This window comes from Canis lupus, chromosome 26, assembly GCF_011100685.1.
Source record: "Canis lupus familiaris isolate Mischka breed German Shepherd chromosome 26, alternate assembly UU_Cfam_GSD_1.0, whole genome shotgun sequence".
NCBI lineage: Eukaryota > Metazoa > Chordata > Mammalia > Carnivora > Canidae > Canis > Canis lupus.
Window position 1 is genome coordinate 19281487 of NC_049247.1, and position 71030 is coordinate 19352516.

Sequence of the window (71030 nt, forward strand, 5' to 3'; positions counted from 1 at the left end):
AGCAAAGGCAAATGGAAAAAGAGCCAACAGGACGTACCCCATAAGCCTATAATGCTGGTTCCTGAGCTATGCTACCTGACAGGTACTTCAGATTTATGCAGTCCTCTTAGAAGACCACCCCTTTCAAGCCCCAGATGTTATGATGTAGAAGTACAGGCTTCTCACAGTACTCCATAATGACCCAGAGCTGTGTTCTCTCCGTTGGCTCTTCCTCTTCCAGATAAAACCATCAAGGCTTCTTCACATACATATTTATTCTTGCTTGTTTAGCTATATCTTCTTAACTTTTTAAGGGTCTATCAGTTAAAATGCTAAAAGATTACAGGGTGATGAGAGACTTGGCTCTTCATATGAGGTTGGATCCAGAAAAAAGGCAGCACGAATTACGGAAACTGATGAATACTATACAAATGTTAAGTCCTATTCTTCTCTGTATGTGTTTGTGTGTATGTCCTGAAGTTGAGACCCGTGCAGAACTCTTGATATCTCAGATTCTCCAACTAAAAAACAACAGGTTGGAAGAAAATGACCTCTTGTGGGAACAACTCTATTTGTTCCATCGATGCAAAGTTAGAGGAGGTCTGGAGGGGAAGAACAAAATAGAAAGACCCTAAGCACAAATGTGAGAGTAAGGACATGACTTCAAAGTACTAGAGACCCTCTCTCTGCAACATGTCAATACAGAAGACAAACAACAAGGCATCTTAGATTAAAGGAGAATTTTGCAAATGGATCATCACTTTTGCTTATTTCCTTTGGTTTGATTCTGTGGGAATATTTTTACTTTCAGAAATAGGGAGGTACGACGGGAACTTTGACTCTGGGGTTTGAAGTTTGATACCAACTTCTTGTCCGTCTCGAGAAGGATCTTGAAAGGAGTAAGAATTTTTCAAGGAAGAACAGTGGTAAGGCAGCTTCAAAATGGTCATGTTCTAGTTACTCATGTAGTCATTTGGGGCCAAATGAATAATAATGCAGAGGACCTAAGTCAGGTCAGTAACTCACTGCTCTCTCTTCTTGGGCTGTTTGTCCTTTCTCTAGGGGAGAGCAAGCAGGTGTTCGATTAGAATGCATGTAACACCCTTGGCATATAGTAAACTCTATAGTTTACCTTGGTTAAAGGTAAACTTTAGTTTACCTTTGGTTAGTGTTGGTGGACATCTCTTATGGCAAAACAATCTGCCAAGTATATCCTTAAGAGTCAAATAGCTAGAATCCAAACAATCCAGAGTAACCCGTGATAGAATCCCAGTATTACTTACCACTATCTTAAGGAAAGAATATTTAATTCAGTTATGACCAAAGTTTAAAATTGTAACGTTTCAGTAGGAAGTAGCAAAAATTTGCAATAGAAAGGCTCTTTGTTGGTATTTCTTTAAAAACTGAAGTCTTATACTGTGTCTTCCAGTTTGACTCCCATCCACAGTTTGCAGATTGGTCGAGAGAGACCAGAAGTGGACCCTTACTCAATGTGAAGTCACTAGATCATTGGCTAATACTCTATCCTACGAGAAATTATGGAGCGGCTTCATCCTTAGTACAGAGTCTACGGAAAGTCACACCCACCATGGGCATAGCTATGAGAGAGGCAAAAATGTAAGTAGAGCTGAAATTAAGATCTATAACAACCGATCTTCAAATCAGAGGTAAAGTAGAGTCAGACGATATTAAATTATAGGAATTGGTCACTGTATTAAAACCATGGAGGTTTGTAAACAAAGTCTAATCTATTCCAATTAACTGTAAAATAGGCTTTGGGGATATATAGTTTGTGGCTATTGGGATACATGCTGAGGAAGCCAGAAATTGAACTTATTTTTGTTTTAAGAACAAACTTTCGGGGCACCTGGGTGGCTCAGTCAGTTAAGCATCTGACTCTTGGTTTTGGCTCAGATCGTGCTGGGTGCTCAGTGGAGAGTATGCTTAAGATTCACTCTGTCTGCCCCTCCCCTTATGTGTGTACGTGCACAAGCTCTCCCTCAAATAAGTAAATCTTTCACGACCATTAGTTAAAAGTAATTTTTTTTTAACATTATACCTTGTTTTTATGTGGTGCTCCATTGGCTGCATAAAACGTTTGTTACATATTTGCCTTTTGAATACAGATGATATATACTTATTTTCTAGGCTTGAAGTAAGTGATACAGTCCAGTCCTATACAACTGTCTTAGAAAATCATGTTTCCTCCAAAACACAGATGGTAAGTGTCTATTTGATAGCACTTCCTTTAAAAACAACAACAAAAAAAGATTTTATTTATTCATGAAAGTGACGGGAAGACAGGAGAGACAGGAGAGACAGAAGCAGGCTCCATGCAGGGAGCCTAATGTGGGACTCCAGGATCACACCCTGGGCCAAAGGCTGGCACTAAACCACTGAGCCACCCCGGCATCCCATTGACAGCAGCTTGCTGTCTTACTTTGTAGTGTTATAAATCTCATCTGTTTAATTTTGAGTGGTAGACACTCAAAATCTATCTCAAGTGCCCTTTCTTTGGCAGGGACTTGTCTTCAATTTCTGTCCTTTCCTGTCTCTGAGGCTGTCAGCCTGTTCATGGTCTCTGACCTTTCAACCATGTTCACTGGAGAGTGGGCAGACACTTTGGGAGAAAGTGGCCTCAGTTGCTGAGATCACCTCTCTGGGTCCCTACTTCTTTCCTGTCTTAACCTAATAACTCTTTATGACCTTGTTAGACTGGCTGAGCCCCAAACAGGCACAGTCCCTGTGTTTTCATCAGTTTGAACAGCTCTTCTTAGGAGGAGACTGGCCTATGCTATTCCAGAAGCTGAAATTGTAGGATACGTTAGCTGATCACTCTCTGAATACTACTCAGAAATCGTCACAGAAAAATTAGAATCTAGATTTTGCAATTGTACTTAAAAGCTTGACTTATTGAGCTATTGAAATATACATATATGTGTATATGTATATACATAAATTTATATACATAAATATATATGTATATTTATATATGTGTATATATATAAATAAATGGAGGTGTGTGTGTGTGTGTGTAATCTGTACCCAAAAGATTAGGTGCTTTAAGAAAAGCATATCTGAACCTTAATGCACTAAGCGCAGTGAACCAAAACAAAGTAGAATGAATTAAACAAAAAGCAGAAACTAAACAGAATGACAGATCGAAAGCAAGAAGTGTTAAAACTTGGTGTTGTCAAGATTGAAGAAAACAGTCTGAGGGAGGCTTGGCAACATTAAGAACAAGGAGAGTTCATGATTAACAGATTTGCTAGAGGTTAAAGAAATATCAGGAGATGGGGCACCTGGATGGCTCGCTCAGTCAATTAAGTGTCTGCCTTCAGTTCAGGTCATGATCCTCAGGTCCTGGGATCGAGTTCCACTTCAGGCTCCCTGCTCAGTGGGGAACCTGCCTCTTTCTCTCCTCCTGTGATAGCTCTCATTCTCACTCTCTATCAGATAAGTAAATTAAAAATCTTAAAAGAAAAAGTAGAATACCATGGGCCTAGGGTGACAGTAAGCCTGAAATGCAATCTTCAGAAAAAGAAACAGTTAGTGTGGTGAATTATAGGAAAAATAATTGCAGATGAAATGTAAAAAAAAAAGTACAAAATGCATTTGATAGAATTCCACATTCATTCATGTGAAAAGAAAATTGTAAAATGAGAAAGGAATTTCCCTAGTCTGATTGAGGATTATCCCCAAAAAATCTTCCTAGAAGCATCATCATGTTAGAAATAATACATTGAGGATCTTCCATTATAGTTAGAAAGCAACCAAACAGTAATTGCTCTTTCTTATGATCCCATGTCCTGTTGGAGGTCTGAGCACGTGTTAGAAGTCTTGCCCTGCTGCCTGTACATCAGACAGTTTCCATAACTCCTGAGCTTATTTGCTTATCCCCACTAGTAAAATGGGGATACTAGTCTTGATCTCAGTAGGTTATTGAAGAATTAACTGAGTCAAGTACAATGGTTGGCAAGTGCTCTCACAGCACCCATCATGTAAGTGGTGACGTTCCTGATGATGGTACGTTTCAGTCTGTGCTTGTTAACCCTCTGTGTCAACTTCATGATGAACTCCTAGAAACAGAATAGCCAGGACGTAAAGACTTTGCAAGTGCAAGTGATTCATGCATATTGCCCGTGCCTGGCTCCTAGGCTCTTTCTTCTTCCATATGCTCACCTTCGCCATTATTGAATGGAATGGGATTCCAGACCCTTTACCCTCCTGGGCCAGCTGTGGATTGAATGAACAGACTCTGTTCCTCCACCTAGGTAGTTTGCTTGACGTGACATCCACTTCTCCCATTACTGTGGTTTCATGTCCTAGGTAGTCTTGTTGCTGCTTTATTTCAAGGTCCTTTGCGTGCTGTCCAGTGAAAAGAAAGACCTGTATGATGGCATAAAACAATACCTGTGTGTCAATTGTCTGACCCCAAGCCAGTGTGTCGTGGCACGGACCTTAGACAAACCCCAGACGCTGATGACCATTGTGACAAAGATTGCCCAGCAGATGAACTGCAAGATGGGAGGAGCCCTCCGGAAGGTGGAGACAGGAGTACGTTGGATTTCATTGCCTTCTCTTTATTTCACTTGTGTTCAGTGGAATTTAAGACTCAACCATCTTAAACGCAATTGCTTAATTGTGCTTCTATTGTGTTCTAACTCAATGTCTTACCTTTTTTTAAAAATTTCAGTTACAGAATGCGATGTTCATTAGTATTGACTGTTTCCATGATATTGTAAATCGGCGGAAGTCAGTTGCAGGCTTCGTGTCCAGCATCAATCAAGAATTGACGCAGTGAGTGGGCGTAGGCAGACATTGTGTAGATGGTAACTAGCTGTAGGCCAAAGAGGAGAGGTGGGCCTAACTAACGTTTGTTGACAAGGGCCATGGGCAGGGTATTCTCTCCCTCTTCTGGCAAAGTTATGCTCCAAATACATTTGATGTGGAAGGATCTATATCATTTTTCTGTTGCTGCTTAACAGATGATGACAAACATGGCAGCTTAAGAGGACACTCCTGTGTCTGCGTGTAGGTGTGTCAGGCAGCCATCAGGTTGGCCATGTTGGCCAAGCCACAACCTCCTCTGGAGGCTTGAGGTCCTATTGCAAGTGCACATATTGTGGCAGAATCTTTTTGTTTTGTTTTGTTTTGTTTTGTTTTTGTTTTTGGTAGATGAAGGACAGAGGTCCCCATTTCCTTGCTGGCTGCCAGCTACAGACCTGTCTCAGCTCCTGGGACTTCATCCATATTCCTTCTCGAATGCCCTGCTCCCCCAGAGCACACACTCCTTGTTCTGCTTCAAATCTCTCTTCCCCCTTCTGCTATCTTGCTTTTTCAGGGGGTTATGAAATTAGATAAGGTCCATCTGGAAAATCTCCCCTAAAGCCAACTGTGACATAGGACATAATCACAGGGGCGATACAATAGTCACAGATTCCAAGCGTTAGATTTCTGCTCACTGGGGGCTCTGATGATCAGTGAGTCTCCCCATTAACACATGGGGAAGGACTCAGGCCCCACATGGGGAAGACAGACCTAGGAATACAATCAGAATCCTATAGGTACAGGATCTGCTCTTCACAGATCTATATGTAATGGATCTGCCGAAGAAGATATGCTTCCATATCTCATGTTTCTCCCTTGCTTCAGGGATACTTTTGTTTTCTGTGCTTAGAGTAGAACCTACCTTCAAAAGAGTTTGCACATTCTTCAGTTTAGTTTCTTGAGCATTAGCACGTGTATGACCATCACCAGTCATTTTTATGCTTCCTGAGAATTGTGGCCCCCTAGGTATAATTACAGAGTATTCTTTAAGGGGGTCCATTTTTATTTTCATGAATGGCATCAATTATTCCAGTCTAGTTCCAGTTCTAGTTTAATATAATATTGGTTTGCTTTTTTGGTAGAAGGGCATGTGGAAAATAATGTTTCAATCATGGGAAGAAATTAAGCTCTCATTCAGTTCATTTTTTAATTTTTAATTCTTTTAAATTGGAGCTCAATTTGCCAACATATAACACCCAGTGCTCATCCTGCCAAGTGTCCTCCCAGTGCCCATCACCCAGTCACCCCAACCCCCACCCACCTCCCTTTCCACTACCCCCCATTTCCCAGAGTTAGGTGTCTCTCATGTTTTGTCACCCTCACTGAGATTTTCACTCATTTTCTCTCCTTTCCCTTTATTCCCTTTCATTAATTTTTATATTCCCCAAATGATTTCATTCAGTTCATGAATAATGTTGAAATCTTGCTTTTTGGCACAACATTTCCACTGCTCTGTTCTCAGCATTTGAACATACCATGATTTCATCTTGTAGACTGTAAATTCTGGAAAAGAAGCAGACAAATGTATTATATCATGTCAGGTCATTGTAATACTTTGAAGCAATTAAAAAAAAAACAGGGTATAGAAACTTGAGACCAGTATTGCTTGATCTGTTGGGTAGTGGTCAAGTAAAAATTACTGCTCCAAAGCAACTGGTTCCCTCAAACCATGATTATGGATGAACCATTGTTTAAGACCTCAGCCTGAAAGCGGCAATCTCCAGTAACACTGGTTATTTATTTTGGGTGTCCACCATGAGACAGCAGTAGTCCTGCACATTGAAGTGCGTGTAATTTGTACCAATGTTAGTGAATGCTTCCATATTCCTATTTGTGTGCATTCACAATTTTAATGAATGCCTAGGGTACTGGAAGAGACCAATGCTTCGATATCGGCAGAGGCATCAAAGAATGGATTCCTGACTGTATCTTCAGCTACCCATAGTGACTCTCCCCTCCCCCCCCCCCACCACCAGAGGTTCTAGATTAACTCAGGATGAAAAATAAGGGAATTTTAAGACTCCCAAATCTCAAACTGACAGCTTATTTTTCTCCAAACAGGTGGTTCTCTCAGTGCATTTTCCAGGAGTCGGGTCAAGAGCTTGTGAACGGGCTTAAAACCTGCTTGGAAGGTTAGTGTCCCATCAAGATTGGTTGCCTGACTCCATCCGGTAGTTGTCTGCCAGCGGACACACTGTCCCCCCGGAGACGTCTGGCAATGCCTAGAGATGCGCTCTAGGATGGGATGGAGGTGGGATGGAGGTGCTACTGGCCTCCAACTAGCGGGTAGAGACCAGGCATGCTACAGAAGACAGCAACACCCATTCTGCCCCCACAAAGAATTATCTGGGTCAGAATTTCTGTAGTGGTGCTGTTGAGAAATGCTGAGCTCACGTGAAGACCAAAAGGCAGTGAATGTGTCCTGGAGGCTACAGGATTGAAAGAACATGAACCTAGAAGCTGTTACAAATAGCAGTGGCCAGTTGGTTCTGAGTTACGGCTTATTCACCCGTGTTTCTGGTTTCCTTCCAGCTGCCCTGAAGCTCTGGTGTAAACATAATCAGTTTCTACTACAGGAAACTGTGTATCGGGATGGAGTTGGGAATGCTCAGCTTCAAGCACTGATGGATCATGAAGTCCCACAGATTGAGTCCTCCTTGAAATCTGTGTACCCTAAAGACTCTGGGTATATAAATTGTAAAGTGCAGATTGTGTAAACTCTACATTTCAGTCTCTGAAAGGAATATCACAGTTATGATCTGTGAATTAAGAGAGAGAGCATGGCATAGAGGGCATCAGTTGCTGGATGGGGAATTCATTCTTTGACTTTCTGGTCCACACCCAAGTCAGAGGACAGAGCAGAACTAGAACGTTCCGGATTGTGTTCTCCCCATGGAACCCCCTAAGAACCTGTTCCTTTTTTTCTAATCTCCCTGCAAGCCTTGATGTAGGAGGGCTTGTTAAGCTCGGGTACTTATTAAAATCCATAAACACAGCCTGGTGATGGTTTGTGTTTAGTCAACTTCTTTATTCTGGAGTTTTGTAGGTCCTAGGGCTGGGGAATGCCTCTCCTCTGCCTCCTCTGCTTGTCACTGGGGCCTGGTTCCCACCACAGATAGAAGCAGCCCCAACCTTGTGAGGAAGTTCCTCCCCCTAAGATGTGAGTGGCTGTGAATAGAAACCTCTCTTACTGCTTAAGTCAGGCTCATGGAGCTAGGACAGTAAAGTTGGTGTGTGGGGGGACTATACCTCCCGCAGGTTCTTCTTAAGGAATCCTGTGTGTGTGGTGCTTCAAGTAGTTTGCGTGATCCTAAATAAAGCTGACTTTATTTGAAAAACAAACTTGAATTTTGGGGAATGACAGGTTCATGGACTAACCTCCTGAATCAGTTGGATTAGGCCTGTTAAAAAAAATAATAAATTTCAGATGGATGGAAGAAAGCGGAGTAGAGGTCCTCATGTCAGCTGGTCCCTCAAAATTAGCTACATAACTATCAAGCCATCCTGAACACCAATGAAATCAAGCCGAGTTGTAAGCAAGAATGGCTGAGTGTACAAATAGAAAAGTGAAAAAATGAAGCGGAGTAGTGGAGAAGTAAAACGGAAAGGGATATATTAGAGGATAATGGGTGGGGTGGGGGAGGGAGCACGTGTAAGCCAACTTTAGGAAAGTGAAAGTGCCCCCAGGTTCAAATCTGGGCCCTTAGAAGTGTGCTCCTCTAGAGATGTCCCTGCCTGAAAGGAACTCATTGGTGAAAGGGTGCAGAACCACAGGTCATTGCGGGGGGGGGGGGGGGGTCTCAATATTCCTGGAGGCCAGAAAGCACTCAGGTGCCTGAGCCAGCAGAGTTCCCAAGTACTGGTTCAGATGAGCAAGCCTGCGAGAATGTTCAGTTTGTGGTGCCATCAACCACGATCCCCCGCCGGGCCAGGTGACCCCCGTCCACACTGGCCTGGAACACAGCCTCCACCTTCCTCTGGGAGAGGAAGAGTGGGTCAGCATTGGCCCGGTTGAACGTTCTCCTTGTGGGGGGCCAGCAACCACAGAAAGGGACACACCTCCCGTTCCTCCAGGAAGAGGCGGGGAGGGCAGGAGCGGCAAAGACTGCCTGAGGAAACCTAAACATTGCACATTTCTGCGTCCCCCCAGGTCCCCTAGGAGAGAATTGGAGTAGGCAGGCACCATCGGAGTCTGCAGATTGGTCAGTCACCACATCCCTCATCTCTGGGGCTGGAGATCAGGGTGTGGTCTTTTTGCCTCTCACTCCCCAAAAAGACATGAAAGGTTTCAGGGAACAAAACCCTCACAGAGCAAACAGCCTGGCCCCCTGACAAGGTCGGTGCAACACCACCCAGGCACACACACCTGAGAATCTGTGCAGCAGGCCCTTCCTGGGAGGATCAGCTGGAAGGACAGGTGACCAGCACATTTCCTGACCAAACAGAAGTGGAACCTCTAGCACTGGGGAACAGAGCACAGCAACTCAAGGTTTTCCTTGTATGATTCCGTTTTCTTTCAAGATACAGTCATCCTCTATTTTTTCCTTTATTCTCATCTCACCTAGTTTCTTGTTTTATCAAGTCTTCTTTTTGAAATCTTTCCTTTTTTAACTTGTATATATTATTTATTTATTTATTTATTTAAACTTTTATATTTTAATGATGTATTTTATTTAAAAGATTTTATTTATTTATTCATGAGAGACACAGAGAGAGAGGCAGAGACACAGGCAGAGGGAGGAGCGGGCTCCATGCAGGGAGCTTGATGTGGGACTTGATCCTGGCACTCCAGGATCACGCCCTGGGCCAAAGGCAGGCACCAAACCGCTGAGCCACCCAGGCGCCCCTAATGACATATTTTAATATTACTTGAGAAATGGACAGAGCAGACGTTTCTCGAAAGAGGACCTACACGTGGCCAAAAGGCACGGGAAAGAATGCTCCACAACACCTGTGAACAGGAAAATACAAATCAAAAGCACAATGAAGTACCACGTTACACTGGTGAGAATGGCTAAATTTAACAACGAACGTTGGCAAGGATGTGGAGAAAGGGGAACCTTCCGGCCCTGCTGATGGGAAGGAAACTGGAGCAGCCACTCTGGAAAACAGTGCGAGGGTCCTCAGGCAGCTTAAAATAGAGTTTGCTATACAAACTCTACTTATCTAACACTTTGTGATACAAAGTGTCTCCTCTCAAATACCACCCTTGTCTCCCCAGATGCACCTCAGTCTACAGAGCAGAAGTTGGTTGCTGTGCAGCTGCATTCACTTTGAAAGCTTTATGAGGATGCCCGTTGCCATGGTGACGGGAAACACCTCTGACTTTCTTCCCACCTGTCACTCTTTGAGCTGAGTGAGTGAGAAGTGAGTAGGTGCTCAGCTCTCTACCTGGCGTCGTGACAATGGGCAATCTCAATTCTTTACTCTGCGATGGTATGTTCCTAAAGATCTTCTGAATGCTCTTTGCTACCAACTGGATGGTTAACTCTTTCTCCGACTATATTTCTCATTGTTTAGTTTCCTCTCCCCAAATTGTCATGCGGCGTTATACGTACGCGTTTTCGTTTGTTCTATTGCTCCATTTCTGTTTTTCGTTATTCTACCAAACTAACTGCCTTGAATATTGTGCCTCCGTTTTGAAAAAATGTCTTACTCCCTATTATATCCTGCAGCCCTCATTTGTCATCACAAAGGACCTCACAGGGGGAAATATGGCCACGTCTATTTTCAGGTTTCGTTAGTGTCCAAAATTACACATTCAAAGTATTCATTTCAGAAATTAAGTGCAAATCCAGAAAGGTTGATATGGAGGATACTTGTCATTGTTTTATCAATGCTTTACAATGTCTTCCTTGCGTTTTTTCCCAAAATGGGGATCGAGTTCCGTATTTGCAGGGGCACGTTGCTACCTTCATCTGAATGGTTGCCCAAAAGTCCCCCTGTGAATATGAATGTCTCTGATTCCATTTATGCCCCAAACACATATTTCCTGTTACCCTTTGGGCATTTTCCAAAATTACACTTTATAGAGATATCAATTTTATGCTATCCCTCATCCCATTCCTCCCCTCTTAAGGTGTAAGCATAGTGAATATATGATATTATTCTCAGGTGTGCAACAAATAGCCAGTCTTTCTACTTGCGTGGATAATTGGTTAATAAACTAATGACTGAGAGATAACCATGTAAACACTTATTAGTCATTCTCAAAGAAAAATAGGTGATGCACACAGTTGAGTAGAGAAAGTAAATTTTACAGATGTGGAGAATGGCAAGCGTTTGCACTTAGGAATGTCGCTTGAAAACAAAGAGACTTCATTAGAGTTGTTTTCATATAACGTCTTACTCAGTTCTCCTAAACTGCCCTCCAGAACTCTGTCCAAAAGCTAAGCTGTGGTTTATCCGAGGACATGCCAAGGGTCACCAGGCACTGTTTTGAGGCACGTATATTAGTGTGAGGAATAATTAATGCACAGTGACCTTGTCTCACACGTTTTAAAACACAAGAGTTGATACTAGTGACTCTACTTTCCTGCACACTACTATGCATCACATTTGATGTGCTGATCATGACTCAGGAATTGGAACGTCGTGCAGGATAGTCAGGATAGATCAAGGGTCCCAAGAGTATATTCAGGGAGGAAGCAAATAGCTTTTTTTTTTCAAGGCCTCCAATTCTGTGAATACTAAATGGTGTTAAGGTAAAATACTTGTATTTAGGCAAAGCCAGTTTGCGTTACAAGGCAATGGTCTGGGAAGTCAGATTCCCAGGGTTCAATCTAGCTCTGGAACTTGGGAAACGTGAGATGTCAGACAGGATATTTAGCTTCTACTTAACCTTCCTGATCACTATCCATACCTTTATTCATTCAATGCTCATCAAACACATATGTGATGTTTTGTTGACACTCCCTCCTCCTCAGGTGGGGAAACAGAGACACAGTGATGAAGTTCATGAACTCCGAATTAAGGAGCCAGGATATGAATCCAAGCTTAGAGTCCAAAACTCATATTCTAATTAGTGAACTAAACTGCAATGATGACTCAGGCATGGAGTTATTGGTTACTGTGCAAAGGATCTTTAGCGTCTGTGTGTATGTCAGGAAGGACCTGTTGTGCCAAGGGAAATCCCAGCACTGTCTACCATTATGAGGTCACCTCCGTGGTTACATAGCCCAGGGAAGCTCTTGAGCCGTAGTGGTAAAGATCTTGCCATAATCACTAGTAGGAAAAGGACATAGGAGGCTGGTCAATTCCAAGTCATAGTTCTGGTCAGTTAAAGCATGATTATGGTCAGCATAAAGCTATGATAGTGGTAGGTGCAAAGCCATGGTTGTGGTCGGTTTGCAGATTCTGAGGGTTTGGAGGCACCATTAGATAACCTGGTCTAAGTCTGTCAGTGCTGAGCACGTGACCTCGATCCGCTGAGAATCGAGGACTTTCTTTCATGGTATGTGATGGCATTGTCTGTATGATGAGCGCTAGTAATGGTGAAATGAGAGCCTACCCCTGGGACAATGAAGATCAGACTCAAGGGCCAGGTTATGGTTAGCTTGGTATCCATTCCCCGCTCATTGCTATTTGCTTGTACAGCTGAGATACAGAGCTGACCAGTGCCCGGCCATCAGTGTCATGGCATGGTCTGACCTCAGGCCGTGGCACACATACAATAAGAATTGGAAGCAGAGTGGAGACTGCCCGGCTGGCTCATTAGTGGAGAATGCAACTCTTGATCTAGAGTCATGTGTCTAGTCTATGTTGGGCATGCAGCCTTCCTAAGGGAAAAAAAGGTGATAAGACACATGTGGTAGTATGTCTGATAACACATTCACCCTGAGGCCTAAAACATGCTTGAATGTCATGAATTCACAATAACTGTTCAACATGTTTGGTCAGTTGAAGAGAAGAAGCTACTTCTTGGCAGAGCCCTCATGGGACAGTATGTTTGGAAAATCCTGGGTTCTGAGTCAGCTTGGGAGAAGTCCACTGGTCACTGAGGGCGAGTCCACTGGTGCCCAGGAAGGCTTCATGGGAACCAGATGGCAGTGTGAGCACTGGGGGAGGATGACCACAGTTGGGCTTCCCGTTGCCATTTCCAAGAGCTTGACTTGGGGGCAACTGCTTTGTGTTTTGGGTCAGGGATTGAAACCGGGAGGTGGATGACTCCGTTAGGATGTGAACTTTACTCTTGGCTCAGGCAGTCCCCCTTGTTGTGGAATGTCTTGCACAGGGAACTTAGGGCAGGAGGATTTGAGAAAGAGACTGAGGCAGCCCTTGGTTCAGGGGATCAGAGCATGATCTCCGGGACCCTAGGCAGATCTGAAGTGTTCAGGGAACTCTCTCCCCAGGGAACCAACTCACGTCCTGTCTCGGACCCCTTCCTCATCAGTATTGTAACTTTTGGCAAGTCATCAACACTATGCACTGCGTTCTCAATGACTATGTTGTTCTGTTTTGCATATTGTCTCATCAAAAGAAAGGTATGTCCCCACACAGTGTCTGCTAGCGAATTTCTTGTTCTTTGACAGTAAGTGCATTTGATATCCTCTAATCTCTTCCTGATTTCAAGCATATAATACAGCGTTGCTTATGACAGGCCCTTGGTTGCAGATAGAATTCCAGAACACATTGAATTTGTATCATTGAAGCTTTGTATCCGACCAGCAACATTTCCCCCTTTGTCCCTCCTTCTAGCTCCTATTCTCTTTCCTGATGCTGTGTGTTGACCGTGCCAGTGCACATATAAGTGCCATCATGCAGTATTTGATTTACATGGCCATGCATGTCATCACAATTCTTGAGATTTCCTTCCTCTTACCTTGCGATAATATTTCATTGTAGAGATAGACTAATCTTTTTATCCTTTTGTTCATCAATGGACGTGAAATCATTGCTTTTTTCTTGGGTGTGCTGAAAGGTGCTGCAGACACTGCACAAAATCTCTGCAAAATTCAGCTTTCAATATTTTGTGAACTATTTGCCAAAACTCAGATTTCTAGAATATACATCAGACCTTTTTAAATACCTGGAGGGGTGAGACTCCATATTGTGTTTCATTGTAAATTTAGCAGATTATATTCTCAGTCAGGAACCATAAGCATATGGCAACTCCAGGCCTTTCTGCACGGCATGCTGACTCAGGTTGCTCTGCAAGGCAAATGACCAGTAATAAGATCAAAGTTTGACCTCTGATAAGGTTATCACTCATCTTCAATGCTCTTCTAACAGCTGCACCAGTTCACATTCCCACGTACAGTACAAGAGGGTTCGCTTTGTCCGCATCCTCTCCAACATTTGTGGTTTCCTGTCTTGTGACTTTTCCCCATTCACACTGGTGTGAGGTGGTATCTCATTGTGGTATGGATCTGTAGTTCCCTGATGGCCAGCGATGCGGGGCATGTTCTCATGTGCTTGTTGGCCGTGTCTCTGTCTTCTCTGTGAAATTTCTGTGAGTGTCTTTTGCCGGTTTCATGATTGGATTGTTTGTTTCTTTGCTCTAGAGTTGAATACGTCCTTTAAAGATCTTGGACACTAGCCCTTTATCTCAGAGATCGTTTGCAAATACCTTCTCCCGTTCTGTAGGTTGTCCTTTACTTTTGTGGACTGTTTCTTTTGCTGTGCAGAAGCTTTTGATCTGGGTGAAGTCCCAATAATTCCTTCTTGCTTTTGTTTCTCTTGCCTTCGCCAATGTATCTTGCGAGATGTTGCTGTGGCCAAGTTGAAAAAGGGTGTTGTTGCCTCTGTTCACCTCTAGGATTTGGATGGATTCTTGTCTCACATTTAGATCTTTCATCCTTTTTGAGTTTATCTTTGTGTGTGGTGTCAGAGAATGGTCTAGGTTCCTTCTTCTGCATGTGGGTGTCCAATGTTCCCAGCACCATTTATTGAAGAGACTGTCTTTTTTCCAGGGATAGTCTTTCCTGCTTTCTCGAATATTAGTTGACCATAAAGTTGAGGGTCCACTTCTGGATTCGCTATTCGGTTCCATTGATCTATGGGTCTGTTTTTGTGCCACTACGACACTGTCTTGATGGCCACGGCTTTGTAGTACAACCTGAAATCTGACATTGTGATGCCCCCAGCTGTGGTCTTCGTTTTGAATAGTCCCCTGGCTCTTTGGGGTCTTTTCCGGTTCCACACTAATCTTAAAATGGTTTGTTCCAACTCACTGAAGAAAGTCCATGGCATTTTGATAGGGATTGCATGAAATGTGTAAATTGCCCTGGGTAGCAGGGACATTTTCACAATATTAATTCTTCCTATCCATGAGAATGGAACATTTTTCCTTCCCTTTATGCCTTCCTCGATTTCTTTCAGGAACGTTCTGTGGTGTTTAGGGTACAGATCCTTTACCTCTTTGGTTAGGTTTATTCCTAGGTAGCTTATGCTATTGGGTGCAATTGTAAATGGGACTCACTGCTTAATTTTCAAGGCTCTTCTAACAACAACCTGTCAGTCAACAGCTCTTTCTATGTCCTTTTTTTCCCCAGGATCTGCTATGGAAACAACACAACCAGAACCTAGCAGAAAACCTGGGGACACCTGCCCAGGAATGCAGATTAGACTATTAAACATCTGCTGCAGCTTACAAGTAGAACTATCACTCGAACCATCAAAAGGTAACATGAAAATTGATTCATTAAATAGCCTCAAGAAATCTTGTCCTAGGGGCACCTGGGTGTTTCTGTCAGCTAAGTTTCTGCCTCCTGGTTTTCAGCTCTGGTCATGACCTCAAGGTCATCAGATTCACCCATATTCAGCATGGAGCCTGCTTCGTACTCTTTCTTCCTTTCCCTCTGCCCCTCTCCTCCTTACACTTGCTCTTTTGCTCTCTCGACACAAACAAAACAGAATCATTATTCAGTTTTGCTCGGGGTGCCATTGTAAAGACAAACCTCCTAAGCTGTATTCTTTATGTTTCATGTGTCCACATCTTAATTTAAAAGGTCAGTCATTAGTTTGTGGTCAAAATAGTGAAATCGCATTGAGAACTCTAATTTGGTCAGATTTAATGGGAGGGGTTGTGAAGATAACATTTGGACATACTAGTCCGTGTTAAATATTAGCAAAATGTTTTCTGTTTCTACATTTTTTTATTGGAGTTCAATTTGCCAGCATATAGCATATGCTCAGTGCTCATCCCGCCAAGTGCCCCCATCCGTGCCCATCACCAGGTCGCCTCAACCGCCCACCCACCATCGCTTCCATTACCCCTTATTCAGTTCCCAGAGTTCGGTGTGTCTCCTGTTTTGTCACCCTCACTGATATTTTCCCTCCCTTTCTCCATTCCCTTTATTCCCTTTCACCAGTTTTTATATTCCCCAAATGAATGAGACCATATCAAGCGTGTCCTTTTCCGATGGACTTATTTCACTCAGCGTATGTCCCTCCAGGTCCGTCCACGTCGGATCAAATGGTGGGTATTTGTCGTCGCTCATGGCTGACGAATAATTCCGTTGTAGCCGTGGACCACATATTCTTTATCCCTTCATCTCTCGATGGATCCCTACACTCCTTCCACAGTTTGCCTACTGTGGAAGTTGCTGCCATAAACAGCGGGGTGCAGGTGTCCCCGCATTTTTCCGCATCTGCAGCTTTGGGGTGAATCCCCAGCAGTGCAAAGGCTGGGCCATAGGGAAGATCTGTTTTTAACTCTTTGAGGAACCTCCACACACGTTTCCAGAGTGGCTTCACCAGTTCACATTCCCACCTACATTGCAAGAGGGATCCCGTTTGTCCGCATCCTCTCCAACATTTGTGGTTTCCTGTCTTGTGACTTTTCTCCATTCCCACTGGTGTGAGGTGGTATCTCATGGGGGTTTGGATCTGTAGATCCCTGATGTCCAGTGATGCGGGGATGTTCTCATGTGCTTTTGGCCGTGTCTCTGTCTTCCCCTGTGAGATTTCTGTTCGGGTCTTTTGCCCATTTCACGATCGGATTGTTTGTTCCTTTGCTCTTGAGTTGAATATGTTCTTTTTTTTTTTTTTTTTTTTGAATATGTTCTTTATAGATCTTGGACACTAGCCCTTTGTCTGAGAGGTCGTTTGTAAGGATCTTTTTCCCGTTCTGTAGGTTGTCTTTTATTTTTGTGGACTGTTTCTTTTGCTGTGCAGAAGCTTTCGATCTGGGTGAAGTCCCAGTAATTCCTTGTTGCTGTTGTTTCTCTTGCCTTCGCGGATGTATCTTGCGAGATGTTGCTGTGGCCAATTTAAAAAGGGTGTTGCCTCTGTTGCCCTCTAGATTTGGGATGGATTCTTGTCTCACATTTAGATCTTTCATCCTTTTTGAGTTTATTTTTGTGTGTGGTGTCAGAGTATGCTCTAGGTTCCTTCTTCTGCATGTGGATGTCCAAAGTTCCCAGCACCATTTATTGAAGAGACTGTCTTTTTTCCAGGGATAGTCTTTCCTGCTTTCTCGAATATTAGTTGACCATAAAGTTGAGGGTCCACTTCTGGAATCACTATTCGGTTCCATTGATCTATGGGTCTGTTTTTGTGCCACTACCACACTGTCTTGATGGCCACAGCTGTGTAGTACAACCTGAAATCTGGCATTGTGATGCCCCCAGCTGTGGTCTTCGTTTTGAATAGTCCCCTGGCTCTTTGGGGTCTTTTCCGGTTCCACACTTGAATCATAAGATGGTTTGTTCCAGATCTCTGAAGAAAGTCCATGGCATTTTGATAGGGATTGCATGAAATGTGTAAATTGCCCTGGGTACATGAACATTTTCACAATATTAATTCTTCCTATCCATGAGCATGGAACATTTTTCCTTCTCTTTATGCCTTCCTCGATTTCTATCAGGAACGTTCTGTGGTGTTTACGGTACAAATCCTTTACCTCTTTGGTTAGGTTTATTCCTAGGTAGCTTATGCTTTGGGGTGCAATTGTAAGTGGGATTGACTCCTTAATTTTCGAGGCTCTTCTAACAACAACCTGTCACTCAACAGCTCTGTCTATGTCCATTTATTTCCCAGGATCTGCTGTGAACATAACACAACCAGAACCCAGAGGACAACCTGGGGACACCTGCCCTGCAACACAAACAAAAATTCTTCCCATCTTCCGTTACAGAAAAGTTCAGCCAACGGATCAGAGCCCAGAGGGTAACATGAAAATTGATTCATTAAATAGCCTCAAGAAATCTTGTCCTAAGGGCACCTGGGTGTTTCTGTCAGCTAAGTTTCTGCCTCCTGGTTTTCAGCTCTGGTCATGACCTCAAGGTCATCAGATTCACCCATATTCAGCATGGAGCCTGCTTTGTACTCTCTCTTCCTTTCCCTCTGCCCCTCTCCTCCTTACACTTGCTCTTTTGCTCTCTCCACACACGCAACACAGAATCATTAGTCAGTTTTGCCGGGGTGCCATAGTAAAGACAAACCTCCTAAGCCGTATTCTTTGTTTCATGTGTCCACATCTTAATTTAAAAGGTCAGTCATTAGTTTGTGGCCAAAATAGTGAAATCGCATTGAGAACTCTAATTTGGTCAGATTTAATGGGAGGGGTTGTGAAGATAACATTTGGACATACTAGTCCATGTTAAATATTAGAAAATGTTTTCTGTTTTTACATTTTTTTATTGGAGTTCAATTTGCCAGTATATAGCATAACACCCAGTGCTCATCCCGCCAGGTGCCCCCATCAGTTCCCTTCTCCCAGTCATCCCAACCACCTGCGCAGCACCCCTTCCACTACCCCTTGTTCAGTTCCCAGAGTTTGGTGTGTCTCCTGTTTTGTCACCCTCACTGATATTTTCCCTCATTTCGCCATTCCCTTTATTCCCTTTCACCAGTTTTTATATTCCCCAAATGAATGAGACCATATCAAGTTTGTCCTTTTCTGATGGACTTATTTCACTCAGCGTAAGTCCCTCCAGGTCTGTCCATGTCAGATCAAATGGTGGGTATTTGTCGTCTCTCATGGCTGAGGAATAATTCCATTGTAGCCGTGGACCACATCTTCTTTATCCCTTCATCTCTCGATGGATCCCTACGCTCCTTCCACAGTTTGCCTACTGTGGACGTTGCTGCCATAAACAGCAGGGGTGCAGGTGTCCCCGCATTTCACCGCATCTGCAGCTTTGGGGTGAATCCCCAGCAGTGCAAAGGCTGGGCCATAGGGAAGATCTGTTTTTAACTCTTTGAGGAACCTCCACACACGTTTCCAGAGTGGCTGCACCAGTTCACATTCCCACCTACATTGCAAGAGGGTTCCCCTTTGTCCGCATCCTCTCCAACATTTGTGGTTTCCTGTCTTGTGACTTTTCCCATTCCCACTGGTGTGAGGTGGTATCTCATGGGGGTTTGGATCTGTAGTTCCCTGATGACCAGCGATGCGGGGATGTTCTATTGTGCTTGTTGGCCGGGTCTCTGCCTTCCCCTGTGAGATTTCTGTTCGGGTCTTTTGCTCGTTTAACGATCGGATTGTTTGTTCCTTTGCTCTTGAGTTGAATATGTTCTTTATAGATCTTGGACACTAGCCCTTTGTCTGAGAGGTCGTTTGCAAGGCTCTTTTTCCCGTTCTGTAGGTTGTCTTTTATTTTTGTGGACTGTTTCTTTTGCTGTGCAGAAGCTTTCGATCTGGGTGAAGTCCCAGTAATTCCTTGTTGCTGTTGTTTCTCTTGCCTTCGCGGATGTATCTTGCGAGATGTTGCTGTGGCCAAGAAGAAAAAGGGTGTTACCTCTGTTCACCTCTAAGATTTGGATGGATTCTTGTCTCACATTTAGATCTTTCATCCTTTTTGAGTTTATTTTTGTGTGTGGTGTCAGAGTATGCTCTAGGTTCCTTCTTCTGCATGTGGATGTCCAATGTTCCCAGCACCATTTATTGAAGAGACTGTCTTTTTTCCAGGGATCGTCTTTCCTACTTTCTCGAAGATTAGTTGACCATAAAGTTGAGGGTCCACTTCTGGATTTGCTATTTGGTTCCATTGATCTATGGGTCTGTTTTTGTGCCACTACCACACTATCTTGATGGCCACAGCTGTGTAGTACAACCTGAAATCTGACATTGTGATGCCCCCAGCTGTGGTCTTCGTTTTGAATAGTCCCCTGGCTCTTTGGGGTCTTTTCCGGTTCCACACTAATCTTAAGATGGTTTGTTCCAACTCTCTGAAGAAAGTCCATGGCATTTTGATAGGGATTGCATGAAATGTGTAAATTGCCCTGGGTAGCATGGACATTTTCACAATATTAATTCTTCCTATCCATGAGCATGGAACATTTTTCCTTCTCTTTATGCCTTCCTCGATTTCTTTCAGGAACGTCCTGTGGTGTTTTGGGTACAGAACCTTTACCACTTTAGTTAGGTTTATTCAGGTAGCTTATGCTTTTGGGTACACATGTAAATGGGATTGACTCCTTCATTTTCGAGGCTCTTCAAACAACAATATGTCAGTCAACAGCTCTTTCTCTGTCCATTTTATTCCCAGGAGCTGTGGTGGAAACAAATAAACAAAAATTGAGTGGACAACCTGGAGACACCAGCCCTGAAAAACGGCTGAAAATATTCACAATATACCGCAGCAAGGAACTTGACTCATCATCAGATATCCGAGAGGGTAACATGAAAATTGATTCATTAAATATCCTCAAGAAATATTGTCCTAAGGGCACCTGGGTGTTTCTGTCAGCTAAGTTTCTGCCTCCTGGTTTTCAGCTCTGGTCATGACCTCAAGGTCATCAGATTCACCCATATTCAGCATGGAGCCTGCTTTGTATTCTCTCTTCCTTTCCCTCTGCCCCTCTCCTCCTTACACTTGCTCTTTTGCTCTCTCCACACACGCAACACAGAATCATTAGTCAGTTTTGCTCGGGGTGCCATAGTAAAGACAAACCTCCTAAGCCGTATTCTTTGTTTCATGTGTCCACATCTTAATTTAAAAGGTCAGTCATTAGTTTGTGGCCAAAATAGTGAAATCGCATTGAGAACTCTAATTTGGTCAGTTTTAATGTGAGGGGTTGTGAAGATAACATTTGGACATACTAGTCCATGTTAAATATTAGAAAATGTTTTCTGTTTTTACATTTTTTTATTGGAGTTCAATTTTCCAGTATATAGCATAACACCAGTGCTCATCCCGCCAGGTGCCCCCATCAGTTCCCTTCTCCCAGTCATCCCAACCACCTGCCCAGCACCCTTTCCACTACCCCTTGTTCAGTTCCCAGAGTTTGGTGTGTCTCCTGTTTTGTCACCCTCACTGATATTTTCCCTCATTTCGCCATTCCCTTAATTCCCTTTCACCAGTTTTTATATTCCCCAAATGAATGAGACCATATCAAGTTTGTCCTTTTCTGATGGACTTATTTCACTCAGCGTAAGTCCCTCCAGGTCTGTCCATGTCAGATCAAATGGTGGGTATTTGTCGTCTCTCATGGCTGAGGAATAATTCCATTGTAGCCGTGGACCACATCTTCTTTATCCCTTCATCTCTCGATGGATCCCTACGCTCCTTCCACAGTTTGCCTACTGTGGACGTTGCTGCCATAAACAGCAGGGTGCAGGTGTCCCCGCATTTCACCGCATCTGCAGCTTTGGGGTGAATCCCCAGCAGTGCAAAGGCTGGGCCATAGGGAAGATCTGTTTTTAACTCTTTGAGGAACCTCCACACACGTTTCCAGAGTGGCTGCACCAGTTCACATTCCCACCTACATTGCAAGAGGGTTCCCCTTTGTCCGCATCCTCTCCAACATTTGTGGTTTCCTGTCTTGTGACTTTTCCCATTCCCACTGGTGTGAGGTGGTATCTCATGGGGGTTTGGATCTGTAGTTCCCTGATGACCAGCGATGCGGGGATGTTCTATTGTGCTTTTGGCCGTGTCTCTGTCTTCCCCTGTGAGATTTCTGTTCGGGTCATTTGCCCGTTTCACGATCGGATTGTTTGTTCCTTTGTTCTTGAGTTGAATATGTTCTTTATAGATCTTGGACACTAGCCCTTTGTCTGAGAGGTCGTTTGCAAGGATCTTCTCCCATTCTGTAGGTTGTCTTTTATTTTTGTGGACTGTTTCTTTTGCTGTGCAGAAGCTTTCGATCTGGGTGAAGTCCCAGTAATTCCTTGTTGCTGTTGTTTCTTTTGCCTTCGCGGATGTATCTTGCGAGATGTTGCTGTGGCTAAGTTTAAAATGGGTGTTGCCTGTGTTCTCCTCTAGGATTTGGGTGGATTCTTGTCTCACATTTAGATCTTTCATCCTTTTTGAGTTTATCTTTGTGTGTGGTGTCAGAGAATGGTCTAGTTTCCTTCTTCTGCATGTGGATGTCCAATGTTTTCAGGACCATTTATTGAGGAGACTGTCTTTTTTCCAGGGATAGTCTTTCCTGCTTTCTCGAATATTAGTTGACCATAAAGTTGAGGGTCCACTTCTGGATTCACTATTCGGTTCCGTTGATCTTTGTGTCTGTTTTTGTGCCACTACCACACTGTCTTGATGGCCACGGTTGTGTAGTACAACCTGAAATCTGGCATTGTGATGCCCCCAGCTGTGGTCTTCATTTTGAATAGTCCCCGGGCTATTTGGTGTCTTTTCCGGTTCCACACTAATCTTAAGATGGTTTGTTCCAACTCTCTGAAGAAAGTCTATGGTATTTTGATAGGGATTGAATGAAATATGTAAATTTCCCTGGGTATCATCTACATTTTCACAATATTAATTCTTCCAATTCATGAGCACGGAAAATTTTTCCATATCTTGATGCCTTCCTCAATTTCTTTCAGGAGCGTTCTGTGGTGTTTAGGGTAGAAATCCTTTACCTCTTTGGTTAGGTTATTCCTAGGTAGCTTATGTTTTTGGGTGCAATTGTAAATGGGATTGAATCCTTAAATTTCTAGGCTCTTCTAACAACGAAATGTCAACTGCTCTACCAATGTCTATTAATGTCCTTGGATCTGTTGTGGAAACAACACGAGAAACATGTGGACAAGTTTTCGACACCTATCCTGTAAAACAATCGAAATTATTGAACATCTTCCGTCGTAGAAAATTTCAAGAACCATAGGAGATATCAGAAGGTAAGATGAAAGTTCATTCATTAAATCGCCTCAAGAAATCTTGTCCTAGGTGCACCTGGGTGTTTCTGTCAGCTAAGTTTCTGCCTCCTGGTTTTCAGCTCTGGTCATGACCTCAAGGTCATCAGATTCACCCATATTCAGCATGGAGCCTGCTTCGTATACTCTCTTTCTTTCCCTCTGCCCTTCTCCTCCTTGTACTTGCTCTTTTGCTCTCTCCACACACGCAACACAGAATCATTAGTCAGTTTTGCTCGGGGTGCCATAGTAAAGACAAACCTCCTAAGCTGTATTCTTTGTTTCATGTGTCCACATCTTAATTTAAAAGGTCAGTCATTAGTTTGTGGCCAAAATAGTGAAATTGCATTGAGACCGCTAATTTGGTCAGATTTAATGGAAGGGATTGTGAAACTAACATTTGGAAAAGCTAGTCCATGTTAAATATTAGCAAAATGTTCTCTGTTTTTACATTTTTTAATTGGAGTTCAATTTGCCAGCATATAGCATAACACCCAGAGCTCATCCCGGCAAGTGCCCCATCAGTGTCTATTACCGGGTCGCCCCAACCGCCTGCCCACCTCCCCTTCCACTACCCCTTGTTCAGTTCGCAGAGTTCACTGTGTCTTTTTGTTTTGTCACCCTCACTGATAGTTTCCCTCATTTTCTCCATTCCCTCTATTCCCTTTCACTAATTTTTATATTCCCCAAATGAATGAGACCATATCAAGTTTGTCAAGTTTTTAATAGTTCCCTGGTTAATCGGGGTCTTTTCCCTTTCCACAGAAATCTTACGATGGTTTGTTCCAACTCTCTGAAGAAAGTCTGTGGTATTTTTGTAGAGATCGCATGAAATGTGTATATTGCCCTGGTAACATCAACATTTTCACAATATTACTTCTTCCAACCCAGGAGCACAGAATATTTTTCCACCTCTTTGTGCCTTCTTCAATTTCTTTCAAAGTGTTCTCTAATTTTTAGGTTATAGATCCTTTACCTCTTTGGTTAGTTTTATTCATTGGTATATTATGCTTTTGGGTGCAATTGTAAATGGGATTGTTTCTGTAATTTCTTTTTCTTCAGTCTTATTGTTAGTGTCACATGCCTGGTTCTTGATGTGCAGAATCCTTTTCTGCATGAAAGAAAGTCCTTGGATCTTTTGGAGTTTTAATTTGAGGATTCCAGTGTTCAGTATGTTAGGAGAAATCCACCAGTGTAGCTGACGCGATAAGTTCACAATCTCATGTAGGAAACTGCATCCTTGGGATGGCCAGCCCCAGGCTTATTGCCGACCAAGCAAATAGTTCATTTTTGCCTGCGTTCTTCCATGAGGATACAACTAGAATGAGTTCTGATGTGGCGGGAGACTAAACTCCATATCTACCCATCTTAGGATTTCCGGGGGGACTCATTACCAAGAGGATATCATCAAAAGAAAAAATTTATAAAGGTTTGCAGTGCACATCACACCGAAGAAATCAAAAACAAGGAGGAACTCAAAGCAGCAGCTTAAAACTGTGGGCTTTATAGCATCTTCAGCAAAGAACAATAATACGTTTGTAGAAAGAATGATAACCTAAAGAAAAGCAGTTTTAGGCTATCAAGGGCAGCAAACTGGAAAGGTAAATATATGGGAAGACATTAACACTAAGATTTGTTTCTGGATTCCTCTTCCCAAATATATATATATATATATATATATATATATATATATATATATATATATTGGGGTGGCATACCTCGGCTTCCTTCACAAGGCTTTATACCTGGCTCTAAGGAATCCCTGCTGAGCCAAGCTCTAGTTATTGGTATTTGAGTTAAATTACAGTTATAGGTGGAATGGGTGCATGAGTCATTTCATTAGAATGTTTTCAAAAGATGTGCCCTTAGTCTCTTCTTTGACCAAAAGTGTGTGCAGAAGTCCCATCCTCTAAGGGATTGTACAGAATGTCTGGAGCTCTGTAGAGTTGGTTTTTTTCCCCCCCTCCTGAGGAAAGCAAGATTACTCTTTAACAGTTAAAAGCATTGTTCCTATTAGGGATAATGTAACACCACGTCATCCTTCCTATATAGTACAATCATTATGCATACGCTATAAAAACAGACTCTGCATGGTGACTAATTTTGGAATAAAACCATAGACTAAATCACAGCATATATAAATCATTTCTATCTCAACTGCTCACTTAAACCTGAACAAATTTTCTGGAAGCATGTTAATTTTCCTATGATACTCCTTAATATTTCTTGCAGAGCTGGTTTGGTGGTCACATATTCTTGCAGTTTCTGCCTATCTTGGAAGCTCTTTATCTCTCCTTCTGTTCTGAACGAGAGCCTTGCTGGATAGAGTTTTCTTGCCTGCATGTTCTTCTCATCTAGGACCCTGAATCAATCCCGCCAGCCCTTTCTGGCCTCCCAGGTCTCTGAGGAGAGGTCTGCTATTAATGTAATAATTCTCCCCATATTCATTAAGAATCTGCTGTCTCTAACTACTTTACGGATTTTCTCTTTTTCTATGGAATTTGCAAGTTTCACTATTAAGTGTCGAGGTATTGAACAGTTGTTATTGATTTGGGAGGAGGACTACTCTATCTCCTGGGTCTGAATGCCTGTTCCCCTCCTCAAATTAGGGAAGTTCTCAGCTTGGATTTGTTCAAATATGCTTTCTGGCCCTCTGTCCTTCTGGGTGCTCTCTGGAACCCCAGTGATACGTAATTCTACCTTCTGAAGCTGTCATGTATTTCCCTTAACCTTTCCTCGTGGTCCTTTCATTGTTTTTCTCTGTTTTCCTCAGCTTCCTTCCTTGCCATCAAGGAGTCTTAGTGTTGCTCATTCTTTCTTCCAGCACCTTATGCCTTGCCATTAGGACCCCCAATTTGGATTGCACCTCATTTAATTGATTTTTAACTTCAGCCTGATGAGATCTTAATTCTGCAGTCGTGAAGCCTCCGCCTGCCCCGGGGGCAGGCAGGACTGCGGCCGTGTCCCCTGCACCCTGGGCTCCGGGGCCTTTGCTGCTGGCATCGCCCTCCCGGGGCCGCAGCGGGCGCCCGAAGGCAGCAGGCGCAGCGCCCCGCCTGCCCCCCCGCTTCTCCCCGAGGCCCCGCCGGCTGCGGCTCCAGGGCTGTCCCGAGCTCTCCCCCTTCCTGTCTTGTCTTGTTAGAGGCCGCTCCCCCCCCACCCGCCTCTTTCTTTCTTTGTATCCACCTTCTACCTTGTTAGAAGGGAAAACCCTTCTCTTTAACTCTCAGCTCGCATTGGTAGGTGTCCAGGATGACTGGAAATTTATCTAGGTGAGTTGGCGGATCGGGTGAGTTGAGGACTCTACTCTCCGGCCTTCTTCCCCCTGTTGTCTCCATTTTGTTTTAAAGCCCTTTCTGCGGATCCCTGGGTGGCTCAGCTGTTTGGCGCCTGCGTTTGGCCCAGGGCATGATCCTGGAGTCCCAGGATCGAGTCCCACGTTGGGCTCCCGGCATGGAGCTTGCTTCTCCCTCCTCCTGTGTCTCTGCCTCTCTCTCTCTCTCTCTCTCTCTCTCTCTCGGTCTATCATAAATAAACAAATCTTTAAAAAAAAAAAGCCATTTGCACATGATCTACCAGTGTGTTGTGGTCCCTGTAAGGGCTCCCTTTCCATTTCCATGTATGTTTATGAGTGAGTTCTGCAATTTTGGGTTTAGCTCCACTGACAGCAGGAGAGGAGTTACTATTCCAGCAGCATCGTTTTCAACTCATGAATGAAATGGAAAGTCATTTCCCTGTCTGTCTGGAACTTGTAATTACCTGATTATTTAATTAGTTTCCTTTATATTTATTTCATTTTGCATGACTCTATTATGGTCCTGCCTTTCTTTATGGTAGTGCATTTTCAGGATATCCCTATGCGTAAAAAAAAAAAAAAAAAATCATTATTCTAGTTTGCTTGTGTCCCATTCATAGGTCAAAAGTTCTAAGCCATATTCCTACTGTTTTCTGTGTGAATATTTCAATTTAGAAGGTGAGACATCATTTGATGGCCAGAATAGTAAAAATGCATTTTCCAATCAAGTTCAGTTAATTTTTCAAGATTTAATTAGTTAATTAACTAATCAATTTATTAAAGAGGGAGAGAAAGAGAAAGGGATAGAGGGAGAAAACATGAGCGGGGTGAGGGTTAGGAGGAGGAGTAGGCTCCCCATGTGGAGGGACGCCAACATGTAGCTGAACCCCAACCATGGGATTAGGTCCTGACCCCAGGGCGTACAATTAAGTGACTGATACTACTGGCACCCTACAACTCAAATGTGATTATGGTTAATGATTCTTAGAGTAAAGCTAATATTTGGACGTTACTCTATTGCTCAACTTTAGCAAAAATAAATCTTCTATTGTTTTTATTCAATAGATGTTATTACCTAGTAAAAACTGATCTTTATTGCTCTGAATGACTTTAGGAAACCAGATGGAACATCATGTTTGAGACCATGGTGCCCAAAGGAAGTGAAAGGATACCTGGAGGAAGTTGTTTGTCCTGAAGGATGTGTCTCTCCAGTCCATTCAGGATGGTGACTACAACATTCCCCAGCCAAGCAGGAGACACCGTTGATGAGGGAAAGTACCCCATCACTGTCTTTATAAGCAGCTTTGGTGTCGCCAATGGTAAACATCCTCTCAGATAAGCTAATGCATGGCAAGAGGCAAGCACTCAGCACCCTTGCCACCAGGAAGATTATGTATTTCATCCCAAATGGACGCTGTCTGATGTTCATCAGAATTTGTGTGGAAAGCAACCGAGAAAGCAACATTCGTTCCTCAAAGATACTGAGCTCACCTTGACAGCATTAACTTGCACTTCTCCTCTGATGTTCTGGAATACTCTCATGATGAAGGTATTATAAAGTGCTTCTAGAAGGACACAGAGTACCCGTCAGCACATTGGTCATGCTGCTCAAGAATAATTCAGGTAGTGGTGCCTGAGTTGTTCAGTCAGCTAAGAGTCTGCCTTTGGTTCAGGTCACGGTGTCTGGGACCTGAAATGGAGCCTGATGTGGGGCTCCCTGCTCAGCAAAGGGTGTGTTTCTTTCTCTCCCTCTGCCCCTCTTGCCTCTTCTGCCCTCTCTCTCTCAAATACATAAATAATTTCTTGAAGAAAATAAAAGGCTAATTTGGGGACTGTCGATCAGTATGAATGAAGGCTAGTGAACATGATGGCATTTGGTAACTAAGCATGGGCTGAGCTACCACTGTTGGGCCATTCACGGGGTTAGGGCTGGAAAATATGGTGTGTTAGGAGTTTATTTTGGAGAATGATGAGAGAAGCCATGGTGCAGTGTCAGTGGGACAATGTTGGGGGAAAACTCTCTTATTCTTTCTCTCTCCTTCTCCCTTTCTCTGTATTTCTGTGTCCATAGCTGTCTCTCATTCTCTCTCTCTCTCTCTCTCTCTCTCTCTCTCTCTCAATTCTCTCTCTGTGTCACACACATGCACACACAACTCTGTCACACTCATAGGTTTAAACAAGTCACTCCACCCTAAGAGTCATGCACTCACAACCATACCAAACAGTGAACACACCGGCTCCTAGTATTGTAGAAATGTAGGCATGTTTTCTCACCTGGGAAAGCTGCCTATCTCACACCCCCAAGCCTCAGGAACATGGAACCGGGTGGCTGTCCAGAAGAGAACAGCAGGTTGCTGCATCTGCCGTACTATTTAGATTTTTTTTTTTTTTCTGCAAGAGAGTGGTTCCAGAATACGTACCACTTTCGCTGGTTTCTGAGATGTCTGCACTTACACAAAAGAGTAAACCATGAGGGTCAGGTCATGTGTGTCCTTTGTCATTGGTTCTCCTAGTGAGTATTCAACACCACATGAGCAACAATAGTAAAACGATAGGCCTCCAAAGGAAGCACAGGTTGCACCCATGAAAAAGCAGGAGCTATTCCTGGGGGATGGATCTCTCCTTCACTGAAGGAGCCACACGAAATTCTTGAGGAAAAACTGCATGTGAGAGAAAGGTCCCTTACTACACAGTTTAAAACATCCCCTCCAAACCCCACGAAAATGGTCCTTACTCCTAAAAAATACACTGTTCCTTGTCATATCTGAATTCGCTCCAAAAAGAGGAAAAAAGGACCATTTCTAATTCAGGAAAATGGGTGAGCATTCCATAGAAGAAGTTGGAAACTCATTCACTGACTTTTTTGTGGAAAAACTCCTGCACCACACACTTGGCAAGATTTAGGAGGACACAAAATAACTGTCAATGCATTCATTGGATGTGGTGCTCAGGAATTACTGAGCGATCACTGTTTATATGGATACAGGGCAAGACTATTGTAGTGAGTGATCAATAAGTATCATATGAGGGTCTGGGGTCCATCCTCCTTGGTGGATGAGGAAAACCTTCAGCTCAGGCCAAGGCCCCAGTGTCCTGCAATCCATCCCCTCCTTGGGGCCTTGTTCAGCCCAGAATGTGCTTCTCCCTTTCCCTCTGCCTTTCTCCCTTGCTTATGCTCTCTCTCTCTCTCTCTCTCTGAAATAAATAAAATCTTCCCCAGAAAGTCAACAGCAACTTCAAGTAGCCTGACATAATCAGGGCACAAATAGAACTGATCTGCACATAGATTCCAATGATGACTTCCCATCGCTCATGCAGCTTGTTGTGAAACCCAACTAAAAACTCCCACCTTCTGGACATCTGGCAAAATCATTTCTGTCTCTGTAGGTCCACATATGCTGTCCTCTCTTTTGTAAGTTTTTCAACCTGATTTTACCCCTTTTCTTGGTAGGTTTGATTCAATGCTAGACAATTATTCTCTTTTGTTCTATTTAGTCTAGTGCTCTATTTTATTTATTCACTAACAGGTTTTTTTTTTAAGGTTTATGTATTCATGAGAGACATAGAGGCAGAGACATAGGCAGAGGGTGAATCAGGCTCCCTGTGGGGAACCCGATGCAGAACTCGATCCCAGGCCCATGGGACCATAACCTGAGCCAAAGGCAGACGCTCAACCACTGAGCCACCCAGGTGCACCGGTAATCAGTTTGGTGAAAATATTCCATCCGGGAGAGGTTTAAATACTCAAAGTATACCATTTACCAATAGCCATAGCTGTGAAGCAGAGTAGGAGGGACAGGTTTCTCATTATGCATTAAAAAAATCACGGAGATCAAACGTACAGCATAGGGAATATGATCAGTGGAATTGTAATAGTGCTCTATGGGGACACATGGTATCTACACTTGTGATGAGCACAGTATTACCCTATACAAGTATCGAATCCATATGTGGTACACCTGAGACTAATGTAACCTTGTGTACCATCTCGATTTCAATTTAAAAAAACAGTAGTAATGTGGGCACAAGGCTCATTCCTTTAGTTGGGCATCTACTTTGGGCTCATATCATGATCCCAGGGTCCTTGGATACATAATATTATGTATTTGTCAAAACAGTCAGATGCATAACACAGAGCAGTCCTTAATATATGTGGTCAACTTCATTGATAATAATGTCTCTACACTGGTTTGTTCTTTGTGATAAAAATTCCACACTAATGCAGGCATGTATGATCGTGGAAAATATGTGCCAAGGGATAGGGTGATATGGAAATTTTTATATTATATGCTGCCTTATGACACCAGTCTAATCCTAATCTCAATAATAAGGTCTCCTTATTAAAACATAATCAGTGATTTTATGTTGTTAATACTGTACACAGACTAGTGTCCAAATGTTAGCTTCACAACCCCTACCTTTTAATTTGACCAAATTTGAGTGGTAAAAGCAGTTTTACTATTTTGGCATAAACTACTGACTGACCATTTAAATTATGAATTTCACATATAAAATGTAAATAATATAGATTTGTATTTTTGTGTTTAGTATGGTATCCTGAGCACAGTAAAAGAATGATTCTTTTTTTTTTTTTTGTAAAGAAAGCAAAAGAGAAAGTGTAAGGGGGAGAGCAGTAGAGGAAAAGGGAGAGAGAATACTAAGCAGGCTCCATCCTAAGCATGGAGTCCAACCTAGGATAATCTGATGACCTGAGGTATGAACTCTGAGATGAAACCAGGAGGCAGTCACATACCTGAATGAACCAAACCTGTGCCCCTGGAATAAGTTTTCTTGAATCAACTAAAGGAATGAATTTCCTGGTTACTTTCAATCGACTCCTTTGCTGGTTGTATTTTGGTTTTTCCTCAAGCGTGAAGTAGTTTGGTCCAGTTTTGTATCCACAGAGATCCATAAACATTTTTCACCTAAGGTTTTTGATTGTAGACACTGGAAAACTCGTTACCATAGAAAGAGCTGTGGACATCTTGCTGTCAGAAGACCAAGTGGAAATTTTGAAACTTGACACGCACTATCCAGGATGAAAATTCACTGGATAGGCTCAGCAATCTGATGAAGAAACAAAGTAGACAGTGGACGTGTAAACAGAACAAGAGAAATCGTACTATCATGAGAGGAGTGCGAAAAGACTGAACAAAAATTGATAGGAACTTAAACATGCATGCCTAGGATACATCAAAAGTGCTAAGTTCCACAGCATGGAGTTCCTGTAGGAAAGCAGTTGGTGGGGATCCCTGGGTGGCGCAGCGGTTTAGCGCCTGCCTTTGGCCCAGGGCGCGATCCTGGAGACCCGGGATCGAATCCCGCGTCGGGCTCCCGGTGCATGGAGCCTGCTTCTCCCTCTGCCTATGTCACTGCCTCTCTCTCTCTCTGTGTGTGTGACTATCATAAATAAATAAAAATAAAAAAAAAACAGTTGGTGTAGAAGAAGGTATGGGGGCAAAATGGCTGAAAATTTCACAAATACGTGACTCAGATCTACAAAGCTCTGAAAACCCTCCTCCTGACACATTGTAACCAATCTGCTGGCAAAGAGGAAGAAAAACCTTGAAAGTAGAGGAAAAGGACACGTTCAACCTAACAGAATACGAATTCCAAGGCCCGTGACTTCTCAGAAAACAGAGGTCAGAAGACACTGCAATGGTGACACAAAGTATAGAAGGAAAACACCTCTGAGCCTAGGATGTTATGTTCAGGAAAGATAGCTTTAAAGAATGAAGGCAAAAGGTGAATGAAAATGAAAACAAGACAAAGTCGGCAGACAAGCAGGTGGTAAACAACTGGAAGAATCAGTCATTGAGCCTGATTTATTTATTTTCATTAAAAAATTTTTTATTGCAGTTCATGTTTATTATTTTTAATATAGTTTGATTGAGGGAAGGCCAATTTGGATATGAATGGGCTGAGGAAGAGGGAGGCAGAGAATCCTAGGAAGGTTTCATGCCCAGTGAGGAATCCCACGAGGGGCTGGATCTCAGGCTCCTGAGAGAATGTGCTGAGCTGAAATCAAGAGTCAGATGCTTCCCTGAATGAGCCACCCAGTTCCCCTCAGTAGGTAACTTGGACATTAAATGATGAGCAAGAACCTTCTACCGAATGGAGTGAAATGACACAGGGAGATGCTTGGAACCTCAGGAACATAAGAACCTCAAAAGGGGTGTTTTTCTGGGTAAATGAGGTGTCCTGCTTTTCTGTCCTTCCAAATTTTGTATGGCTTTTGAGGGCAACAAGGAGACCACAGTCTCAGAGCCTAGGGCTCCCCTCCTTAATCAGTTGATCAAAGAGCCAATCCAGGCAATGCTGGAGTAGGTGCAATGGGCCTGGGGGCCTATGGTTTGGGGTTGCATGTGGCCCTGAGAGTGATATCCCACTGGGCTTATAATGTGACTGCTTTGTGTGTGGGGTGATCCTAGGTACTTGAGACAAACTTAACCTTTATTCTTTTTTAAACATTTTTATTTATGCTTAGGTAAATTCAGTTTGCCAACATATAATGTAACAACCAGTGCTCATGCCATCAAGTGGTCTCCTCCTGGAATATAAGAAATAGGAACAAGATATTGAGGGAAAGGAGGGGGATTGAGTGGGAAAAATTAGAGAGGGAGACAAACCATGAGACTCCTAAATCTGGGACACACTGAATTTTTGGAACAGCCCATACATGTCGTAGCCCATAGAGGAGATGAATGTGATGCTAGAGGTAAACTATGTTGCCCAATTTCCCTTAGCTTAAAAGTGGGCTGATGGGGTTTGTACAGCAGGTGAGGCCTCCTCAATACCAGCTTGAGCCAGCATCTGCCCTGATCCCTGGAAGGACTGGGCCATGGGCTCCAGGCAGGCATGAGGGAATGTCCTAGGCTGGGCCAACCCTTGACGTGGGGAGCAGGCCCAGCACTGTGTGGCTATAGCAGTGAGATCAGACAGGAGCAGAAATGCTCGCCTCCCTGCCTAGGGCCTGTGTCCTGGGCCTGGTCAGACCAGGAGACTAGTTCTGCAGGACCTTGAGCGCAAGCGTGTGCCGGCAGCCCAGCAGCTTTCACAGATTCCTCTAGATTCCCTGCACCAGTGAAGGCCTTGGCTGGCTGCACTCGATCCCTTCTCACACAGAGGCAAGTGCAGATTTTATTCTTGTCCCAGGACTGAGGATTGTGCAAGGAGGGGAGGAGGGAACTGTGCTCCCGGCACCCCTCCCACCTCACTTCTGCTGGACCCGGGAGGAGGTGCTGAGAGGGACCATTTCAGGGATGCCCATCCCTAGAGTGCACTTCCACCCTCTGGGCAGAACTGAGGGTAGCCCAGCATTGCTACTGTGTGACCTGTAGGTGCAGAGGGAGTGGGGCCCCGGCTGTACCAGCGACTGGCTCCCACGGAAGTAGTCTGTGTGCAAGTTCAGATGGGTGTGGCACAGCTGTGTATCAAGAGATTGGCTCCATCCAAGACCAAAGGCAATAACCCGAACCAAAAGGTCTCCTGCTCTATTCCCAAGAGGTGCTAACCAAACATCAACAAGGGCTTTGATGCTTGCCACTGACAAAGGGAGTCAGAGCTGGTCTGCAGAGAATGACCATCAAATAAAAAGAAGAATATGACCAACTGCACAATCCAATCCCAGGGCAGAATTCTTCTTACTATTTTATCCAAATACCCTACTGTTTATGATGGAATAGACCAGAGAAGAGCACCTTCGTGGCTCAGTAGGTTAAGTGTCTGACTGCAGCTTGGATCATTACCAGGACCCTGGGATCAGGCCTGTATCAGGCTCCCTGTTCAGTGCGGGGTCTGAATATCCCTCTCCCTCTGCCCTTCCCATTCTCCTCTTCCTCTCTCAAATAAGTAAACAAGTAAATGAAAAACAAAACAATCGCATTCCTATACATCGTCGTCTTTATTTCATCCCGCCCACTCAGTCTACAAAGTAGCAGGTATACTCCAACTGCACCAGGGACCCCCTCCTGTTGATTCCCGCCTCATTGTGCTTCCGGACCTGAGGTTTCTTCCTCTTCAGGAATTTCATCCTCAATATTCTCCACCGCCCAATCTTTAGAGATACAAACACGAGGATGAGGTGATTAGACAGTGAGGCCCCGTGTTCCTGCTATTCCAACTGAGGCCACTTTGGAACACCTGTCAACACCTGCTCTTCCTTGGGATCCTCAGACCTTCCCTGGGCTCTTGGGAGTTAGAACCCTTCACCAAGACATTGACCACAGTGGCAAACCTTCCTTGAGAGAGAGAGGATGCCCCTTCACCTGGCATTTCCCCATTTCCACAAGATCATGATAGCTCTCACGTGGACACGGATCCACCTGGACCCACCTGTGATGGGTGGTGGACACCCGCTAGGTTAGATGGGGTCCATGTGCAGCCACTATGCCAGACTCAGAGCAGCTGCCCAGGAGAGCCATTCATGATGATGGAAATGATCTGTGTTTTCAACATGCTCTACTGGGCTCTGGCACTGTGGTTGGTATGATGAGGGATGGAATGTGTAACGTCATTGACTGTAAGGAATTTCAACATATGCAGGCATGTCTGGCTATCGGCTGCCTCTTTGGATAGCTCAGGTCTAGGATCCAAAAATGAGGAAGCTGTGACCTCCCTGCCCTAGGGGTTCCTGCAGTGGAATTTGCTGGCCTGACCGGACTTCATTTCCGTTGGTCTCTGGGCTCCTATCCATGAGGCAGGCACTACAAGAGGTCCTGGCATCACTCAGACAGGAAGGTCTGCACTCGGGTCCTAGAGGAATCCCAGCAGGGGCTGCTTCTAAGCAGAGGAGAGGACCCCATACACATGGGCTGGTCATAGTCAGATAGGGGCACACCTCATCTTCTTCAGGAGCTCACACTTTTCCTTCCTGATGCAGGCTAGAGCCTAGGTAGGTACTGGTTTAGTGTGGGGCCCCACACCCCAGACATGCTGAGCAGGGACCTTGCCAACCCAGAAGTGGATCCCAGTTTTTGAGTTGCTGAACTCACTGAGCCCTGGCGTCCATGTATCTCTACTTCCCTCTATCTCTCTGGACACAAGCTCCTTACCTGAATGCTACCCCTTTGCTTGTGAAAACATGTCCATGGGTCTCCACCTGGAAGACCCGTTTTCTGGTTTGGGTTTTTGTTTAGTTCACTACACCTGTGATTTTCATTCCAGTGAGGACCCAGGATCAGATTGGCGCTCCTGACTAAAGACAGGAAGAGACTGCTTCAGGGTATGTACCGCTGTCACTAGTTCTGAGGCCACCTGCAGGTTCAGAAGAGAGAACACCATGAGGCTCAGCTCCCTCTTACTCTGCACTGATTTTACTGCTCTCAAAAACTTAAGGAAGCCAGATGGGACATCATGTTTGACACACTGGTGCCCAAATAAATGACAGGACACCTGGAGGAAGCTGCTTTTCCTGAAGGATGTGTCTCTCCAGCTCATTCAGATGCTGACTACAGGATCACTCAACCAAGCAGGAGAAACCATTGCTGAGGGAATGTACCCCATCTCGCTGTTTATTTCCAGCCTTGGTGTTGCCCATGGTAAACATCCTCTGAAATAAGGTAACGGTTGGCAAGGGGCAACCACTCAGCACTTTTCTCAAGAGGAAGATTATGTATTTCACCTCAGAGAGCCACTGTCTGATTTTCATCAGAATTTGTGTGGAAAGAAACCAAGAAAGCGACATTCATTCCTCCGTTAACGATACTGAAGCTCACCTTGATGATACTGATTTGTTCTTCCTCACTGATGTTTTCCATGAATTTTGTTATGAGGAATGAATCCAAGGATGAAACTAGAAGGACACAGAGAATCCATCAGTACATTCATCATGCTGCTCAAGAATAACTCAGGTAGAGATTCCTGAGTTGCTCGGTCATTTAGGAGTCTGCCTTCAGCTCAGGTCAGGCTGTCTGGGACCTGGAATTGAGGCTAGTTTGGGGCTCCCTTCTCAGCAAATGGTCTGTTTCTCTCACCCTCCCTCTGCCCCTCTCACCTCTTCTGCTCCCTTTCTCTCAAATAAATAAGTAAAAGCATGAAGAAAATAAGAGTAATTTTGGGACTGTTGCTCATTACGAATGGAGGACTAGAGAGGACCTGAGGCACTAGGTTAGCAAGCATGGGCCGATCTGCACTGTTGGGCCACCCACGGTCTTAGGACTCTAAGATGTACCGTGTGAGGAGGTTCTGTTTTTTTGTTATTTTTTTAAGAATGTCGACTGAGTCCATCTTGTGGTGTCGGTGGGACATATCTACTGGGAAGTCTACCTCACTCTTTCTCCTTCTCACTTTCTCTGTATTTCTCTGTGTCACTATCTGTCTCTATCCTCTCTCTCTGTCTCACTATCCTTCTGTCTCTCTCTCACACACAAGCACACACTCACACTCACACTCTCACACACTGCATAGAGTCAACAAGTCACCTCCCCCAAGCCTGTTGCACTCACAGCCACTCCACGCACAGAGAATACATTGGCTTCCTAGGAGTGTAGAAACACGGACCTCTTTTCTCACCTGGGAAAGCTGCCTATCTCACACACTCCCAAGCCTCAGGAACATGGAATCTGGGTGCCTGGACAGCAAGGGTGTCTGGGTGTGAGGACAGCAAGGTTGCCCCATCTGCCTTACTATTTAGAGATTTTCCTAAGCAAGAGACTGATTCCAGAATACACACCAGTTTCGCTGCTTTCTGAGACGACCTGCAGTTACACAAGAGAGGAGAAGATGGGGGTCAGTTCATGTGTGTACTTTGTCATTGATTCTCTGGTGAGTATTGAACACCAAATGAACAAGTGTCGTAAAGTCAAAGGCCCCCAAAGGAAGCACAGATTGCACCCAGGGAGAAAGCATGAGCTTTTCCTGGGAGATAGATCTCCCAAGTTGACTGAAGCAGCAATTCCAAATTCAGAATTCAAGGCGGAAAAGTGCTTCTGAGCAAATGTCCCCTACTGCACAGTTTACATCCTCCCCTCCCAACACCCCACCAAGATGGTACTTACACCAAAAAAATATACTGTTCCTTACCATATGTGTATTCCCTTCAAAAAGAGGAAAACCAAGAGAGCAACATTTCTAATACAGGTAAAATGGGGCAGGCTTACCATAGAAGTGGGTGGAGAGTCTTTCAAGGATTCTTCAAACTCAGACGCCACAGCCTTGGAAAGATCTAGGAGGACACAGAATATCAGTGCATTGGTTGTGGTGCTCAGGTATTAGTGAGATCAGTGTTTATATCCATACAGGGGAAGCCTGCATGGTAATGAGGCTACTGCTAGGCCGTCATTGGTGGATGAGGAAAAACCTTCAGCTCAGGCCAAGGTCCCAGGGTCTGGGATCCATCTCCTCTTTGGGCACCCTGCTCAGCGGGGTTGTGCTTCTCCCCTTCCCTCTGCCCTTCTCCCTTGCATATGCTCTCTCTTGCTGTCTCTCTGTCTCTCTCAAATAAGTAAAAACTTTTTTAAAAAGGCAATGGCAACTTTAAGTATCATGAAATAATCAGTGTAAAAGAGAACTGATGGGCACATCGATTCCAATGATGGGTTCCCTTCGCTCGTAGAGCTCGTTGTGAAGCCCAGCTCCATGTTCCTACCTTCTTGACCTCTTCCAAAACCATTTCTGCCTCTGTAGATCCACATATGCTGTCATGTCTCTTGTATGGTTTTGCACTTGATTTCAACCGTCAAAAGAGGGTGGGCTTGTGCAATGTTGGGCAATCCTTCAATCTGTTCTTATTTAGTCTATTACTCTGTTGTTTTTATTCATTAATCTGTTATCATCAAAATCATCCATTATGGGAGAGATTTAAATACCGAACGTGTACCATTTACAAATAGCCATAGTTGTGAAAAAGAACGGAGAGGGCAGGCTTCCACATGTATATCAAAGCAGTCACAGGGTGAAAGGTCCAGCATAGGGAATATGATCAATGGAATGGTAATAGTGCTCTATGCGGACCCAAAGAATCTATGCTTGGGGTGAGTGCAGTTTCAATAAACACAAGTGCAAATCATAGGTGGTACACATGAAACAGATGTAACCTTGTGGGTCATCTTCACCCGAATTTAAAAGCCGTAATAATGTGGTCAGCAGGGTGGTTCCTTCGGTTGAGCATCTCCCTTTGGCTCGGGTCATGATCCCAGGGTCCTGGGTTACAAAATATTATGCATATGTCAAAACACACCCTAATGCAGAGCAGTCCTTAATAGAAGTGGTCGACGTCTATGATAATAATATCGCTACACCGTTTTTTTTTTTTTGTAATAAATGCTCCACACTGATGTTGGTGAGAATAACTGTGGACGTTTTGTGCCAAACGATACAGTGATGGGTTAATTTTTATAGTATATGCAGCATTATGATATCAACCTAACCTTAATGTCAAGAATATGGTCTATTTAATTAAAACACAGTAAGAGTTTTATTTGCTAATATTAAACACGGACTAATATGTCCAAATGTTAACTTCACAACACTTCCCATTAAATCTGACCAAATTAAGTTCTCAATGCGATTTCACTACTTTGGACACAAACTAATGACTGACCTTTTAAATTAAGATTTTCACACATGAAACAAAAGAATATGGCTTAGTATATTTGTCTTTAGTATGGCACCTTGAGCAAAATTGAGTAATGATTCTTTTTGTGTGTGTGTGGAGGGAGCAAAAGAGCAAATGTAAGGAGGAGAGGGACAGAGGGAAAGGAAGAGAGAGTACGAAGCAGGCTCCATGCTGAATATGGGTGAATCTGATGACCCTGAGGTCACGACCAGAGCTGAAAACCAGGAGGCAGAAACGTAGCTGACAGAAACACACAGGTGCCCCCTGGACAAGATTTCTTGAAGCTATTTAACGAATGAATTTTCATGTCACCTTCTAATGACACCACGGAAGGTTCCAACTTCTGGGTGTGCCACAGGGGATGTTAAATTAGTATTTTCACCCACATTCCAGGGCGGGTGTCCCCAGGTTGTCTACATGGTTCTCGTTCCAGCGTTTGCACAGTAGAACCTGGGAAATAAGGGGACATAGAAAGAGCTGTTGACAGGTTGCTGTTAGAAGAGCCTCATATTAAGGAGTCAATCCCATTTACAATTGCACCCAAAAGCATAAGATACCTAGGAAGAAACCTAACCAAAGAAGTGAAGGATCTATACCCTAAACACTACAGAACGCTCCTGAAGGAAATGGAGAAAGGCACGAAGAGATGGAAAAATACTCCGTGCTCATGAGGGTTGGAAGAACGAATATTGTGAAAATGTCCACGCGACCCAGGGCAACTTACATATTTCATGCGATCCCTATCAAGGTACCATGGACTTTCTTCAGGGAGTTGGAACAAACCATCTTAAGATCTGTGTGGAACTGGAAAAGACCCTGAAGAGCCAGGGGACTATTAAAAACGAAGACCACAGCTGGGGACATCACAATGCCAGATTTCAGGTTGTACTACAAAGCCGTGGCCATCAAGACAGTGTGGTACTGACACAAAAACGACCCATAGATCAATGGAACCGAACAGTGAATAAAGAAGTGGACCCTCAACTTTACGGTCAACTAATATGCGACAAAGCAGGAAAGACTACGCACTGGAGAAAAGACCGTCTCTTCAATAAATGGTGCTGGGGAAATTGGACATCCACATGCAGAAGAAGGAAAACGGATGATTCTCTGACACCACACACAAAGATAAACTCAAAAAGGATGAAAGATCTAAATGTAAGACAAAAATCCAACCCAATCCTCAAGGCGAACGCGGGCAACACCCTTTTTCAACTTGGCCACAGCATGTCTCGCAAAATACATCTGCGAGGGCAAGAGAAACAAAAGCAACAACGAAGTACTGGGACTTCACCCAGATCGAAAGCTCCTGCACAGCAAAAGAAACAGTCCACAAAAGTAAAAGACAACCTACAGAACGGGAGAAGATCCTTGCAAACGACCTCTCAGACAAAGGGCTAGTGTCCAAGATCTATAAAAAACATATTCAACTCAAGAGCAAAGGAACAAACAATCCGATCGTGAAACAGGCAAAAGACCCGAACAGAAATCTCACAGAGGAAGACACGGACATGGCCAACAAGCACAGGAGAACACGCCCCGCATCGCTGGCCATCAGGGAACTACCAATCCAAACCCCCATGATGAGATACCACCTCACACCAGTGGGAATGGGGAAAAGTCACAAGACAGGAAACCACAAATGTTGGAGAGGATGCGGACAAAGGGGAACCCTCTTGCACTGTAGGTGGGAATGTGAACTGGTGCAGCCACTCCGGAAAACCGTGTGGATGAAGGTTCCTCAAAGAGTTAAAAACAGATCTTCCCTACGGCCCAGCAATTGCACTGCTGGGGATTCACCCCAAAGGTGCAGATGCGGTGGAATGCGGGGACACCTGCACCCCGATGTTCATAGCAGCAATGTCCACAATAGGCAAACTGTGGGAAGAGCCTCGGGGTCCATCAAGAGATGAATGGATAAAGAAGATGGGGTCCATGGCTACAATGATATTATTACTGAGCCACGAGAGATGACAAAGACCCCCCATTTGCTCCGACGTGGACGGACCTGCAGGGACTTATGCTGAGTGAAGTAAGTCCATCGGAAGAGGACACACTTTATATGGTCTCATTCCTTTGGGGAATATAAAAACCAGTGAAAGGGAATAAAGGGAATGGAAAAAATGAGTGAAAGTATCAGTGAGGGTGACAAAACAGGAGACACACCGAACTCTGGGAACTGAACAAGGGGTAGTGGAAGGGGAGGTTGGGCTGGCAGTTGGGGCGACCGAGTGATGGGCACTGATGCGGCGGGGGGGGGGGGGCCCGAGGCGGGGGCGCGGGTCGCACTTGGCGGAATGAGCACTGGGTGTTATGGTATAGCGTTCAATTTGCCGGCAAATTGAACAGCCATAAAAAAGTTTAAAAAAAGAAAACATTTTGCTAATATTTAACACGGACTAGTACGTCCAAATGTTGTTAGCCTCACAAGCCCTCCCACTAAATCTGACCAAATTAGAGTTCTCAATGCGATTTTACTACTTTGGCCACAGACTAATGACTGACCTTTTAAATTAAGATGTGGACACGTGAAACATAAAGAACACGGCTTAGGAGGCCTGTCTTTACTATGGCACCCAGAGCAAAACTGAATAAGGATTCCTTTGTGTGTGTGTGTGTGGAGAGAGCAAAACAGCAAGTGTAAGGAGGAGAGGGGCAGAGGGAAAGGAAGAGAGAGTACGAAGCAGGCTCCATGCTGAATATGGGTGAATCTGATGACCCTGAGGTCATGACCAGAGCTGAAAACCAGAGGCAGAAACTTAGCGGAGAGAAACACCCAGGTGCCCCCTGGACAAGACTTCTTGAGGCTATTTAACGAATGAATTTTCATGTCACCTTCTAATGACAGCACGGACTGTTCCAACTTCGGTGTGTGCCACAGGGGATGTTATATTAAGTATTTTCACCCACGTTCCAGGGTGGGAGACCTCACGTTGTCTACACGGTTCTTGTTCCGGCGTTTCCACAGTAGAACCTAGGAAATAAGTGGACATAGAAAGAGCTGTTGACCGGTTGCTGTTAGAAGAGCCTCGAAAATTAAGGAGTCAATCTCATTTCCAATTGCACCCAAAAGCATAAGCTATCTAGGAATAAACCTAACCAAAGAGGTAAAGGATCTGTAACCTAAACACCACAGAAAGTTCCTGAAAGAAATCGAGGAAGGCATAAAGAGAAGGAAAAATATTCCATGCTCATAGATAGGAAGAATTAATATTATGAAAATGTCCATGCTACCCAGGGCAATTTACACATTTCATGCAATCCCTATCAAAATGCCATGACTTTCTTCAGAGAGCTGGAACAAACCATCTTAAGATTCAAGTGTGGAACCGGAAAGGACCCCGAAGAGCCAGGGTACTATTCAAAACGAAGACCACAGCTGGGGGCATCACAATGCCAGATTTCAGGTTGTACTACAAAGCCGTGGCCATCAAGACAGTGTGGTAGTGGCACAAAAACAGACCCATAGATCAATGGAACCGAATAGCAAATCCAGAAGTGGACCCTCAACTTTATGGTCAACTAATCTTCAAGAAAGCAGGAAAGATGATCCCTGGAAAAAAGACAGTCTCTTCAATAAATGGTGCTGGGAACATTGGACATCCACATGCAGAAGAAGGAACCTAGAGCATACTCTGACACCACACACAGAGATAAACTCAAAAAGGATGAAAGATCTAAATGTGAGACAAGAATCCATCCAAATCCTAGAGGCGAACAGAGGCAACACCCTTTTTCAACTTGGCCACAGCAACGTCTCACAACATACATCCATGAGGGCAAGAGAAACAAAAGCAACAACGAAGTATTGGGACTTCACCCAGATCGAAAGCTCCTGTACAGCAAAAGAAACAGTCCACAAAAATAAAAGACAACCTAGAGAACGGGAGAAGATACTTGCCAACGACCTCTCAGACAAAGGGCTAGTGTCCAAGATCTATAAAGAACGCATTCAACTCAAGAGCAAAGAAACCAACAATCCGATCGTGAAACGGGCAAAAGACACGAAGGGATCATTGGGTGGCGCGGCAGTTTGGCGCCTGCCTTTGGCCCAGGGCGCGATCCTGGAGACCCGGGATCGAATTCCACGTTGGGCTCCCAGTGCATGGAGCCTGCTTCTCCCTCTGCCTATGTCACTGCCTCTCTCTCTCTCTGTGTGTGACTATCATAAATAAATAAAAATTTAAAAAAAAGAACCAATAAAACTTCCTTTAAAAAAAAAAAAAAGACACGAACAGAAATCTCACAAGGGAAGACAGAGACACGGCCAACCAGCACATGAGAACATGCGCCGCATCGCTGGTCATCAGGGAACTACCGATCCAAACCCCCATGAGATACCACCTCACACCAGTGGGAATGGGGAAAAGTCACAAGACAGGAAACCACAAATGTTGGAGAGGAAGGGACAAAGGGGAACCCTCTTGCACTGTAGGTGGGAATGTGAACTGGCGCAGCCACTCTGGAAACCTGTGTGGATGGAGGTTCCTCAAAGAGTTAAAAACAGATCTTCCCTACGGCCCAGCAATTGCACTGCTGGGGATTTACCCCAAAGGTGCAGATGCGGTGAAATGTGGGGACACCTGCACCCCGATGTTTATGGCAGCAATGTCCACCATAGCCAAACTGTGGAAGGAGCCTCGGGGTCCATCGAGAGATGAATGGATAAAGAAGATGTGATCCACGGCTACAATGGAATATTACTCAGCCATGAGAAACGACAAATACCCCCCATTTGCTCCGACGCGGACGGACCTGGAGGGACTTATGCTGAGTAAAATAAGTCCATCGGTAAAGGACAAACTTGATATGGTCTCATTCATTTGGGGAATATAAAAACTGGTGAAAGGGAATAAAGGGAATGGAGAAAAGGAGGGAAAATATCAGTGAGGGTGACAAAACAGGACACACACCGAACTCCGGGAACTGAACAAGGGGTAGTGGAAGGGGAGGTGGGCGGGTGGTTGGGGTGACCCGGTGATGGGCACTGATGGGGGCACTTGGCGGGATGAGCACTAGGTGTTATGCTATATGCTGGCAAATTGAACTCCAGTAAGAAAATGTAAAAACAGAAAACATTTTGCTAATATTTAACACGGACTAGTATGTCCAAATGTTAGCTTCACAACCCCTCCCATTAAATCTGACCAAATTAGAGTTCTCAATGCCATTTCACGATTTTGGCCACAAACTAATGACTGACCTTTTAAATTAAGATGTGGACACATGAAACATAAAGAATACGGCTTAGGAGGTTTGTCTTAACAATGGCACCCCGAGCAAAACTGAATAAAGATTCTGTTTTGTGTGTGTGGATAGAGCAAAAGAGCAAGTGTAAGGAGGAGACGGGCAGAGGGAAAGGAAGAGAGAATACGAAGCAGGCTCCATGCTGAATATGGGTGAATCTGATGACCTTGAGGTCATGACCAGAGCTGAAAACCTAGAGGCAGAAACTTAGCTGACAGAAACACCCAGGTGCCCCTAGGACAAGATTTCTTGAGGCTATTTAATGAATCAATTTTCATGTTACCCTCTGGGATCTCCGCTGATGGGTCAAGTTCTTGCTATGGAAGATGGTAAATATTTTCACCCGTTTTCCAGGGCAGGTGTCCCCAGGTTGTCTGCTCGTTCTTCCTTTTGTTGTTTCCACAGGAGATCCTGGGAAATTAATGGACATAGAAGGAGCTGTTGACTGACAGGTTGTTGTTAGAAGAGCCTCGAAAATTAAGGAGTCAATCCCATTTACAATTGCACCCCAAAGCATAAGCTACCTAGGAATAAACCTAACCAAAGAGGTAAAGGATCTGTAACCTAAACACCACAGAACGTTCCTGAAAGATATCGAGGAAGGCATAAAGAGATGGAAAAATTTTCCGTGCTCATAGATAGGAAGAATTAATATTGTGAAAATGTCCATGCTACCCAGGGCAATTTACACATTTCATGCAATCCCTATCAAAATACCATGGACTTTCTTCAGAGAGTTGGAACAAACCATTTTAGGTTTAGTGTGGAACCGAAAAGACCCCGAAGAGCCAGGGGACTATTCAAAACGAAGACCACAGCTGGGGGCATCACAGTGCCAGATTTCAGGTTGTACTACACAGCCGTGGCCGTCCAGACAGGTGGTACTGGCACAAATGTGATCCTGGGAAATAAGTGGAAATATAGATCATGACTTGTAGAATTGTCCTGGTGTATGTAACCTCAGTCCTTCAAAAACCCAGGAACCCAGAGGGGACGTACATTTCCAAAGTAAAGTTTTTAAAGGATTATTTTGAGCGCACTCAGCTGTGCACCCAAATACTCTAGGGATAGTCTCCTCAAGGGGCAGAAAATCAATTATGTAAAAGCAACAAGTTATTAACAGCAGCTTACTTAAGAAAAACATTTGGTGCCCTTACAGAGCAATTGCTTTTGACTCATATCTGATATAAAGTGATTTAAATTGGCAGAAGTAATGATTACAAAAATGTCTCTAAAATATCCTTGGCCCTAAAGGGAGGGAAAAACAAAACAAGACAAAACCAGGGAGGGAGACTAACCAGAAGAGACTCTCAACTATAGGACGTAAACTGAGGGTTGCTGCAGGGGAAGTGGGTTGGGGGATGGGGTGACTGGGTGATGGGCAGAAGGAGGGCCCATGATGTACTCCTGAGTCCTTGTCGTATACACTGATGAATCAGTAAACTCTGCCTCTCAAGCAAATAATACGCTACATGTCTCTTGGATTTTAATTAAAAATAAGTAAAATACACTTGGCCCTAGATGCCCTAAAATTTACATCCAAATATCCTAACTGTAACTCCTGAAAATCACGTCCTCTAGGTATTCTAAGATATCGGCAAGCGTGACTGTTTTGTAGTTTAAGTGACACGTTTGCTTAATTAACAGAAGATGTCTACCTAAGAGAGAAAAGGGATTTTCAAAATACTGGATGAGAGGTTTCATGAAGTAGCTTAAGCACTTCTCACTTCACCTTCAGATGCCTAATCCTTACAGATTCCTTAGAAGGCTGAGAAATTAGTAACCATCCACGTTAACGCAACATCTTTCATAGCTCTTAAAACCACTAATCCGAGGGTTAAGCTCCTGGGGTACCTGGGTGACTCAGTCCGCTGGGCTGGTGACCTCAGGGTCCAGGGGTCCAGCCCCTTAAGCAGGCGGCGCGCGGGGCAGGGGCTGGAGGCTGCCCCATCGGAGGCTGCGGGGCGCCGGCAACGGCCAGGAGGCGGCGGAGATGATGAAGACGGCGGTTGCGCTGGGAAAGAGCTTGGTGCACGCGGCGTGGCGGCGGAGGGGGCGGGGCCGTGGAAGGGGCGAGGGTCCGGCGGGGGCGGGGCCGCGGAGGGGCGGGGCCGCGGAGGGGCGGGGCCGCGGGGGGGCGGGGCCCCGGGAGGAGCCCGGAGCAGCAGGTGGCCCCGCCCAGGCACCCCCCAGAAGCGCTGAGTCAAGGCAGCAGGTCGGCCCACCCGGCCAGTGCGGACGAGGAGCAGGAAGGGCGAGGCGCTGGCGACCCCACCACGGGAGTCGCTCCCTTCTACGCACGGGGCCCGCTTCTGAGACGAGCGCTGCGTGTTATGCTGTATGTTGGCAAATTGAGCTCCAATAAAAGTAAAAGAAATTAGATTCTTTGTATCTGAACCTAGAATATAATATTTCAACCTGTAGCTTCTTTGTTTATTCTTCATTCCAATCTTCTATAATTCTCATAAAAAGAACATGGGTCTAGAACACAATGAAGAAAAATGAAACTCGTGTGTATGTGGAGGGGGTTAATAATTCTGGGGAGTTCCTAAAGTAAGGGAATATTACTCATTTAATATATGTTGATAGCATCAGTCTACACCCTCGTCAGTATCTGTTCTAGGGACATTTAAGTGGAGATTTTCTTCCATGTGACTGGAATTTCCAAAGAACGAGACCAATCAAAGCCTCTAGCTCTAGTAACACAGTATATTTTAATGACCTAGAATTTCTAACATATTTATCTAATTCAGCATCTTTACTGATCCAAATTTTCTATTTTTCTCTTTTCTTTCTTCCTTCTTCTTTCTTTTTTCCTTCCCAGCTAAATATCTTTTCCATTCCCCTTCTTCTTCTGTATTTTGATCAGGTCCTAAGAATTACATCCACAAAATATGGAAATCCTTCCATATAAAACAGATAACTTACTAACTGGATAACCAATTGATTGAGAACTAAGAAGGAAGATCTTATTGAAAACTTTGGAACTTTTGTTTTGATTCCAGAGATGCTGGCATGAGTACAGAAAGGGAGTCATCTCAGATAAAATGATTTATAGATTTTTCTTAACAGAAGTTTTTTGAGGGATCCCTGGGTGGCGCAGCGGTTTGGCGCCTGCCTTTGGCCCAGGGCGCGATCCTGGAGACCCGGGATTGAATCCCACATCGGGCTCCCGGTGCATGGAGCCTGCTTCTCCCTCTGCCTGTGTCTCTGCCTCTCTCTCTCTCTCTGTAACTATCATAAATAAATAAAATAATAAAAAAACAGAAGTTTTTTGAGGTCCTTTCATATGCAAATTTATTCAAATAGCACTTACAATTAGCCATCTACCTCTCTATATTTGACCATTTAATTCTCAGAGAGCATCTATTTTCTTTTCTTTTTTAAGATTTTATTTATTTATTCATGAGAATACACAGAGAGGAGAGAGAGAGAGAGAGAGGCAGAGACAAAGGCAGAGGGAGAAGCAGGCTCCATGCAGGGAGCCTGACGTCCTCCGGGATCACGCCCTGGGCTGTAGGCGGCGCTAAACCGCTGAGCCACCGGGGCTGCGCGAGAGCATCTATTTTCTGTGAAAGAACCCGGGTGTTGGAATGCAGGAACAGAATACTAAGTGAGCTATCATTCCAATATTGTGATTATACGATTTGTTAGAAAATAAGAATTTATTTATTCATTAAAGATTTATTTTTTTATTTATAATAGACATAGAGAGAGAGAGAGGCAGAGACACAGGAGGAGGGAGAAGCAGGCTCCATGCAGGGAGCCCGACGTGGGACTCAATCCCGGGACTCCAGGATCGGGCCCTGGGCCAAAGGCAGGCGCTAAACCCCTGAGCCACCCAGGGATCCCCAAGAAGAATAATTTAAATATGTATTATTGCCTTCTCTGTATATCTGTACTAAGCAGGTGGTAGGAGGAGTAAGCCTATGCAGCTCTTTCTGCATTTACTTGTGGAACCAATTATAGAAATAATTATGAAAACGAATGCAAATAGGTATTCACTTGGCATAGAAAATTATTTTAGCAATGAAATTCTTGAGTTTCCATAATACCACTGAAATATATACGCGCATATATAATACATACAGACCATGTGTATCATTTCTCTGACAAGCACACACACACACATACATATACATATATACAAATATATGTATCAGTGGTCAGAGGGATTCTCCTCTTTTCTAATTTTATCAGATTTCTTTCATTTGGCATTTCCTTTTCTTTATTCAAAAACTCCAGCTTTCATTTCAGTCATGAGCAAGTCTAGGACTTGAGCTAAAGTGGCAGGAGATGGGATCCCTGGGTGGCGCAGCGGTTTGGCGCCTGCCTTTGGCCCAGGGCGCGATCCTGGAGACCCGGGATCGAATCCCATGTCAGGCTCCTTGCATGGAGCCTGCTTCTCCCTCTGCCTATGTCTCTGCCTCTCTCTCTCTGTCTCTCTCTGTGACTATCATAAATAAATAAAATTTAAAAAAAAAAAAAAAGAAAAAAAAAAAATAAAGTGGCAGGAGATGAGTGATAGTAATAGGGAGAGAGATCAAGAATGAAAGGGAATTGGTATGACTAAGCCTCAGCCATAAATGGCCCCTGAACCAAAGTCCAGAATAGTCTTGTGAGTGTGTGTATGTGTAAAAGAAGAAAGGATAAACATTAGGTCCAACATTATTAGTACAAACATGAGATAAACATAAATCAGAGAAATACATTAAGCAAATCTTCAGTGGCCAAAATGACCAAATGAGGGGGAAAAGTGGAAATGACTGATAGGGAGTCACTCATCTTTTGGGTACTCTGGGACACTTAAGAATCTCTGCCAAAAGACTCGGTATTTCAAGGACAAGAGATTGAAGAGCCTAACATGAAAATCTCTTACATAGGTCTGGGGGTTGAAGTTAAACTATTGATAAGAACAGAGAAATCCCACAGAAAGAATTTAACCAAAAAACCGATTTCTGGTTTCGTACCTTCACATTCAGTGTCCAGAGTTCTCTAGAAAGGCACACCCCCAACAAAAGATTTAGAGATGATGAATATAAAGCCTTGCTAAGCAGTTATTCAAATCCTACTTCTCAAACAAATGAATAAATCTCGAGTGAGAGTTAACAGAAAGACCAAAGAACAAGATTCTCAATAATAACAATAATACGAATGATTAATAATAATGTAGCAGCTATCTCGTAATATCGCAGGATCACGCCCCCAGCGGAAGGCAGGTGCCCAACCGCTGAGCAACCCGGGCGTCCCATATTCTGTCCATTGTAGAGATGAGAACACTGAGGCCCAGAGCGTCAGTGACAGTCCCACCGACTCCCTCCCGCGGCCGCCTCCAGCCTGGCACCGGGCGGACCTCCAGGAAGGGACGCAGCCCCGCCCCGGCCCGCCCCGGCCCGCCCGGCAGAGGGTGGGACCTGCGGCGCCGCGCGTGGTGGGCGGGGCTGCCCGCGGGGGCGGGGGGCGGGGCGCTGGCCGGGCGAGGCCTGGGGCGTTCGCGCGGCCCGGAGGACCCTCCCGCTGGGCGCCCGGGCGCGCGGCGGCGGCTCGGGAGGGGCGGGGCGGGGCGGGGGCGGGGCGGGGCGGCCGCGCGGGGGGCCCTGACGTCACCGGCCCTCGGCCCCGCCCCGCCCCGCCCCGCCCCGCCGCGGCTGCTGCAGCCGAGCCCGCGAGCCAGCGAGCGCCGCCGCCGCCGCCCGGACGGGAACGCAGCGCGCGCGGCCATGGCCTCGGGCCCCGCGGGTAAGCGGGTGAGCGGGCGCGGGGCGCGGGGGCGGCGGGAGGGCGGCCCGTGCCCCCCGCCCCCAGCGCTCGGCTGACCCGCCGTCCCCCCGTCTCGTCCCACAGAGGCGGACACGCGGCAGAGGCTGCTGCGCACTGTCAAGAAGGAGGTAGGTGCCGGGGGTGGGGGGGGGATGGGGTGGGGGGGGGCCGGGGGCGCGACCCTGGGGAGGGAGCCGCCGAAGCTCCCCCGGGGCAAGGGTCTCCAAAGGGGTGGTGGCCCGTGGCAGCGGGGCGGCCACCTGAGCCGTGGGGCTCACCTGGGGAGGGATTGGCCTCCTGCAGGACTGGAGGCGGGTGAGTTTGGGGGTGGGGGCCTCAGGTACGGGGGGGGCTCGATGTTTTCCTGCTGTGTGTAGGGGCGGACGCAGCGGGAGGGCCGCCCCAGATAGGGGGCACACCCGGGTGTGTCTGGGTAGGACCCCCTCTGGTGGAGGAGCAGGTGGGTGGGTCTCTTTAAGGTGAGGCAAGCACCTGGGGGCTGACTGGACTTACTGGGAGGTGAGGGGCTGGGTAGGGCTGCAGGAGGAGGACCAGACTTCGGCAAAAGGGAACGGTTCACTTTGGGATAACAGCCCCCATCTCCCCTTCCCCACAATTCTCAGTCCTTAGAACCGCCCCCAGGAGCTTGGGGACTCCCTCCCCGAAAGTCCCTGGTCATTGGGTTACACCATCTGTGGGCCTGTGCCAGGGCGTCTCGGCAGGCGAGTTCCCCTCACCCACCCCTCCCCACCCCCGACCCGCAGTAGGGTGCGAATCAGGCAGGGTTCACCTGCCCCTCTGCCCCCTTCACTCTCCTTGGGGCCAGCTGGGAGCCCAGTCTAGCCTTTCGTGAATAGCCCTGGACTTCCCGAAGAGGGGCGAGCCTGCAGCGGCGGGCTCCTGGGAAGCATGTAGATGCCCGGACTGCGTGTGGAGCACGCTCACTCCTGTGTGGGCGACGACATGTGCCTGTGAGTGTGTGTATCTGAGGCTGTCTGTGCATCTGCCTGGAGATAACCAAGTGTGTCTCCATATTGCGTGTACACGTGTCTGTGTGTTGATCTGTCTTTGTGAGTGTGGTGTGTAACCGTGTGATGCAGAAGTCTCTGTGTGCGTGAGTGAGGCTGCGGCCATGTATGTGTGACTGTATGTGTGTGTGCTGCCCTCCTTATGCTGCCTCACATCCCTCACCCTGGGACCCGGTCACTGTTGAGCGGCATCACCTCTGTATCTTGGGTCCTCAGCTCGAGATCACAAATGGCTGTAGACCTTGGGGCTGGCCTGATGGCGCGCGCGCCTGCGTGTGTGTGTGTGTGTGTGTGTGTGTGTATGCATGCGTGTGCACACACGAGGAGGGTGTCAGCCTGGTGTCAGCACCGAGCACCCAGAAGCCCCTCCCTGCATGGTGGCAGTCAGCCATCAAAGACAGCCTGGAAGAGGGGACCGGTGGCTGCCCCTCCCTCCTCAGGAAGCATGGGCGCATGTTGTGTGTAGGTCTCTGTGTGGCGTGTCTCGTGTTGTTTAAAGAATCAGCTCTAGAGCTAGTTGTATATTCTGGCATTTCTGAATAAGGATACATAATGGGAGACGTGGAATTCCTCAGAAAGGCCCAGAACTTTTCAGTTTAGCCCTCTTAGAGGCATTGTGGGGACCTGAAGAAAGCTCTATCTAGATAGACCACCTTTGCAACAAAACCTGCACACCTACAATTTTCTGATGACTGAGTTGGTGGAGGGTGTCTTATAGAAACTCTCTCAAAAGCCTTCAGGTTAAAAGCCTGTAGTCTCTTTGTTCATTGTTTAAACCTAGATGTCATTTGTACTCCCCGGAGACTGTCACATGGAATGGCTGTGTTTTCTTTTCTTTTGAAGCGTTTAGTTATTCATGAGAGACACACAGAGAGAAGCAGAGACACAGGCAGAGGGAGAAGCAGGCTCCCTGTGCGGAGCCTGACGCGGGACTCGATCCCAGGACCCCGGGATCAAGCCCTGAGCCAAAGGCAGACACTCAGCCACTGAGCCACCCAGGCATCCCCGGAATGGCTATGTTTCTCAGGAAATGGCTTGCTGGTTCAATGGAAGGGATCTATACAGGTAGAAGAGCCTGTGAGCAAGGCGTCTGGGAGGGCAGTGCCTCTCGGTATCTGCTTCTGGGCAGGGCTTCAGCTGGGCCTCTGGCCTTGTTCTGCCAGGAGCTCCCTTGGTGCCCTGGACAAGTCCTTTCCTCTCTCAAGGACTCAGTTTCCACAGCTGGAGAAAGAGGCATTGGTGCAATGCTCCTGGAGGTCCTACCCATGTCAGTCTAGTTTGGAATATCGGCAAGCTGTGGGGGACACGTTGCCTCTAGTGACCAGAGTTGTCAGCTTGCATCCTCTGTCCTGGGAGCAGCCGAGTTTGGGGCTTAGACTGAGCTTTCTGCCTGGCCTAAGGCTGAGGCCATCACTTGATCAGAGGGACCCCTTGGCATCCTGCTTGGTGCCTGAAGGGGTCAGGGACAGAACCTCGCAAGTTTGGGCAAAGGTCCTTGACCCTGGATCTGCATTTCTCAGGGCACATCATTTCAGTAATCAGAGTTTCCATAGAGTGGGTACTATTCTGTGCCATATCCTGTGTACACGGTGACTTGAGGTGACTGAGGCTGCCCCCATTTCATGGACAAGGAAATCAAGCCTGGAGACGAGGTGTGGATTGCTCAAGAGAACACTGCCAAGAAGGTGCAAAGCCAGGGACTTAACCCCCCAGATCTGTCTGACATCAGAGCCAGGCTCTTACCTCTATATCCTAAATGTGCTCATCCGTGTCTCCACGGCACCACAGTCTCAGCTGTGGGTGGAATGATTTCCATCTTACAGAGGTGAAAAATGGCCCAGACGGGATAAGTGATTTCTCAAGGGCACGGAAGCAGTCAAGGGAAAACAAGTTCAAGTCTTCTATGAACCCCTTGCTGAGCATGGGTGCCCCTAAGGGCATGGCGATGAGTCCATGCCCCACCAAAGCAGACCTCCTCTCTCCTTGCCTTCCTCTGCCCACCTCTTGGGAGAGCATCTTGTCCCAGTATCAGAGAGCCAGTCTTCAATGGAATGGTGGAGGGAAGCTCTTTGACTAGAAATCTGGGAGTCAAGTCTGCTCTTCCTTCTCCTCATCTTTTGGGTTCAGAGAAGTCACATCCCTGCATGTCACAGCCTCATCCAAAGGTACCTCCCGTCATTCTTCCTGGAAAGGGTGGCTTAACAGTCAGTTTCTTTAGACAAGGTTTGCAAGCTTGGGCTGAGCCACAGAAGCCAGAAAAACCAGCAGCGGCTATGGGGCTGGAAGCTCTGTCCTGTGCTGACTCTGGGAGCCAGTATGACTCAGAACCATGAAGCAGGTCAAGAAGGAGCATTGGGCTCACCCGGAGCTGGGTTCAAATTCTGACATGTTTACTTACTGAAGGGCATCTGTGTGCCGGACACAGGACTGGGCTCTGCGGATGCAGCAGTGAATAAAAGAAGTCCTGCCCTCTTAGGGCTGACATTCCCATTTTGGTACACAGATCCTGATAGACATTCTGAGTGTAATTCAGAGGATTATGACAGCCTTTGCACCAAGGTGTGAAGGAGAGGTACTCGGCACCACAGGAACATACAACAAGGTCAAGGTGGCCTAGGAAGGCGCCCTGGAGGAAGTGATGTTAAGAAGATACGTGAAGGATGAGCACACCTCTAAGATGAAGGCAGGAGGTGGGAAGACAGAGGAGAACCATTCCTGGCAGAGGGAACTGCATATACAAAGACTTTGTGGCTGGAGGGAGCACCGTGAACTTGAGTGATGAGAGGACTCTGAAGTGGCTGGAGTACAGAGAGGAAGGAGCATGGTGCCAAATGCAGAGGGGCAGAGCAGGAGGTCCTATCCTAAAAGCACAGGGAAAAAGGATGGGGAGGACAGGAGCCAGGTGGAGCAAGAGGGCGGAGCTAAACTTGATGGCTTGTAATTGCACAGCCTTAGCGGGGCATCTGTCTTTACCTTCACAAGGGTCTGAGTTTCAGTTTATTCCTAGTGAGGATGAAGATCACTTGTCAGGATAAGCGATGTGAAAACACCCACCACATTAGCCTGAGCTGCCTCTGGGCAGGCATCTTATTTTTTCTGTCTCCCCAGTGTCGCCCAGGAGATAGGGTGGCCTGGGTGAGATTTCCTGCAGTTAAACCCAACCAGCTCCATTCTGGCTCCTCCCTGGCTGGCTTTGTCCTCCCCTTCCTTCCCCTCCCCGCCTCCAACCCTTAATTTTGTTTTGGTTCCCAGAGTGGCAGCTGCGGGGACGGCTTCTTGTTGCCATGACGACTGCCATTAAAGGAGCCAGCCACTTGAGCCAGGTTGATAACGGAAGCCAAGTGACTAACTGCCTTGTTTTCTTGCCTTGGGCTAGGCCTAGGAGGCCTCTTAATTGGAAGAGACAAAAGCAGGTGCTTGAGGGCGGGAGGACAGACCCCCGGGGGACGGAGGCAGGGGGATGAGGCCGGTGCTGGAGAGGAGGCTCTTGTGGACCTCTGCCAACTGGAGCTGGTATGAGAGCTGCCATGGGGAGCCCTTGCCACAGCGGCTGAGCTGGGCGTGTTTGGGGAGCTGTGCCTTCCAGCCTTGGGGCAGGGTAGGAGTGTGACGGGATGATGGAGGAGGGTTTCACATCCTAAGAAGATTGGAGGAAGTGAGAGAATCAACTGATGTTTCTACTGAGACCCCTGTGGTGCTTCCACTTGGATCTACTTCTTTCTTCTCAATAAAAGAGGGGCAACAGTTTTGCCCCCCAGGTGAGGTTGCCGGACAACGTATAGGTCATCGAGTTAAATTCGAATTCCAGATAAACAGAAGTAAAGTGCCTAGTGCTAAATCTGGCAGCCCTAGCCCAGGGGACATTTGGTAATGTCTGGAGCCATTTCTCGTCAAAAACGAGGGTGCGACTGACATCTAGTTGGTAGAGTCCAGAGATGATGCTCAACCTCCTGCGATGCACAGGACAGCCCCCACCACCAAGAAGTGTCAGCCCAGAGTGGCACTGTGGTTGAGACGGAGAAACCTCTGTGCTGGAAAACTCCTTCACTTCTTCATGACGGCCCGAAGAGGGAGGATACTTGTCTCCTTCGCTCCATAAAGGAGGAGCTGGAGGCACAGAGGAGTTAAGCAGCTCACTTTAAGGTCACACAGCCAGCCTGTGGAGAAGCCAGGATTCAAATCCTGCTTTGTCAGCTCTGAAGGGTAGCCTCACAGAGGTCCAGCAGAGTCCCTGGAGACATGGCTTGAGGTCAGGTGTATGTAGGGGAAGAGATGGGGCAGCAAAGTCCCGCTAGATGCACCCTGTTCGGGGCTTTGCTCCACTAGACGGCAGGGAGCTGTAGAAAATTTATGAGCAAGGAGGGTCTTGCTTGGACTTGGACTTCAGAAAGTATCAGCTGGTAACAGGGTCCAAGATGGAGCTTTTTGCCACTTCTTAGAAGAAAGCTTCCTCCTTTCTTTCCTTCCTCCTTCCCTCCTTTCCTTCCTCTCTATCCCACCTCCTCTCCTGCTTCCATTCCTGACGTTTTTTGCTGCCTCCTTTCTTCCAGGAATATTTATTGAACATCAACTATGTACCAGGTATAGCTCTAGGAACTGTAGAAAAGGTGCAAAGCGGCATCCCTGCTCACATGCTCTCATGAAGCATAGGATCTAGTTGGGGGACAGATAGATAAACAATAAATATATGCAGGCACCCCTTGGAGATATTGTGGGTTCAGTTCCAAGCCACCAGAAGAAAGCAAATATTGTGATAAGTCAAGTCAAAGGAATTTTTTGGTTTCCCAGTGCATGTAAAAGTTGTGTTTACACTATAGTGTAGTCTATTAAGTGTGTGAAAGAATTATGTCTAAAAAAATAATATAATTAATTATTATTATATTTTTAATAATATAATCATCTTAATCTAGAAATACTGTGTTATGTTACATATTACAATTATATTGATTTTATTTTTATTGTACATATTGTATACATGTTTTAAGGGGAGTGGGAGGTGGAGGCTTCCAAAAAAACCCATTTTACTGCTAAAAAAAATGCTGACCATCATGAGTTTTCATAATTACTGATCACAGATCACTATGACAAACATAATAATAATGAGAAGTTTTGAAATATCATTAGAATTACCCAAGTGTGACACAGAGTCAGGAAGTGAGCAAATGCTATTGGGAAAATGGTGCTGATACAGACTTGCTTGATGCAAGATGGCCACAAACCTTCAATTTGTAAAAAGAAAAAAAGAAAAGAAAAACAAAGTAGTGTCTGCAAAGTACAATAAAGCTAAGTATGCCTGTATTAGAAGTCACAAATGCTGTGAGGAAAATAAAACTAGAAAGTGGGTGGAGAGGTATCTGGGTAGCTCAGTGTTTGAGCATCTATCTGCCTTTGGCTCAGATCTGATTGCGGGGTTCTGGGATCAAGTCCTGTATCAGGCTTCTCGCAGGGAGCCTGCTTCTCCCCCTGCCTATGTCTCTGCCTCTCTCTGTGTGTCTCTCCTGAATAAATAAATAGAAATCTTAAAGAAAAGAACGAAAAGAAAAAGAAAGTGAGTGGAGAGGAATGGGCAGTGCTTTCCAGAGGAGGTGGTCAGGCATGGCCTCTGATACTCTGACACTTGAGCAGAGACCTAAGGGAAGGAGGGAACCCTGCTGACCTCTGCAGGAAAGGTGTTCCTGCCAGAGGGAACAGCATAGGCAAAGGCCCTGAGTCAGGAACGATGAATAGCAAATAGGTCAAGGAGCCTGGAGTGGAGTGAACCGAAGGGAGGAGGAGACAGGTCAGAGAGGGAGCAGGAGGCCATTCCTGCAGGGTCTTGTGGCCCCCCGGAAGTGAGACGGGACCCGTGGGAGAATTTTGAACAAGGGGAGAAGCATGAATTCATCCATGTTGTGGACTGCTCTGGCCACAGCCGAGCAGTAAATGCAGGGCACAAATCGGGGGCACAGAGTCTTTAGGCAAGAGAAGAAACTTCGCTGTTCTCTTCTGAGCTTTCAATTCTTAGGCTCGAAACCACAGCACCTGACTGCCCCACTCCCCCACTGGCCAAATAGTGGTTCCAGAAATACTTGCCAGTCGAGTAGATGCAGGAATACTGGGTGTGGATATTTTGGGGTTCTCTGATGCTTACAGGGTTGACTCAAATCAGTTCACGTGTGTCGTGTTTTCAGGCTTAAGCTGGCAGAAATTCTCCTCGTGAGTAATGCAGCCACATCCGTGCGGTGTGTTTTGATGCTTTTTTCAGGTCTCCGGCAATGCGGCTTCCGGGAGCTTTTGCTAGCGCAGGGCCTAGGCTTCAGCACCCTGGTTTGACGTGAGCAGGGTGGCAGGTGGGGCCTAGCTTTCCGGCTGGGTTATGTCTCCTGTGCAGTCTGGCTGGGTCTTCCCTGCAGTAACCTCATGAAGGGCTCCGGGAAATGGTAGTGTAGCATTTGTTGCTGGTCAGCAGGTAGGAAAGGGCATTTGTGCACCCCAGTGGGACACCCCACTTGCTGGCTGCAGACCCCAGGATGGGAAGTGAGGACACCAAAGTCCTTGTCCCAGCGCTGCCCCTAACCACCTGTGGCCGCCAGCAGTTTCCTTCTGCCTATGCCATTCTGCTTTCCAAGTGGACGCAGTTGGACAGCTCCAGGATTCTAAGAACCTCAAACCATCAGATTTGGCCAGCATCCCTCCCCAAGAGCCAGGTCTCTCGTATTTTCTCAACAAGGAATTTGCCAAGTCTGTATTTCAGACCTATTAAAACTCGGTCACTGGTAAGACCATCTGGGAATCTTCGTTCTGGTCAGGAAAAGCAAAGGCTCAACTAAAGGCATTCTAACAGGGTAAAGATTTTTTTTATTTCTTAAACAGTATTTACTGAGCATCTTATGGTGATGGCCTCATTTAATTGTCATGAAGCCACACAAAGTGGATAAAACACTGTCCCTTAAAGGTAAGGATAGTGACACACGGAGATGGCAAATAGTCACCAAAGGTCACCGACAGTGTCAGTGGTATAGCTTGGATTCTGGCTCTGGAACCGAGCTCCGCGTCACTCCGGAGCGGAAACCAATGACCTATCACATATGGTGATGAGCTCCTCTGAGCACGTGGAGTTGGCAAAAGGTCCAAGCTTTGGAACCGGACAGCCTTGTGTTCCAAGTTTGAGTCCTGCCATTTAGTGGATGCTTGGACCCTTCCAGCTTCGGTGTCCTCGTGCATCAGATGGCGAGGGTATCCTGTACCGCGCAGCACTGCTGCGATGCTATCAACTGCCAGGTATTCACCAGTATTTATGAAGGGACCAGGCAGAGTGCTTGGCTTACCCATTTAAGAGCAAGATAGAAATCAGTCGCAGAAGGACATTGTGCTGCCCTGTCTGGTCAGTCACATGAACTTGTAGATGTTCTCAGTGTAGGATCTTGCTCTCTTTGGGTAAGCCCCAGGCTGGGGGTGCTGCTGCCACAGGAGCGGTGCCGCAGCCTGGGAAGAGGGTATTTCTTGGGGTCCAAAGGAACGAGCCCTTGAGTGGGGATGGGGAAGGCTGAGTCTTGCCTGGCTGCCTCAACATCCTGAGGTGGGCAGTTGGATCTTCCCTCTGGGTCTGCTTATTCATTGGCCTCGTGGCGATAATCCCTCAGCTGAAGGAATTCTGACGCCCTTGTGAGCTTGCGGGTCTTGTCACTTAGCCACCGCGAGGCCCTGGATGAGCAGCTAAGTGCTGAAGGCCAGGGGGAGGCAGTGTACTTTTCCTTGAGTAGTAGAGGAAGACAAGAAATAAATAGATTCTTGTGCTTTTTCATTGGACAACCTTGAAAGAACTCAGTTTTTGGTAAGGACAATAACCGTTCCTTTGGCAGTGAGTCTCCTACTTAAACATCAGAGGATGGAAGCCTCAAGACTTGAGACTGATGATACCTGGGACCTTGACTGGATTCCTCCTTTAATTTTTATTATTTAGTAAATTATGTCTAATTAGTTAGAATTATAGCAACTATCATGCATTTGTTTCCTTCTTTTTGAGAACTAGACATCTTACAACCACCATTTATTAAATGCTGCTCTAACTTGCTTTGTTTGATCTCATTTAGTGCACAAAGCGAGCTTCCTATAGAGCAGGTACAAATAGCAACTCTTCTTTACTGATGAGAGAAACTGAAGCTCAGAGAGGTTAAGAAACTGGACCAAGGTCACACAACTGAGAAGTAGCACGGCGTGGTATTTTAGCCAGCTCCACCCATTTCAATTTGGATGATAACTTGCTAACAAAGCCAGCTCGAGCAACGAATAATATATGAAGATCAAGCCAAGAGGGAAAGAGAGCCTTACGAAATCGACGTTGTAGCTTCAGGGTTTGGGAAGTTTGAAGTGAGGCCAGCTTCAGGTACAGCTCTATCCAGGGGTTCCAATGATGTCATCAGGACCCTCTGTGTTTTCTGGTCTCTGCACTGATTTTCTCTATGCTAGCTTTCTGCTTTGCTGGTCTCTGTGGGGAGGGAGAGTGTTGCCCCAGCTCTCAGGTTACAACCTGCCAGCTTGGCATCAGCAGACAGAGAGCTTACCCCCCCTCCCCCCCCCGTGGTTCTCCTGGAAGATTCAGGATTAGGTTTTATTGGACCTCCGCCCTGGTCACATATGGCTTTTGTGCCACTCTGGGACTCATCGCTTAGATCTGTCAAGCCTGAGGGACGCTGTGGGTCAGCCCAGTGAGAGGGAGGGAGGGGACCCAGAGGAGAGTCCAGGTGACATGACCAGGCAGGGACATGGGAACGAACTAGGCAGACAAGACACAGAATCCTGCCTGGGCAGGGTGAGGGCCCCAGCATCTGGAGCTCAGCCCCGCAGTGCGGAAGTGACCTCCTGGGTGCTAGGTGTCTGTGGGATCTAGGGGCCTGGGCAACCCTGAAGTTACGCAGACACTTTGTACTTGTTGTAGGGAGAGAGTATCCTCAGTACGTCTCTGAGGTCCACAACCCCAAAACCCAAATGCGGTTCAGAACCGCTCAGCAAGATGCTGGAATTGAAGATGAATACAGTTTCCCCCGATCTCGGCTTGCTCAGAAATGAAATGCTCCCTAGTTTGTAACCCAGTGAGCCCTCCAAAAACAACCACCCCTAACAACAATCATAATTAGCATTTATTGGGCACCTACTGTGTTCCAGACCTGCACCATCCAATTGGAGCCACTAGTGTTACATGTTTACATTTAAAGGAAGTAAAACTCAAATAAAAAAAATCCTGTTGCTCAGTTGTCCCAAGTTTCAAGTGGACAATAGCCGCATGTGGCTAGGGATCCTGTTTTGGACATTTAGGCACAGAGCATTTTCCAGAAAGTTCTGCTGTGTCCTAGACATTGTGCTAAGTGCTCTACATCCATGAACATATTTCAGTCTTAAAACAGCTCAGAGGGGTAGGTCCTATTTATAATCCCTTTTTATAGAGGGGAGTAAATTGAAGCACGAAAGGAAGTGAAGTGACTTACCCAAGGCCACACAGCTGGTGAGGGAGCAGAGCCAGGGTACTCACCCAGCCCTTGGATGTGATGCTTGGCTGCTTTTCCTCCCAATGTAGGCTAGAGGTGGCTGATGTGTTTTCTGGCTCACCCTGTGCTGTTTTGAAGCAACCATCTGGGAATTCATGTTCTTATCTCCTATAGCTGCCCAGACCCCCAGAGAGAATTGAGGCCGCTCCAGCGTCTGTGCGTGCCTTCCTGATCCACGAGGCCCGTGGGTCTGAGGAAGTGGGGCGTGTTGCCAGGGGAGCCGCCTCACACAGCAGCAGAGCACCCAGGAGAAGGCTGGCCAGTCTCCAGGGCGTGGGCTGGGAATGTGAGACCGCAGGCTGTTTTCTCCGGGAATGGAGGGGCGGCGGGGGACTGACTGTCTTCACAGTTCCATCATCTCCCTGAGTGGCTGTGTGCGGGAGGTGTAGCTGGGGGGACCTTTTTGCCAAAATGCCCCCAGGTGAATGCCCCAGAACCAGGCACTGGGGTGACCTCCTCGTCAGGGGGGTGTCTGAACACCCGTGCAGGGCACCTGTGTGAGGGAACCCAATCTCAGCGCCCAGAACGCCCTGCTTCCAGGTCAGGGCAGGTTGGCCAGTCCCTATACTCTGAGGGAACGATGCGTGGTGGCCTATTTATAGCATCCCAGAAAAGGATTAACTGGGGCCGGCCCAGCAGCAGCCCACTGAGAGACAGGCTTTTGCTTCCCTTGTAAGGCCCACAGCCATGTTTAGGGCAAGGTTAAGAGGGTGGTGCTAAGAGGGAAGACTTTGCTAGCACCGAGACTCTGAAGATCCAGGTGCCATAGCTTCATCACCTATGTCCCCCCGCCCTCCCGCTCTCTCCCACAGGCACAGATGGGGCTGCAGAAGGACCGTCCTGTGTCTCTGCTTTCATTATCCATCTGTGTGGATGTGGAGGGCAGGTGGAAGTGTGTGGCTGGGAGGGTGGGGGCAGGGCTGTTCTGGAACCGTGTATGAGAGAGAGCAAGAGTCCAGGAGAGGAAGCTTTGATCCATTCACCAGTGGCTACTGGGCTCCCGCTGTGTGCCAGACGCCTTCAGACCCCTTCTCTGAGAAGGCCCCAGCCCCGTGCAGGCTGTGATGGGCTGAGGGCAGGGAGGAACCCATCTGGAAGGAGGCCCTTCGCCTATGTGCCCGAGTGGAGCGTTGGGATCCCTGCTGACATCCTACAGTAGCAGCAGAGCACAGACAAGATATTTCCTTTTTTACTTTCTTCTTTTTTAATAAGAGACTTTATTTTTATAGCACGTTTAGGTTCACAATGAAACTGAACAGAAAGTACTGAGATTTCCTATACATCTCTTTATCTGCCCTAAAAAATCCTCTGCGCTCTGCTGTTCATCCCTTTCTCCCCCCAGCCCCTGGCAACCACTGATCTTTTTGCCGTCTCCATAGTGTTGCTCTTTCCAGAATGTCCTGCAGCTGCATTTGGACAGCATGTAGCCTTTTCAGATTCTTTGGTTTCAGTAATACGTGTTCAGGTTGAAGGTTTCCCTCTTGCTACCATGATTCTCCATTGGAGACCTATGTGCAGAGGGGAGAGGGAGCTGGGAGGGTACTGGGCACACCTGGGGAGGTCAGTCGTGAAAAGGTTTGGTGGGGCAGAGGTGGAGCTGGCTGGTGCTGCAGGACCAGGACTCCAGGAGCAGGGAGTTGGCCACCTGGGACTCTGGAGCCGGAGATGATTCAGACCCCAGCCTCTTCACGGACCAGATGGTCTCCATCCCTCCTAGCTCAGCTGCCTCATTGGGAAAATAGAGTAGTAGCAATGGCACCCACATGGCATGCTTCTTATGAATCTTTGGGGTTCATGGATGTGAAGCACCCACGTAGCTTGTGGGATGCACCAGTACGTGTTGAATGGATAAATGAACCTACTGTGTGCCAGGCTCAGTGCAGGGCAGATGGTCGTGGGTTCGAGTCCCCACTCTGCCATTCAAAAGCCATGTGCTCTTGGCAAGTATTTGACCTCGCCAAGACTCCGTTTCCTCATCTGTAAAAATGTGCACCCACACCCATCTCACCTAATTACCTGAGGATTCGATAAAATAATGCCCCAAGCATGGTGCCAGGCTCAGCGAACACCCTCATAAATAAGTGTATAAAGCACTTACTGTGCGGCTACCACTGTGTTAAATGCTTTTGATCTATTATGCCTGTGAGCAAATACGGATACCCATTTTACTGATGGGAATGATTTGCCCAAGATTCTGTGCCAGAGCTGGGGTTTGAATTCTGGAAGTTTGACTCTAGAGCCCAGTGCTCATAGCTGACCATTGGAGCTTGGAAGTGTGAGGAGGTCCCATCAAACTTTGGCGGGGGTGGGGGGTAGGGGTGGCTCGGGAAGGAGGGCAGAGGACACCTTAGTGAGTCCCAGAAGATGCAGTGGTTTTGCCAGAGCTGGAGATGGAGGTCAGAGTGGGTGGGGATATCAGGTGCAGGGGGACTGCACAAAGCACAAAGCAAAGGCAGGGGGTGGGAATCGTAAGTCCTATAGAAGGAATGCCCTGTGACCTGAGCTAGGCGTGGGAAGGGGGCGGGGAGGGGACAGGATTGTGGCAGGAAAGGAAGGTAGGACCCCATGGTAGAAGGCAGTCACAGCTCGCAGCCCTGTTTGCAGGCCTTCCAAATCACCTCCTGTGCGCCCCTCCCCCATAAGAAATTAAAAAAATAAAAAGCCGCCAGCTATTTCCATGTCGTGCCTTTCCCTGCCACATTGTCCTTCCATCTGTTCCTTCCGTTGAGCTCTAGGGTGGCTCTGGGGGGGAGGGGCAATTGCAAGGGCAGCATTTTCCTCCTCTGGTTTAGAGTTGGAGAAACCAGAGAGTTCAGTTCTGTTTGTACTTTAGATCTTGAGCATCACCTCCTCCAGGAAGCCCTCCCTGACCGCTAGACCTACCTCATCAGCTCAAGTTCCTTTGTTATTCTCCAAGAACCAAATTCTTTTGCTGCAGAGAACTGGCCTACTTTTTTGTTGTCATGTACCCGTTTGTTGAACATGGTTAATATCTGTCTCTGTAGACTGCCGTGTCCACAAGGACAGGGATTCTATCTGCTCGTCACCTTGTACCAAACTCCTAGGAGGTGCTCCATAAATGTTAAGTGAATGAGGGACAGCTGTGGTTCTTGTGAAGGGAAGTGCTGGGAAGGCAGGTGTTGGCAGAACATGGAAGAGGTACATTTATCCCTGCTTGGGTATGGAGAGTCCAGGAAGGCTCCCAGAAGGAGGTGACACCTGGGCTGAAGCCTGAGTTGCACTTAGCTAGCTGGAGCATGTAGGGAGGGACCCTTGGCAGAAGGCATGTGTGAGCAAAGGCACAGAAGAGGGCCTGAGTCTGAGGGCCCGCGGGGGGCTGGGTCTGGGGCCCGCGGTCCGAGGCAGGGCTGGACATGCTGGCCTGCTAGGCATGTGCATCTCGCCCTCAGCATCCAGAGTGCCCACCCGGGAGGCGGAGCCTGCCCTCTGCTCATTCCCCTCTCCCCCTCAATTTGCCCAGATGCTGCGAGCTATTTTTAAAAGTCACCCCGAAGGCCGTCCAGACACCCTAAATGAACCGCCTTTCCACTGTGAGTTTCTCGCGGCCGGGAGAGGCAGGGGCCTCCATCTCATTAGCTCCTGCTGGCTCAGCATTACTCACGCAGCTGCACTGCCGGGCGCCAACCACCTGGACCCCAGCTGGGGTGAGCTGTGCTCTGAGCCAGCACCGAGGCAGCAGGACTTGGAGGAGCAGGTGGCAGCTCGGCTGGTTTTTATTTTGGCCTAATGTGAGCCACAGGCACAGTGCTGGGTGCTTTATGCCAGGGGTCCCTGTGGCCAAATCCAGCCTGTGTGTGCACTGCCCTTAAGCCAAGAATGGTTTTTACATCCTAAAAAGGGGGTGAAAACGAGAGAAGATGGGACATAGACGGTATGTGGCCTGAAAATAGGTTTGACAGATTTAGCAAATAAAAATGCAGATCACCTGCTGAAACTTGAATTTCAGAAAAACCAGAGAATCTTTTAGTATAAGCCTGCACAGTATCTGGTACATACTTACACTAAAAGAAATTCCGTATGTATTTGAAGTTTAGATTTCACTGGGCACCTGTATTTTTATCTGGCAGTCCTGCTGTAAAACCTGAAGTGTTTGCTCTCTGACCCTTCACGAAAACGTTTGCCCCCCTGGCCTTGACACAGAGCAAATGAGATCAGGTGCCAGAGGGACTTAAGGCACTGGAACCAAACCTGATGAGCATGAGCTGCCGGCGTGTGTTACTAATATAATCAGAGTGATCGATCACGCAACATAGATTGAGCACCTCCTGTTTGCCCGGCACTGTCCTAGAGATAAGCGTGCAGGTGTATAGTGAAAGTCAGGCCGTGATAATTCTAAGCAAAAGTATACAGCAGCAGAAGGGGTAGAGAGTGACATGCATGAAGCTGTCTTTTACACTGTGTGGTTCTGAGCTCCTGCTCCCATTCTGAGCGCTGTGCATGCTTTTTTCATGAAATCTGCACATAGCAGCCCTGACAGGTGGTATATCATCTCCATTTCACAGATAAGGAAACTGAGGCCTGAGGTCATCCAGCTAATGGCAGAATCGGAATTTGACTGAGCCTGGTGGACTCCTGATCTCCTGTCCTTACTGGCTTTACTAAGGTGCCTCCCTTTATAGGATGCCAGCTGTATTATGCTGGGTCCTGTTAGAGGCCCTCTGCTGATACTTTCCATAATCCTTATGGGAGCCTTGCACGCTGGGCTGTATTATTCCGATCCAGGCATAAAAGCGGTGAGCACGGCACTGTGTGGAGAGGCAGCCGGGAGTAGTGAGTTGATCTGGAACCTAGCAGGGTTCCAGGTGGGCCACGTGAGGCTATCTGGGTATCAGTGGGCAGGTGGCAGGAATGGGGTGGGGAGAAGACACGGCAGGCCGGGGAGCCCCCAGGAGTCCCGTCTTCCTGCTTTTCGGATTGGCCTCGATTTCCCTGCCTGACTTCCTCCTGAGATTGACTACTCCTCCTGTGCTATTGAAGTATTTGCAGGTGGAGGGTGGGAGGACGGGGCTGGTTCCTGAATTTGCAGGGTGGGGCTGACAGGGGCTGATGGTCTGAGATCCCAGGTGCAGGGGTGGGGCCAGGCCACTGCCCCAGAGGCCAGTGAGGTCCTAAATAGCCCCTGGATGGGAAGCTGGGGTAAGTGCATCGAGCTGAAGGGCCCCATAGCTCACACTCATGAATATCTACTGTGGGCCGGCCCTGAACTAGGCAGTCCCTATCCTCTAAGACTGGCTCCTGTCTGTAGAATCCCTACCATGTGCCAGGCACTGTCTCCACAGGGCTCTTGCAAGGCTCCCATTACCCAATGAGGTAGGAACGCTATGATCATCCACCCTATTTGACAAGTGAGGAAGTTTGTCCAGCATCATGAGTGGTCAAGGATTCGATGTCAGGTCAGTGACTCCACATTCTGGCTCCTAGCCTCTCCACTGCCTCCTAACATCCTGTCGTTAGAGCTAATAAGCTGGTTCTGGAGGAAGTGAGCTCCCCATCATTGGGGAAATGCAAGCAGATGTTGGAGGACTCCTTAGAATGGGTGCTAGACAGGGATGAAAGCTTCCTGACCACTGTGACCTTTGAGGTCTCCCTGCCCTGAAGAGGCCCCCACAGGACATGGGTGGCAGAGTCAGGTCCGGGTGACTCCGGACTCCTGACTTGCAGTTAGTGCTTCTTTGGTCTCCACGTTGGGTGAGACTGAGGAATCCCTTTCTCATAGGTTTCTCAGCACCTTGGGATTTTAGAGGGCCTGACCCCTTTCTGGGCAGGGCTGGAGGCATTGCTGACTGTGAGACCTAAGTTCAAGAGGTCCTGACTGTGCCCTTTCCTGGTTTTGTAACCTTAGGGCAAATTGCATAAACTCTTGTGAACCTCAGTTTATGCAGCTTTAAAATGGGGATGATGATGTTCCTGCGAGGATTAAATAAGGTATTCTGTACAGAGACCCTGGCACATGTAGGTGCTCAGTAAACATACTCTCTCACTCTAAGCTGGGCAATAACAAAAGCATTTTGTTCAAAATGGCCTCCAGCTTCTGCTATGAGACAAAGTATTTGTTAGAATAAAGGCCCTGGGTCTGATCGTGCCTCCTCTGCATGACCTGGGGTGGTTATGGAACAGCTCCCTGCCTCAGTTTCCCCATCTGTGAAAAGGGAATAATTCAGTAATCCACTTCATTTGGGTTGTCACGCTATGAACAGTTCCAGGAACACAGTGAGTGCTCAAAAAATAAAAAATGGCAGCAAGCTTTAGCATCACGAAACTTCTACTATGTCCTAGCCAGGCCTGCCCTTTTGCAAACAGCAGCCCATTTAATCCTCAGCCCTGGACACGAGGGGTTGAGCCGGGATGCAGATGGAGGTCTGTGGGCCTCGAGTCCCAGCGACCACAGCCACTGCCTCTGTGCTGCCTGAATCAGACATGATCCCAGGGCTGAAGATTAGAGAAATCACAGAGGCTGGGGAGGGGCCGGGAGGCCACCTGCCACCGCCACCATGCCCAGACCACCCCGAGGTCCCTCACATCTGTCACCTTCACAGCCGACCGAGTCCAAGCTCATGCCTCGCCTGAGAGGGGAAAGGTGGTTGAACTGAATTTCAGAGGCCTTCTGTGGCCCTCTCCCTCACCCCCACAGGTCTGGCCAGTTCCCTGGGGATGGGGCCCACCCTCGAGGGTGTGGGTCACAGCCTCTTCCTGTGGCGCGTGCTCTCTCCTGGGAGGCTGTCAGCGTCCTTCCCAGGGAACTTCTGCCCCGCTGCCTTTTTAATTTCCTCTTCTGGCCTCAGGCTGGCAGCCTGTTACTAACTTCTAGAGACGGGTTCTAGCCCACAGCTGGGAGCCAGCAGAAGTGGGGGGCACCTCACTTGTCAGGGCCCCTCCCCAGGCTGAGCACTACCCACTACCCACGGGTGCTGCATTTGCACCTCCACCACCCACCCCACCCCAGATCCATCCCCAGGACAAGAGTCCTGGAGCCAGCCTTCCCTGGGGATTGCCCTTCCTGAGTTTCAGAGTCCACAGCGATAAACGGACAACCTTCTCCACTCTGCAGAGTTTGGACTTGAGACAGCGCGTGTGTCCAGTCTGGGTAACGATAGGAAACAGAGGATTCCCCCAAACGGAGTACAGTAAGGTGAATTTAATAAAGGCACTACTGACCAAGGCAGGGTGGGGTGCGCCAAGGATGCAGCACCCTGTGGTGGTAATAGTGAGGAAGCCGCAACTGTTACCTCCCCTAGTCCGACTTGGGGGCCAGGAGAGGTGGCCAGAAGGGGCTGGCTGTGTGGGGAAGGTCCCAGACAGGAGCCGTGACTGCTGAATCTCTTCCTAAGGATTTTGGGACGGCTTCTTGTTTTCTATCCTCTCACACCTCCTGCTGCCATCTGAGCTTGCGTGAGATTTCCTTGGAGAGCTTGATAAACATCCTGGAGTTGCTGATTCCATGGGTCGGAGGCCAAGCATTTGTATCTCTACCAGGTCCCACCTGGTGCTGGTGCTGCTGGCCCTGCTGGGCAATGTCACACTTGCCCTGTGCCTGTCATAGCTTGTCCTACCTTTTGGCTCATTGGAGTGAAAGGTCTTCCTGGGCAGGACTGTTTGACTCCATCCCTGCTGCTCTGTGCCCTCAGTGCGAGGGCCTCCTGCCGAACTGAACTGCATTCATGAGCATTTGAACTGTTTACGACGACGTCTCCCTGTTGACTGTTGCTCACATGTGTGCATGCTATGGCTTGGCGGTCCCTGAGTGGAGGCCATTGTGGAGATGGAGGTCAGCATGCAGGTTTATTTGGGTATGCCTTTGGGATTGACACCCGGGGAGCAGAGTGAAGCAAGGAGGAGAGGGCCAAAGGAGAAGATGGGCCACGGGGCTTTCATGGAAGCGCCACGGCGAGTTCCCAGGGAGCTTTGTGGCCCTTCAAAGCTGTCCCAAGCTGGGGTGAGGATGCCAAATCTTCAGGGCCCGCCTGCTCCAGTCTCTGGGTGAGGGCCACCCTGGGAAGCAGTGAGACCTTGGGGGAGGCTCTCCCTGTGGCTGAAGTAGTCCCCTGTCCTCTAAGGGACTGGCAGCCGAGGATTCTCCAGCACCCCCCTAAGCAGCCTCCAGTCCTGAAGGGTTCTGTGGGGCACACTGTGATACCTACCATGTGATCAGCTCCTGTCCAAGGGGCCAAGGAGGGGCCAGTGGCCTTCCCTGGACTCCGTGCCCCAAATTGGAAAGCCCTTTTGCTCTCCCTCAAGCACACAGGACCCCCCCGCCCCCGCCCGCAAGAACTCTGCCCATGGTTTTTGCCAACAGCGGACTTCTGAATCTTAGTTTTGCGGGGCCAGGCCATCATGTAGCAGAGAGAGGCCGAAGCCCCCAGACTCCACCCCGGCTTGTGCTGAGCTGGGAAATAAGTGCACCAGTGTTGCTATGAACCACAGACAGTGGTTAGGGGGTCCTCCCGGCCTTCTGGAGAGAGGGAGAGTAAGAGGAAGGGGTTGTTTCCTCTGTTGTGTCACGGAGGGCGGTGACCCCAGTAAGTGCATCTGACCCCTGTTTCTGGAGTGGAGTGGAGTGGGCAGAGGCTCCCCTTGGAGTCAGATTGCCCAGCGTAGAAACCTCAGCAGGATGACCTTGGATGTTCTGATGACCTTCGCTAGGTAGTAACCAATACCTCTACATTTCATAATTTTCTTGTGAATGAAGTGGGTGGTAGGGGCCACCTGGGAACCATGCTGTGGGGATTATGTGGGGCTTGCCGCGTGCCTCTGCTCAGACTGGCGTAGCAGAACACCACAGATAGAGTGGCCTAAACAGACCTTTATTTCTTGCAGTTTGCCAGCTGAGAAGTCCGAGGTCAAGGTGCTAGCAGATTCAGCTCCCGGCCAGGGTTCTCTTCCTGGCTTGCAGGCAACCACCGTCTCACTTTGCTCTGATTTCTTCCTCTTCTTTTAAGGACACCAGGCCCATCCTGAGGCCCTTGCCTTCAGGACCTCGTGTAACCCTGATTACCCCCAGAGGCCCCACCTCCAAATACCATCACACCAGGAGGGGGAGAATAGGGCTTCAGCATATGACTCCATAATACCATGTGTGCTTACCACAGTGCTGTGCACATAGTAAGCTAGAGCAGCTTTATTATTTTCAGAGACAAGCCATTGGCTGAAGCTTCTAGAGTAGCATCAAGAGCCTGGGTTTCTGCTTCTGCCTCCTGTACACTGTGTGACCTTGGGCTGGCTGCTTAGGCTCTCTGATCTTCATTCTCATAAAAATAGATCCACCCCACACAGGGCTGTGGAGAGGGTACAGTGAGTTAATACGGGTAAGCCTAGAACTCATTCACTCGTTCACTCATTCCTCCTCTGGCACAGAAGTGCTCCGCTGGGGGGATGAGGACGTGGAGCGTGATGGTGAGGATGCTGACGGTGGATGTGTTGGTCTGCCCCGGCTGCCATAACAAGCTGCCACACCCGGGGGGACCTGAATGCCAGATATTTACGTTCTCACGCTTCTGGAGGCTGGAAGTCCAGTATCACGGTGTTGGCAGAATTGACTCCTTCCGACGTCTGTGAGGGAAAGCTCTGTTCTGGGTGTTCTCGTACATGGCCCTCTTCTCCCAGGATGGGGGACTCTTCCCTCTGTAGTGGTCTGTATTCAGACTTCCTTTTATAAGGACACCAGTCGTACCAGATGAGCGCCCACCCTAATGACCTCATTTTACATAATTAGCTCTTGAAGACCTTGTCGACAAATAGATGACATCCTAAGGTACTCGGGGTTAAGCTTTCAGCGTATGAGTGCGGGGATACAGTTCAGCCCCTAACATCGGGGAGGCCACAGTTTGCAGGCTCTGAGGCAGATGAGGCCCTGCCCTCAGAGCATTTATATCCTAGAGGAGGATGGTAAGCAAAGAGACAGGACAGGAATAGTGTAAGTACCCTGAAGGAACTGTAACGAGGGATGGATGGAGTCAGGGGGAGGGCTGTCTCAGATAATGGGGTCAAGGAGGGAGATGACATTTCGTGTGACCTCTGAAAAGTGCAGAGCAAGCACCCGAAAAAATACTTCAGGAGAATGTGAAGTGTGGAGCTCTTATAGGCCACAGGCCTCAGACTTAACAGAAGACGGGGTGAGCAGGGTGTGAAAGGAAAGCAGTTATCAAAACACTGCGGACGGCCTGAGAAGCCCAGGAGGGGCGACACAGCCCTTTGGGGTGACCACACCCCGGGTCGCATTTGGGTCTCCCGTCCAGCTGCCTCTGCCTTCCAGGTGAAGCAGATCATGGAGGAGGCCGTCACACGGAAGTTTGTCCACGAGGACAGCAGCCACATCATCTCCTTCTGTGGTGAGTCCGTGGCCTGTGGCCTTGAAAGTGGCTTCTTTCTCTATGGGCTGACCTGACCTGGGGGAGTGGCATCTTTGTCAAGCAAGCGTTCTTAACTGCTTTTTTGCTTTGTAACTCCAGTTATTTTCAGATTTCCAAGGGGCCCCATTAGGGAATTTGGAAATACAGCAATGTCTCCAGAAGACATTAAGAATGGCCCCCTTGCAACCTACGAAGGGTTAATCACTGTTGATGCCAGGGCCTGCTTTCCCCTCTCAGTTCACAGCCACCAACCCACACCCCTAGTGATGTGGGTCTCGCATCTGAGGAATGGCTCCATCTGAGGAATGGCTCCGTGCCCCTTCCCCCCCTGCCTATGGCTGTTGCTAAATAATGGGAGGGGATGGATGGGCTTTAAAAATACAGGGAGTGAGGAACCATCACACCGTCCTGAGGGATCATGT

At 46.9% G+C, this 71030-nt stretch overlaps 1 protein-coding gene and 2 long non-coding RNA genes across 15 annotated transcripts; 2 read left to right on the forward strand and 1 right to left on the reverse strand.

Annotated features, from left to right (window-relative positions):
• The first annotated feature begins 500 nt into the window (after positions 1-500).
• LOC119866192 (piwi-like protein 1) lies at positions 501-32507 on the forward strand. 13 transcript variants are annotated; one of them, XM_038575456.1, is made up of 12 exons: positions 770-905; positions 1409-1596; positions 2128-2200; positions 4336-4536; positions 4676-4779; positions 6871-6941; positions 15303-15431; positions 17791-17919; positions 20244-20372; positions 22637-22816; positions 27241-27675; positions 30728-32507. In XM_038575456.1, the coding sequence occupies exons 2-10, from the start codon at positions 1568-1570 to the stop codon at positions 22801-22803; spliced, it is 1032 nt and encodes a 343-aa protein (XP_038431384.1). In that variant the 5' UTR covers positions 770-905; positions 1409-1567; the 3' UTR covers positions 22804-22816; positions 27241-27675; positions 30728-32507. The 13 variants fall into 13 exon arrangements, 8 of the variants coding, with proteins under 8 accessions (XP_038431391.1, XP_038431389.1, XP_038431390.1 ...); XM_038575460.1 differs by having other exon boundaries at positions 27241-27749; positions 31071-32506; XM_038575459.1 differs by having other exon boundaries at positions 31057-31970.
• LOC119877592 lies at positions 6092-11920 on the reverse strand. Its single transcript, XR_005379306.1, has 3 exons — positions 11672-11920; positions 8059-8210; positions 6092-6312 (listed from the first exon to the last, which is right to left on the reverse strand). It is a non-coding gene; the product is annotated as an uncharacterized LOC119877592 (long non-coding RNA).
• Positions 32508-49596: 17089 nt separating the features above from the next.
• On the forward strand, positions 49597-70606 carry LOC119877593. The gene is made up of 3 exons (XR_005379307.1): positions 49597-49668; positions 49774-49817; positions 70512-70606. It is a non-coding gene; the product is annotated as an uncharacterized LOC119877593 (long non-coding RNA).
• The last annotated feature ends 424 nt before the right edge of the window (positions 70607-71030 follow it).

What these genes read in the sequence shown, in the direction of transcription:
- LOC119866192 (XM_038575456.1), top strand. Translation starts at nt 1,568, where the DNA reads ATGGGCATAGCTATGAGAGAGGCAAAAAT. An exon ending in GCTTAAAACCTGCTTGGAAG is followed by an intron (nt 6,942 to 15,302) that starts GTTAGTGTCCCA and finishes TTTTTTCCCCAG; the next exon opens with GATCTGCTATGGAAACAACA. An exon ending in AACGGATCAGAGCCCAGAGG is followed by an intron (nt 17,920 to 20,243) that starts GTAACATGAAAA and finishes TTTTATTCCCAG; the next exon opens with GAGCTGTGGTGGAAACAAAT.